The sequence below is a fragment of the Apodemus sylvaticus genome, chromosome 5, assembly GCF_947179515.1.
Source record: "Apodemus sylvaticus chromosome 5, mApoSyl1.1, whole genome shotgun sequence".
NCBI lineage: Eukaryota > Metazoa > Chordata > Mammalia > Rodentia > Muridae > Apodemus > Apodemus sylvaticus.
The window spans coordinates 112,383,031-112,453,960 of NC_067476.1; the positions used below are offsets into that span (position 1 = coordinate 112,383,031).

The following is a 70,930-nucleotide window of genomic DNA, read 5'->3' on the forward strand; positions in this document are numbered from 1 at the left end:
ACAATCGCACCCTAAAGCAGCGAGATGTAGGGATGGGGAGGAGGAAGTGGGAGAGGGTGCAGTTCAGTTCATTAAAGCATCTAAAAATTCTCTCCTGAAGTCTCAGCTATTCTTCTTTCTTCTCCATCAACCTAGAGCTATGGCCTGGGCTTGGACCATTAGACCCTGTAGGGATCGGTCATTGGGTGCCTCGGGAGAAGAAATGACCTCAGACAAGGCTGGACAGCCTCAAAGGGGGCTCTCTGCTGACTTACTGGGCATCCACCACACACAACCTGCACCTTTGTCTTTTCTGAGTTTCAATTTGGAAAACTAGAGCAAGTGACTTTCAGAGGGACGAATGTGGTGAACTTCAGTCTCTGCTGTCCCCTCTATCCCTACTCACACTAAGCACGGACTGTGTATGGGTGAGGTGTCGCGCTAGGAATACAGGGAATATTCTGACTCTGCCAGAAATAATGTTATCCTGGTGTCCAGAGACAGCCAAACACGGAACAAATACACAAGTCAAACGCAGAATATGTCAACAGTGATCAAATACTGTGAAAGAATGACAATTGAACCAAGGAAGGGAGTGGTTGGTGTGGCAGCAGGGGCCACTTCAAACCATCAAGAAAGGCCTTTCTATAGACACATCAAGGCGAGGAGCCACATGGGTATCTCAGAGAAGTGCCTTACTAGCAGAAGAGCGGCGGATGTGCCCTGCACTCCCACAGACGTGTTGTTGGAGCGGAATGAACAAGGATGAGACATAGGAGAAATGATAGGCCTGGCTCCATTCAGCCAGGTTAGAATTTCCCGGGGCACTGAAAGGATCACGCTTTTCCTCCATGCACAGTGGAGAGGCACAGGAATATCCTGCGAGCCGGAGGAGTGTGACCTCACTTAGATTTTACAATCAGAGCAAAAACAGGTGACAAAATGAGAGTGCCACAGATCCGTAGCTCATAAAGCCCTGTGCTTCTGCAAACTGGCCAGATGTCTGCTCTGGCCCTCCACCCAGCTCCTCTGAGCAGTACCACCCAGCTACCTACAACAGTGCCTTACACTTACAGTCATGCCTGCCATCTGGTCCTTTAACCCTCGGTGTAATTCTTGCTCCCCCAGGAGACAATCTTAGAGGCCTAGCTCTGCCCTCATCCCCCACCCCCACCCCTTTCTGAGAACCAAGGGGTAGTTAAGAAATAGGTCTGGGAACCCAAGCACAGGGTTAAAATATGCTCTACTTAGAGTCTGAGGAGCCCAGACTTCACCTCTGTAAACTGTGAACAATGATAATCTCAAATATCTGGATATGTAAAACTCAGCATAGCACAGTCATGGAGTTAACAGACATCAGCACTTTCAGTCAGTCTGTGCTGTTGCAATCTTAAAACCAAGAAACTGTTACCAAGAGGAAAATCTAAGATCACATGGGTTGTTTTTCAACCAACTGCCCGACCCCCAACCCGGGGTCCAATCACAGTTGAGAACAGAAACTGAGAGGAGTCCGGGTGCTCATTACCACCCTAGATGAGCCCATACAAGATGTGTCCTTGGGAGTGTGTGCAGTGGACACACAGAGACACTTAGGAGTGAACTCCTGTGAGTCTCAGGATGGAGAATTCCTACAGAAGTCTGGTGGCTTACAGCAGCAGATGCGGATCTGGGTCTGTCCCGTGGAATATTCGGAATATTAGCAGAATTCACTGGTGGCCTCTCCTCCGCTTGTCCCAGCAGTCCAGGCCAAAAAGTGCTAACAGCCCCTTCCCCGTTTGAGAACATTCAGTATCACTTTCTAGGTGCTTTCTGGCTTCCCAGCACTGGATCCTGCTCTATGCATGTTCTTTGGCCCCCTTGGGCGAGCCTCTGAGAAGCCCCTTGGAGGACCCCTCAGGTGAGCCCCTGAGAAGCCCCTTGGAGCACCATTTTGCAGGTAAGCAAACTGAGGCACACTTGTACTTGGGATCATGCAGGTAGAAAGCGATGGAGACAAACTTTGAATGTTTTCTGAGCCCTTGAGCTTCCCCCAAACCCCCCCCCCCAAAAAAAAGCAGCCCATGATTAAAGACAATGCCCTCTGGAGCACCCTGCAGGGCTCAAAGCTAATCTGGTGTCTCTTCAGTTTCCTCGTCCAGAAACAAGAAGCTGAGACCCTTGAGAAGCCATCACGGGGATTAGAGATGAGCTTGGACATCCACCTTCACCGAAAGTTTGCCCTAGTCACCCCTTGTACCCCTCCTCTTGGCCCAGGGCACCTCTGCCCACTGACTCCACTTCACGGGCTCCCCTACTGGGTTTTTTTTTTCTTCTAGTTATCATCTCTTCTGGAACATATGTCTTGCTTTGAAAATCCTCTCTTTGCCAGTTTCTCCCCCTTCATGTTACCATCTGGGTCCTAAACCCTAGCGCTGCATTCACCTGCTGCGTAAACCCAAGCTAAGCCTAGGCTGGCCATTTCTACCCTTGCCCTCTTAAAATTTCTCCTGGAGAACTCCCTAAGTGCTGTCTCTCAAGAGTTGGAGTCTATAGGCAACGGTGTGGCCAGGGAATCTGCATTTTTTAACCACACCTTCCTATGGGAGAGAGGCTGGCTCTTGTATTGTACTCTATGAAGCACCTATCACCCGCGGTGTCCCCCTCTGTAAGAGGATGGAGCAGAACCTTCCTCCCAAGGTTGCAAAAGTGGAATGATTGATCTGCAAACAAGCAGATCTTTTGTCCTGCCTTAGTTTTGTATAATTGCTTTTGTCTGTCCTTCCTGTCTGTTTCGGTTAAGTTTCTATTCATTTTCTTACTCTCTTCTCATTACCTGAAGAACACCCAACTCCAGAGTGGAAATGGAAACCCTGAACGTGGTGTGGGGTGGAGGTGGGGTGTCTGTGAGGGCTGGAGGTCCCCACGCAGCCTAAGTGGCCCTTTTTACTCCTGGAAACCCGCACCCAACAGTCCCCTACGATGGAGCATCCCCGCCCCTGCAGCCTCCACAGCCAGGAAGCCCAGGGAAGAGGAGGAATCTATTGTGCAGGAATGGCCGCTGCTATGGAAACCAGCGCTCAGGAAACTCAGCAAAGATCCATTCCGGGGAGCCGGGTTGCCTTGGGGGAGGGGAAGAGGCCAAACTGCGCCTCGGACCTTGCCCTCCCATTACCCATCCTGTGATGCTGGGCAAGTCACTTAACCTCTCTGAGCCCTCCTTTCCCTCACCGGCCTGAGAGCAGCAGCCCCCATTAGCGGTGGATAATCCCAGCCTCCGATGACTGAATGTCGCGCTGCGGCTTTCAAGACTGAAGATGGGCCAAATTGCTGTGAGCTTTCTTTCATTACCGCAAGCTCAAAATATTCCAGTGCCAGCTTGCTGAGCGACCCTGTGCCACGGAGGACCGGCAACGATTGCAATGATTGAATTCCCTCTCGCGGAGGCAGTGGGTCCACCCTTAACACACACACTACCATACACACTCAGACGCAGCATGCACACAGGTGCTGAGCTAGGCTGCCCACAAAAAAAGCTCGGTTTCTGCAGGCAGGGAGCTCTCGCTCTCAGTTTCTCTCCATCTGCAGCGCCATGGTCAGGATCATCTGAAGGCTTCGCTAGACTGCCCACTTCAGGAGGCCTAAGTCCAACCCCAGCAGCCTGACCTTGGAGGCCTTTAGCATCTTTGCTCTGTCCAGCTCATCCTGGTATCATCTCTGGATTTATGAGAGCCTTCCTGAGTGGAAAAAATTGTATCTTTTTGTTGTTGTTGTTGTTGCCACAAATCATCCAGCATCTGGCCTACTTAATTCCCTGTTGAAGTTTGGAAAGGCAGAGGCCATGAGGCATAGATATTCAAAGTGATAGGAACTGAAACTACCCACCCGAAGAAGCATCAGTGAAAATGTTGCCCTCTCTGTGCCTCAGCTTCCTAGCACACACCACCCTATCTACAGTAATATGGCACACACTTGAACTCAACACACACAGCCATAGCACATACAGATCCCACCACGCACCACGAGCTCCCATCCATCCAATGCCCGGAGTCTCCGAACCCCTTGTGTATCTATCTTACTACCTTCTCTCCTTTCCTGATACGGTTCCCTTGCCCCCCAAATCCTGCTGCACAGGTTCCTGCAGAGCTCCTGAGATGTTCTAGTTGCACAAGTCCCCATTATTTCATTCAATTCCCCCTCAATTTACAGAGATCTTGTGCCCAAGATCACACTGGCTCTGTGGCCAGCAAGCCTGGGTCGGAAACAGATTCTGTAGGAGACACTGAGTCAAGCTGCTCTAAAGAGCATCCGGGTTCCTGTGTTCCTTCCGCCAGCCAGGCTGTTTGTTTTCCTAACAAACATTATGCTCCAGGCAGACGGCTCAGTGCTGGGGACCCAGGAATGCACGAGGCCAGCTGAGACAAGGATATGCAGCCAAGAGACGCAGGCAGATGTTAAACAAGTAATTACAAGCATGATGGATGCCACAAAGGGACAGCAGAGCAAGAACCCCCAGGAGTGATACAGGAAGACACCAGGGATTTCCATTTGAATGAGGTTTTTGTAGTCCAAAGGTTGGTCCTCTGGCCCTGCACAGAACCTCCTCTGTAAAGTCCCGAGGCCTGCAGACTCAGTACCTTGGGGCAAAGGGACCCCTGAACCCATGTTCACCAAAAGACATGGTACGGTTAGCCCTGAGTTGTGAGGGTGATGTTTGGTAGCCGCTCTCCTACTCAGGCAGGCTCATCTCCCAGCCAGCCATCTGACATGCAGAATTAGTTCTAGGGCATAGATAATAAAGAAGCCAAGGGCTAGAAAAGTCAAATGACCCCTTGCTAAATATGCTTACAGGTAACAGTGGAGACAAGAAGTGCCCAGTGGGCTGCTCTTACCCATGATCCTTCACTCTACGACAGCAGTTAGCAACCCAGAACTGGTGACCCTGACATCACGGTGAATGGCTGTCCGGCCAGGCAGACCTTCAACCGTTTGTCTAACTCATCTGACTTGTTTCCCAGCTGATGGTGTCTCTGGTGTGATGGGACTTGTGAGGATTTTTACTGCTGAACCTGCTGCCTTTCTCTCTGCTCTCCATCTCCATCCTTCTTCTCAACCACTCTGGCCTCAAGGACTCCTCTAACTGGCAGGACCTGACCCTGCTCAGCAGTTTTGTACATACCGCTCCCTGGGCCCGGCAACTTTTCTTCCTCATATCCACAGCTCTGCTTAGAGACCTCCTGGCATCCTGGCAGAAGCTGGTCCTGTGCCACCACCCTGGATGCCACTCAGCCTGTGTTTTTCTCCCTTGCACTTTCACCAGCTCCTACTCCCAGCCTCTTGCTGCAGAGAGCTTTGGTTCATTCACTGCAGTTTCCCAGCCAAGGTACTTGACTCAGGCCACCAGGAGTTAGCAAGCCCACAGAAGCTCATGCCAGACCGCTGTGCTTCCATGGTCTATGCATACCCTTGACAGCTCCGAAGGGGCGCCCTCTCTCCCTAGCCATATGGTGACGGGGTTGATTTGGAGCATACCTGCTCCCCAGTCAGTCAGACAACAAGATCTAGGCAGAGTGTATTCACAACTCTACAAACAGGCTCTCTGAGAAGACAGCCATGCAGCCTTCCTCTTATGTAGTAGACCTCTAAAAGAGCACTACTGGATTCCATGGGCCTCTTTCTCCAGCCCCCTGGAGCTGGCAGGCAATAGGAAACCAGGCCTAGGTTTGGCAAAGTCTAGCAGGGGCTCAAAGCCGAGGGCCAGCTCCCTGCCAGCTCCATTCCCCCCAAAACAGCCTCCGATTGTCCCAGTGCTCCCAAGTTCCCTGAAGTCCTTCCAGAGGCCACTCTCTCATGGGGACAGTCACTCTCAAAGGGACCCCAGGCAAGCTGCTTCCTGCTGGACAGGCATGGTGGTCCCAGCCTCACAGGAGTCCCAGGATTTCCATGCCCCGCTGAGAACTCACAGCCTAGAGTTTGGCAAGGACAGAGAGCCAGAGTCGGCTATGGCTCCATTTAGCATTTGTATGCGGGTGCTGGCCCTGAACAGGAGCTAAGAATCCGTCAGCCCAAAATAAAGCTCTCACTGAAAGCAATCCTAAGAAGACAGATCAGGGGAAAGGGAACCACCAAGGGCCTCTGTCTAGTTGAGAATTCTCTATTCTCAGCCCATACCTCAACCCTCATCTGTAGGGTTCACTGGACAGGTTTCTCAAAGCTCAGATTGTGATGGCAAAGATTCATTTATCACCCATGGCAGTGCCCTAACTCAGGGGTGGAGCATCTGTATCAGAATATGGTACAAAGGGCTTTCTCAAAAGGCTCGTCCCAGGTCTAGCCCTCCAGACTTGGTGAAAGTATTAGCTACTGTTCTGACAAAAGCAATTTAAAGATGGGGGTGGGGTTGGTGTAGGTATTTTGGCTAGCAGGTAAAGTGTACAGTCTTCCATGGCAGGGGTGGGGTCGGTGTAGGTATTTTGGCTAGCAGGTAAAGTGTACAGTCTTCCAAGGCAGGGAAATTGTGGCGGCTGGAGCATGAGATGACTGGTCACATTGTAATCCAGTGATGGGAAGCAGAGAAGGTGAGGGTTAGTATTAGGTTGTGATTTCCTCCTCATTCATTTCGGAACTCTAACCCACAGGATCTGTGCTGCCTGCAGCTGGCATGGTTCTTTTCATTCCAATTACTCCAACTTGTAAACGTCCTCACAGACATTCCCAGAGGCTTGTCTCCTAGGTAACTCTAGACGCTGTCCAGTTGACAATCAGCGTTCACCGTCCTAGCTAATCTACCTTTTAAAACATGGTCCCAGCTGATTCTGAGTTTGAGACTCACTTAGAGACAACTGTGACATAGCAGCAGAACTGACTTTTGATTTGTCAGGTAAACAGGTTCTTGCGGGGAGTGGTGTGGGTATCCTTGTGGGATCTGGGGATAACAACTTAAAAATGAGCTTCCTCAGCGCATACTATGTGTTAGGTCTTCTCTGAAGTTTTCACACTCATTTCATCCTCGCTACAACTCCATGCAGGAGACAACATCCTTTCTCCATTTAGCAGATGAGAGCTGCAGCTGAGTGAAGTTTCCCATGGAAGATGGCGGGGGTAGGTTATGAGGCTAGGTGGAGGCCCCAGAGCCTGCCTGTCCTCTTACGGTCCTCTCTCCATCCTGAAGCCCACAGTTGAGTAGGAAAAGAAGGAGCATTCTTGACATTCAAGAGAACATACTCCAAGGAAGGAGCTATGCCTGGGCTATGCATACAGGCAGTACAGGGAGTCCCTAGCCAAGAGTCTGGAACCTGATGGGTTTTGCTGATGCCTCATCAGTTTAAAACACATGTTGCTCTTGCAGAGCAGGATTTGATTCACAGTATCTACATTGTAGCTCATGGCCATTTAGAACTGGTTTCAGCTGCTCCAGTGCCCTCTTTTTGCCCCATGGGCATCAAGCACATATGCAAAATATGTACATACTTACAAGCAAAATATTCATACATAAACTAAAGTAATCTACCAGAAAGGAAGTGGGTGGGAAAAGAAGGTAAGGAGAAGGAGAAGGAGCCTGATGAAATCCTTCTTTAAATGAGGCCCCCGAGAGATGGTCTTCACAGATAGGTAAGAGTTAGCTGTGCAGATGTGGTGAGAACGGTGCTCTCTGCAAAGGGAGTGACCATGCAAAGACAGACAGTTATGTCCACAGAAATGCCATGTGGTAGTCGCACAGGTTCAGGGCAGCTCTTGGTGACAAAGAGAGTGAAGGGCTGGTCTGCATCCCAAGGACAACAGAGGAACCACTGAACTGTGGCGAACACCTCCTTGTCACTAGGAAAACCACTCAGGGCACAGCCTGGCTGCGCTGGAGCAGAGACTGAAGAAAGATCCAGGTTGCAGAGGGTGGCAGGACCCCACTGCGCATTGGCCAGTGATAGCACGGCTGAAGCAGAGTAGGCTGGGGATGCCAGAAGGAAGCCGACTGATGAGTTCCGAGAAATCTTGAGGGAAAAAAGCAGGAGTCGGCAGAGGGAGCTAGTGAGCAGGCATGCTGGGTCTGTGCCTGGGGTCTGTATAAAGAGCAAACCCTGACAGAAGTGGGAGGTGTTCCCGTGGGAGTCAAGCAGGACCTTCAAGGCTACGGACAACAAAGTGACCTGCTGACTGGGTCCCAGCACCAGCTTTAGCCCCAGGACATGGTCGTATTGCTTGTCATTGTTAAACCTATCTTTTCTGTGGGTCTTTGAGAGGTGAGTGGGAGGAAGTCCTGTTACCCTCTAAAAATCACAGTTAGGGAGACACACTCACTGCCTGGAAGATTGATAGCATCACCTATCAGATACATGTTCAGGGCCCCCAAAGGTACACTATTTCAGGTGGATTTCGGCACTGTGGAATCCCAGGATTCACCCTCATCCCCACATATACAAAGGCTTCCTGAGCTCCCCATGTTAGGTTTCCATATACACCCACTGATGGGGGAAGTATTGCAGAAGTTGAGGCTCAGTGAGACACGAGGACAGAGTGTCAGGAATGGGGTATAGATATGCCCCAGACCCACACTGGATGGATCCCCACTTGAAGGTCACCTAGAGGCAGGGGCCTTCCAGGCACCTCTGCCTGGCACAGTGGGAAGTCACACTTGGGTGTAATCGTGTGGCAATTGACTATGCTAAATGGCTGCAGTCGGGTAGACTCCTATGGACACTGGGTGTTTCTCTACATCTATGTATAAGATCTGGGTCACTCTTTTCCATTGATGTGAAGCTGAGAACCTGTGACCCCTCCTTCAATGCCTGGCAGTAATCCTAGAGAACTGATAGGGGGCATATGAGGATGGTGAGAGGGTAGAGGGGGAGTCCGGGGGGTCCCCCATAACTAAAACCTACAGGAGGATCAGGAGAGCATGAAACTAGGTTGCAATATCCTAGCTATAGAGCTAGCCTGGTAACAAAAGATATGACTACCAGATAATGGGTAAAGTGCCTTGTTATTTCATTAACTGTCTGTCAAAGACTGTCTCTGAGAGTGCTCCAAAGATTTCAGAAGCCTACACCCTTGATAGGAGCTGGTGATAGTCAGAGGAGCTGGCATGGGACATAGGGGTGTCACTGATGTGGGGCCTCATCCTAGACTCCCAGACCCAGCCCCAGGACAGGAACCCAAGATGTACAACCCAGGGTTCACGTGTGCCAGCGCCAGCATGTCTCCCTGATAGAGCTTTTAAAAATTAATTAATTATTAGAAATTTTAAATTTTTAATATTTTTACAATTATATGCCCGTATATAATGTGTCATACCATATTCACCCTCATTATGCTGTCTGCTCCTGCCTACTCCCTTTCTCTTTCTAAGTGGACCCCTCCAGCTCGCCTGTCTTCTTTGGTTGTGTGCTTGCCTTGTGGTGGAAAGCGGAGTGGCTGTGTGCTCATGATTGCAATGGCTATGCTATGTTCAAAAGACAGCATTTCGCCGAACTCCCTGCCACCCCCACCCCAGTTCTTATAATCCTTCTGCTCCCTCTTCCATGATGTTACCTTGGCTTTGGAGGGGGTAAAGCAAACTGATGAATCATAGTTTGGGCACTGAGCCCTGGAGACGAGGGCTGGAGCTGACTTCATTCTTTTTGGATGTGGCGAATTGTACTTGACTCTGCCCAACTTTCGGTAAATCGGGATAACAATAATAATTGCCTATTCCTAAGGCCACATTCACATCCTTGAACAAGCTCCAGCCACTCCCTGCGACGTGCCGGGCACTTTCTAGGTCCCGAGGATCCAACAGCAAAACTCTAAATGAAGTTTACATGGCGGTTAGCATATAAATAAATAAATAAATAAATAAATAAATAAATAAATAGGAAAAGTATCAGAAGGTGAGGGGAGCTAAAACATGTGAAACTAGGCGAGAAGCTGGGTGCAGGGAGGGGTGTTTTACAGAATGATGACGGATTATGACACTGGAACAGAGCCTCAAGGGACCCACAGTAGTCACGGGAAAGCCCTAAGTTGGCTTCCACAGGCTCGGTTGAGGAGGATAAAGGCCTCTGTGGCTGAAGCAAGTTGTGTATGCAAGATTATACCATACAGTTGAGGAGTGGAGTAGAATTTTTTAGGTTGGCCAAAGCAGGAAAACAACATGACATGATTTCTTGCTGAAAGACCTCCTGGCTCCTGCAAAGGGTGGATTGGAGGGGCCAGGAGAGAGGCAGATGACATGAGGAGAAGCTCGGGTGCTGGTCGGTGAATGTCGTTCAGCGTGGAAAGGTGTTGGCACAGGGTGCATTCTGAAGGCACGGCCCACACCTGTGAATGATGCCAGAACAGAGACATAGGGGCTAGGATGGTCAGGATTAAATGAGATGTGTATGGGCAACTGTTTACTTAGTATGCACCTTCCATACAGGAAGTGCTTGATAAATATCACCCCCTCCAGAGCACGGTGATGTTTACAGGCCCCGAGGACTTTGACAAGTCCGGAGAGGGTTGGGCACTGAGGCAGCCCTGCATGTGCAGAAGCAGGATGTAGGACAGGGACTTGGACTCCCCCAAGATTAATGGGAGCAAAACAAGCACCAGGACCAACCTCCCAAGCCTGTGATGTTCCCCCTGGGATCAGGGAAGGCTGTGTTCCCAAGAGTACCTCTCTCCACACACATCCGCTGAGAAACCAACTCTGAAGTCTGTTTCCTGACCCTGTGGACCCCTGGGGGACAATAGCAGAGACTGATACTCCTCCTTCCTGAACCTTCCTAATTCTGCACAGGTCATTTGGACCTCCTCCATCTCCACTCAACAGTCCTGCAGAGTTTAGGCTTCAGAGCTGACCCCAGCATCCCCAGGTATGGGTGGGGGAGAGGGGTGGGGAGCCAGCATGGCTTGGCCATCAAGGAGCAGGGCATTACTACTGTCTCATGTCCTTCTGTGGAAGAATCCACAGCTTTATGCTAGGGTAAACTGGCATGGCAGCCTAGACCCATCTCCATGGCATCGATGGAACCACACAAACTAGCTCTGTGTGGCCAAGCCACACAGGATAGAACCACCTTTCCTGTTGGGAAATGGCCCAGACGGAATCCCCCTTTCCCCCTTATCCAGCTAGGATATGAGTCAGGGAAGGTCCCATTAGCACTCTTCCTTTCTCCTCCTGCCCAAATGGACCTGTGTGGTACAAGAGGTGAGGCAGGGACATCTGGAGTGGCCCTGCCTCACTCTGGCCTGTAAGGTCATCCAGGAGCCCCAAGCCCAGAGGCAGTCAGTCCTCCACCAGCACCTAATGATCTAGGTCTCTGCTGGCCCCAGACTTAGGATGCCGGCTTTATGCTTAATCTCAAAGCAGTCCAGGGCTCCCTTAAAGCCAAGTTCACATAAAAGGTAATCAGGTTCTTCAATGGCTTCCAGCAAAGGCCAGCTGTCTGGCTATTAAATATTAAGTGGCAAGAACCTGGGAACATGCAATTGCAAATTAGACTCTGAAGCAGATGCTGCCAATGGGTTGGCCTGGCACTCACAGTTGGGATCAATGGGGACTGCGAGTTACCGTGCCGAGCTGCTGGCAATCGCCTGCATTTCCTGGGTGCCAGACTCTGGGTGACCTTACCAGACAAGAGGCAAGAAGGGCAGTCCCAACTGGATGCCACAGGTGGGAAGGCTGATCCGACACAGTGTTCACTACATGGTTTCTGTGCCTGCAGAGATTCTCATCCACAGAGGCTCCTAGGGACAGTGACCTGGGAAAACACCTGGAAGGGCTTTCGGGACTGAGTCGGCAAAGGAGGAATGAGCTGAATTTAATGGACACAATCAATCAGTCAGTCAACAAACATCTATTCAGTGCCTCCTGTGTGCTAAATGTTGAAAACTACGGGAAATTACGAATTAAATATGTTAAACGCTTTCTCTGATGGCTCTTAGAATTAACCGGGAGCTTTTGCTCTACTAATAAATAAAGGTTTGCTGCAAGAAAAGGCAACAAGGTTTCATGTACAGGAAGAACTGGACATAGCAGGGGAGGAGAGCAGCCAGAGTCCAGTGGGCCATCAAGCGCCATTTCAAAGTCTAGAGCAGTGACAGGCCTCCGGGATGACTCCCAGGCCTCAGGGATGACTCCCAGGGTCCTCAGGGATGATTCCCAGGATCCCAGAAAGAATACAACCTGGTCTTTTAAGCTGCCATCTGAAGGCACAATAAGGAAGAAAGATCTTGGAATGTGGCTCTGTTAGTAGACTATTCACCTATTAAGCAAAAGGCCCTGAGGTCTATCTTCAGTAACAGAAAATCTGGTATAGTGATACACACCTGTAATCCCAGCTCCTGGGAGATGGATGCAGGAGAATTAAAAGTCCAAGATCATTCTTGGCTATATGATAAGTTTGAAGTTAGTCTAAGCTACAGGAGACTCTGTGTGTGTGTGTGTGTGTGTGTGTGTGTGTGTGTGTGTGTGTGTGTGTGTGTGTTGGGTATTCCAATGAATGTGTCTGCCTGCCTGCTTAGCTGGCCATCTGCCCTGAAGTCGGGTTACTCAGCCTCTATTATGGACAGATCTCTCTCCTTATTGTCTATACACCTGCAGCAGCTAAGCCACTGCACGCACATTCTGGGAACACAGACACCCTCATGTTGGCTGGAAGCATGATCTGTGAAGGTAATATGAGTCTGCAGACCATTCAGGTGAGAAGCCTAATTCAGTTTACCAGCCTCAAGAATGCCCCAAACATCTGAACTATGGCCCCGTGAGAACCAGGGCCAGAGCCTGATGAGCTTTCAAAGCCACTCCCTGGCTGTGACTGTGTTCAAAGAAAGGCTGAATCCAGGAAGATATTGAATGAGAGAGAGAGAGAGAGAGAGAGAGAGAGAGAGAGAGAGAGAGAGAGAGAGAGAGAGAGAGAGAGAGAGAGAAAGAGAGAGAGAGAGAGAGAGAAAGGGGAAAGGCACAGGACTGCTCCTAGGCACGGTGGAGAAGAGTTTGTTGTAGATAAAAGGGAGAGCAGAGGCAGAGGCAGGGACATCTGGGAGAGTCTAGAGTGGACAGGACCAGACTGAGCCGGGTCAAGTGAGGAGGGGGGAGAGGAGAGGATGGGGAGGGAGAGGGGACACAGGGGACTAGGAGGGCCATGGGAGAGTAGTAGAGAAAGACCAGGAACTAATATGGTTGGATTATATATGGAAGGGCAGCCAAGCCCCTGGGCTGGAGAGTGTAGGGTAGGGAGCAGGGCGTGCCTGCCAGGAGGGCCCAGTAACAGGTAGGGACTGAGGGAGGCCTGGTGGCCAGCATCCCCCTGCCCCCACTCCCACCCTACCCCACCCCCTCCCATCCCCTGCGCTCTGAAATGTTAACTAGGTGCCTCAACTATTTGTCTCTTTGAAACCTAGCAGACAGCACCATCCCAGAACTAGTTCCGCCCTTGATTGCAGTTCTGGAAACCTAGAATTGTGCTGGCTCAAGACTTCCACCGACCTAAGATGTCTTAGCATTCTATAATCCTGTGGTGCTAAAACTCCATGATGATTAGGGAAAGGAAAACAACATCATAGCTTTCCCTTCCTCTTGGTAAAAGCTGTACTTCAGGAAAAGACCTTGTAACCCAAAGCACCTAAAGGCTGCAGACCTGTTCTACTTCTAAATGCATAGTCTCTGTCTCTCTTACTCTCCTTCCCTCCCTCCCTCCCTCCCTTCCTTCCTCCTTCCCACCTTCTCTCCCTCTCTCTCTTCCTCCTCCCTCTCTTCCCCCCTTTCCATTCCTCTGCCTGCTTTCTCTTCTCTCTCCTGCTCTTCCCCCCTTTCTTTCCCTCCTCTCCTCAACTCCCCCCACCCCCCTTTGCTCATCTGTACACCCCCTCCCCCTCCACTGCCCCTCCCCTAAGCCTAGCAGCAGCTACACATTTGCCATCTGCATATAACCCAGTGATTAGCACCTCTAGCTGGAGGGGAGGAGGGGTGTGGACCATGTCTGGATTTAGCCAGTCAGGTAACTCTAAGGGAAGGAACACTTCAGGAGTAGCCCAGCTCCCCCAGGAGAGCCTGGTAGGGGAAGAAGGCCAAAGCACACATAACAAGATACATCAAAGGATGTCCCAGACATGCAGATTCACAGACACGGCAAGGCATGCATGCTGCATACCGATATCACAGACAGCACATGATGCATATGTGTACAGTCCTCACACACGTGCGAGCAACCACATACACATAACCCACGGGGACATGCAAAATCACAAAGACAGGTCCAACACATTTGGATGTTTGTAAATAGACAAGTGTGTCCAGACTCATTTGCAAATACATATAATAAACATAGAGAAATAGCTACACACTCAGAATTACGCTCTCTCTCCCCCACCGTGTACAGTGGCTGACACGGGGCCCTTGGGAGCGACTCCAGGGTGGTGACACAGTGGCAGGGAGGTAGGGAGCTGTTTAGTCAGACCCTGGGAACTCAGAAGCAGCAGGACAGCAGACAGGCCTCTGATTTCTCAGAGCTAAGATTGCTGCAACAGGTAGTGAGCTCCTTATCAGCAGCAGCTTGGCCTCCTGCTCAGCCTGTCCTGCTCAGGACAGGCCCTGCTGTCTTAGTGATGAGCCCAGCAGCAGATGGAGACCAAGCAGGCTCTCAGATGTGAAGGACAGTTGGGGCGGGGTGGAGGACAGGAGCGGAGAGCCTAGCAGAGACTAGAGGTAGAGGTGGGAATGGTACCAAAAAAATCAGTCTGGCTTGGCTGCCAACCCAGTGGTCTGTCCAGGCAGCCTGTCTCCCCAGACAGCCTGCTAGCTCTGCTGTGCAGTGGGTGAGCGAGCACAGAGGAGCTCAGAGCCTTGGCCCAGTGTGGGCCTTGGCCCAGTGTGGCAAAGCCTCTTGCTGATATACATGCGAGGGCAAGGCTCTGGACAGGCGCCGTGTGGTTGTCGTTCCTCAAAGGCCACTGTCGAAGTTCAGCAGAAACCGACAGAGAGGAAGCGGTGTGTGTTGCTCAGGTTTTCCCTTAGATTCAGGGAAGTCGCTTAGCAGGAACCGATACTCCAGTCCCAAAACAGAATGACACCAGAGGGAGGCGGGGGAAGGTCGGACAAAAGCACCTGTTCTTTGACTCAAGCCAGGCCCAACCTCCCTCGGGATGGGGGGATCTCAGCCCCTCTGAGAAGCGGCCAGTGCTCTTACAGGCAGAGCCTTCTGCTTTCTGCTCAACTCCATCCACTGTCACTGTCATCAGCTACTTCTTGAGGCCCTACTGTGTGCAGGCCCAGCTCAGGTACTTTGGAATAAAGGTGGAGTCTACATGTAGCCTTAATATGAATGGAGACTCACCCCAACCCATAATATGAAACATTAGTCACCAGGAAATATGACTACACCCCACCCCACCCCAAAAGAGGAGCAGGTGGGACAAAGCGAGAGCACACATTTAGATGGTGTGGCTGAGGCGGGCGTTCCTGAGGAGACTGCATGTGAGTAGAGCAGGAAGAGTTGGAACAAGCAAGGCAGATAACTGGGGGAAGAGGACTGCTGCCAAAGCCGACAGCAAGTGCAAAGGTCCTGAGGCAGGTGTGTTTCGGATGAATCATGTACACGCATGGAGTACCATGTGAGACCCTCTTGAACAAGATAAGAGTTTCCGATTTCATTTCAAAAACCCACAAGGAAGGCTTCTGGGTGGTTTATGAAGAGCACGGTGAACAGTCCAAGGAGAAAGGAGCCAGAGAGGATGTGAGAAAGGCAGGTGTCAGAGCAGGGTATGATGCGGGTAGTGTGGTTTATGAAGATAAAACCAAGAAGAGTGGCTTACATGTGGGGAGAAGAAAAAGATATGTGCAAAGGGACCCCAAGGTACCGCGTCTGAGCTATGCTTTGACCAGAACTAAAATAGAGAAGGGGTTGGAATGTCTCATGTCACACTCTGATTTTAGTGAGCTCGTTTCTTCTCTCATTCCCTCCCCACACCCAATAATCCTGGATTTCAATGTGGCTTACAGCCACCCAGGGTCACATAGCCAGGGAGGGCAGACCCAGGAACAAATGAACGTCTCTCCACCCCTAGGCTCTGTGGGCCATCAACCGAAGTAAAGCCGGGTGACCTTTGTTTCTTTCACCAGACCCTGCGTGCCCTGCCTGGTCAGCCCTGGGACCACAGAAGGACGCGCATACCATCAAGTTATCATCTTAGTGGGCAGGGAGACCCAGAGAGGGTACTGTGGATTGTCCCAAGCTCTGGGCAAAGCCCAGGACTGCAGAGAAGGGGACGTCACACTGTTCAAAGCCTGCTTCTGGGGCTTTCAAGTTTCGTGCCTTGGACAAGCATATTACATCTGCCTCAGTTTTCCCACCTGTGGAGTGGGGATAAGATTGTTTCTAGGGGTCCAGGGGGAGAGTCTCGGGGAGGAGTCAGTACACTGGACTCATTCAGGGCTGGAGCTCACTGCAGGCTTCCAAGCCAAGGCTCTGGTTAGCAGTTTTTACCAGGCACTCAGCCTTGAAACCCGGGCCTTTTGATATTCATAGATGTAATGAACATTCTGTCTGGGCTTTCAGTGGGGAAGGCTCAGCTCGGCACAGCTGGGTTGGCTCCGGGTAGAACCAGATCCCCAGAGCGAGAACAGTGTTTAGGGCCTGACAATGCACCCCACCCCTGATGAGTTTAGGGTGGGGGAGAGCGGGCAAACTGAGCTAGGGAGCTAGCTTAGCTGCCTGTCTGCTTGCCTGCTGAGTGGTTCAGTCTCTGATTTTCCTGGGAAAGCACTAATTACCTCATGGCTCCCTGGGGGTGTGGTAAATGATCTGTGATAGCCCCACCCTCACCCCACCCCCCATCCTGGGACCACTGTTGCCTTCACATAGGCTGGTGCTGTCCTTACCTCTGCCTGCCCCTAAGAAGACAGGACCAGAACAAAATGACCAACTACAAGGAAGCTGGGGCCTGGCTTATAAACCATTTATGGCTTGGCTCAAAGTGTGACCCCCAGACCTACAGCATCAGCTTCCTGGGACCCCTGTGAGGAATGCAGATTCTCAGATGACCTGATACCTCCTGAAGTTGGGGTGGAATTTTGGAACTTAGGTCTAACAATCTTTCTAGGGGATCTGAGGTTCACCCACACTGGAAAATCACAGATGTGAGGGCTGTGGCCAAAGAAGAGAGATGATTATCAAGCACTGTGGCTGCAGCACAGGCTGGTAGGGAGATACCTGCCTTGCAACGTGAGGCCTTGTGGCGCCTCACCTGTGAGCTGGGGCAGAGCACTTTACAAATATAACACATACTAATTTACAACCTCCTGCTTCTTGTTGAAAGTCCTGAGGCTGCAGTGCTAGGGAAAACAACTGTAATAGCCAATAAGAACTCATTTAACCCTTACAAGAAAGTTTGGGTAGGGCCCTAGCACTGCCCTAATCTACAAAGCGAGATGGAGGAGGTAACTTACTCCTTGGCTAATCTCAGTGTGCTAAGCTTTGAGCCATTGGATCTGTCCCCAGAGGCAACACGAGCCTCTGGGCTGAGTCAACCTGTAGAGAGCAACGAAATGTGATAAAGGTCACAATACAGACACACCACCATACATGCTAAAAAGGTAACTTTAAATAGGGGTGAGGATAGGGAATATTGGGGGAAGATGCTGGGTAACAGGGAGCTCTGGCAAGACCATTCAGAGAGGCCTAGTAGAAGGGGTGGTTTCAACTTTTGCCTTTCTCTGCTGTTAAATGATGTAGTAATTAGCACTCCGACCAGGTATAGCATGATCATGTCACAAGAATAAGACTGCAGGGACTGGAGGGATGGTTCCTCAAGCAAGAACACATGGCAGTTCATAACTGCCTCTAACTCCAGTTTGAGAGGATATGACGCTTTCACACAGACATAGACGCAGGCGAATATACACAGGAAATAAAAATAGAGCAATTGTTTATATAAAAAAAAAAAAGAACAAAACTGCAAAGCATAGCAGATGCTGAACAAACAGAAGTATTTTATTGTTTTTGTTAGGAATGGAAGTCAGGGCTGGAGAGGTGGCTCAGTGGTTAAGAGCACTGACTGCTCTTCCAGAGGTCCTGAGTTCAATTCCCAGCAACCACATGGTGGCTCACAACCATCTGTAATGGGATCTGATGTCCTCTTCTGGTGTGTCTAAAGACAGCGACAGTGTACTTATTTCATGAAATAAATAAATCTTTAAAAAAAAAAGAATTGAATTCAAAGTTCAAATTATGACTACTTGGGGACTGAACAACCACGTGTCCTAGGTAAGTCATGACCTCTCTGAGCCTCTGTTTCTACAGCTACAAAATGGGACTAACAGCAGCCACTCCAGAAAGGGACTGCTGGGAGAGTCAGAGTGGCCTACGTCAGAGCGAGTCAGTCACATCCCTGCTTCCAGCCTGCTCAGAGGCTTCCCTCCAGGACAGCTGGCCTGTGGTCCAAACTGCCCCAGGGTCTGTGGTACTTTTATTTTTAATTGTTCTGGCTTCAGAGCTGAGGCCTCTAACTCTGAATGGTTCCTCTTGTCCTGTAAAAATAGGTCCTTGGCAGCTTGAGCCTCCTGGTAGGTTCCACACAAATGCAGCCGAGGCCAGGCAGGCTGGCCTACTGATGCCAGCCCAGGGCTATGGGAATCAGCAGCAAGCGTGGGCAAGGCTATATCAGTAGTAGTGTGTCTCTGCGGGCCCCAGCGTGCCTGGCAGAATGGCCCTGGTCAAGTCAATGTCTGTCTGGCCTTGTTCCTAGCATTGAGAAACATGGAGGGATATTTGGGGCCTCAAGGAGAGAACATAGATCTTAGGGCCTGGCACACACCAAAAATGCATTTGTCACCCTTACAGAGGTCAAAATCTCTGGAGGAGGAGGAGGAAAAGGAGAAAGAAAGAAAGAAAGAAAGAAAGAAAGAAAGAAAGAAAGAAAGAAAGAAAGAAAGAAAAGAAAAGAAAAGAAAAGAAAAGAAAAGAAAAGAAAAGAAAAGAAAAGAAAAGAAAAGAAAAGAAAAGAAAAGAAGAAGTTGTTGTTGCTTAAGTCAAATCTCTTGTGTCTTAGCTTTGAAGTCCACAATTTTTCCCCTCCTCCTGTTCATTTAAGTTTTCTCTCTGGAATGACCCCCCAGCATTGCAAAACACACACACATACATACACAAACACACACATACACACACACACACACACAGGAAGGGATGAATTTAGATCCTTATTGTATATCCTCATATAAAAGGATTGGCTGCTGAGTGAGGAATCGACAGGAGAAAGGGAAGAAATAGGTACTAGGTAAGAGCGTATGCATATCTCCCATCTTGCCTTTTGGAACTGCACTGCCCCTCTCTATGGGTACCTGTCTCTATTTATCCCTCCCTGGAGCCCCGATACCCACCTGACATGTGAAGCATTACGGGTTAATCTATCAGCTCCTTTGAGCACAGGGTCATGCACCTGGTTTGTTCTTCCCAGCTGCCCCATCTCTACTGCCCAGTGCATCGCCAAGCACACAGTAGACATTCAGTGCATGCTGGTAAGTGCACGGACCGTGAACGAATAACATCTGGATTAAAGCACCCAGACTGGCTGTTGTGATGGCTGGTTCATATCAATTATCTGTCATAATCCGTGTGCGACCCCAGGCAGGCTCTACCTTGCCCGTTTAGTTTTACACATTTGCCCACGAATCTCAGTGGACTCACAACAACTGATGGGTGGGGACAAGTGACTTTTATGTGGACAAATGTCAACTCCCCCACACTTAGATGTGAGCATGAAGGGGGTAGTTTGGAAGCTCTGCTGAGCGCCTTTGCCAATGATGCTATATATAAATAGCAGGTAGTACAATTATTAGCCTTCCTAATCTCCCAGGTCCTAATCCCAGGCAGGTCGGTGTCTGTGGGTGCGTGCCCCAGAACTGTGAGCAGCACAGGCAGGAGGCTGCATCATCTCTGACTCCAGCAGTAGGCCATACCTTCTCCAGTTCTAGGTGAATTTTGGAGGAGCGTTTTCACAAGGCTTCAGTGGACACCATGGTCCTATCCGACATAATTTAAAGATCTGGAGACTCTCCCTGCAGCTCAGCTCAGATGCTAGAACCAAGTTCTCTTTCTTGCCTTGTCCCCTGACTCCATATTCTCCTCCCTCCAGCCACCTCTAATTCCAAGTATAGTGGCCCCTGGAGTGTGTAAATCAAATATGGTAGGCCCTACTTGAATCTTACCTGCAGTAGTTCCTATTTGCAGAACCAATTCTTTTGGGCTTCTGGACCACCTCGAGACATGCTGGCCACATACTGTTGCCCTTATCTAACCAAGCTAACACACATGTGCACTTGCAAACATACACTCCCTACAAGACCTTCTCTGTTCATTCTTTCTGCTTGTCTTCCCTGCATCTTCTCCCAGACTGCAAGTGAGTTCTTATAATCCCCTAGGTCCAAAGAAATACAACTAATCTTCCTGCTAGGGCTGCCCTGTGGTCCCTCAAGGGCTGCTGCCAAGCACTTTTCAAACACGGTCCCTGCCCTTGGTACATGGTAGGCTCTTCTTTAAATGCAGTGCAAATATCAGCTCACGTAACTCTCCCAATGGCAGTTCTGGGTCGCTGCTCGTGTTGGCCTGGTCTGCTTTGAGGAAAGCAGAGACACAGAAACAAGGTCTTTCTCCAAGTCTGCAGCTTCTCCGACCAGGAGGGAAGATCTAAGGCTTGGAAGCTGGGTCCTGTCTTCAGAAGCTGTACCCTGACTGCCTCTCTGGTAAGAAAAACGAAACAAACAAACAAAAGAAAAGAAAAAAAACCTAAAAAACTCCCAGGCTTTTGGCCATGGGTGCAGAGGACTGCGTGTGTGTGTGTGTGTGTGTGTGTGTGTGTGTGTGTGTGTGTGTGTGTGTGTCATTGCATAAGGGGCTTTCTATACCATTAGGCAATCATCCTCCTTCTCCTCTGAGCCTAAACATCCTCTTTATTAAGAGGATGGGCCAGCAGGGCCGGCCTTGCTTCATTATGTCCCTCAACCATCATCGTGGGAAGCAAAATTGTCTATCTCTGAACTTCCAGCTCTGAAACTCTCCAGTCAATAGAGGGTCTTGATTCCTCTTCCGTGCCTTGGTGCCCAGCCTTCTGCCAACTGACCAAGCACCTGACCTAGCTCAAGCAAACCCAGAGCTAGGGTACATTTTGCATCCAGAGGCTCTGTTCTTAGAGATTGGCTCTCCTTTCTCTCCTCTTCCTCGCTAGGGTCGATATTTTGCAGCCCAGGTCTTCCTAGCACAGTGCTGCCTGGGCCCTCTCCACCCCCAATCTACTCTCCCTGATAGAAGGCCTCTGGTCAGTCTCCTCCCTAGGGCCCAGCCCTACCCCTCTCCTTCCCTGCCACAGCATTCTTGCTGCTCCTCTCCCCCAGCGCGTCTTTACCAAGAGGCACTGAAGTCCTTCCTACACACACGCTATTTTTGTACCATCACTCTCTCCTTCCTCTCCCCCTTCCCCCTGCATTTACTTCCTGCTTTTGCTTTACCTCGGGGCCAGCTAGGAAAGATTTGATCCCCCTAGATTTGACCCAGCCCACCCGGAGGCCGACCTTCGGCTTTGGGACACACGAAAAGGGCCTCCTGGGGAGGGGCAGAAAGCAAACCTCCCCGCCCCCCTCCACTCTCCACCCTAGCCAGCTCGCCTGCCGCGGGCAGCCTCTTGCCTACTGGAGGCTAGGACTGGCCGGGTGAGAGGCCGAGACGAGGGGGCGATCGGCTGCCACTTCCCCAGTCCACCTTAACAGGACCAAGTAGCCAGCCCGCCGCGCCGACCTCAGAAAAACAAGTTTGCGCAAAGTGGTGCGCGGCCAGCCTCTGGGCAGAGGGAGCGGTGCTTCCACCGCCTGGCAGCCCTGCGCGCGGCGGCGCAGGTCCGAGCGGCTGGCGGGGACCCGCACGGGCAGACGGGCTCGCGCAGAGCCGAGGCGGGCGGCGCAGCTCGCGGGGCTCACTGGGGCGCGGGCGGGAAGGTGCGGGCGCGAGGCGGGGGCGCTCGGCCGGGCCGCCCTCGCGCTGGCCTCGCGACGGCTCCGCGCAGCCCGCACTCGCTCTGCGAGCTGTCCCCGCTCGCGCTCGCTCTCCGTGCTCCGTCCCCGCTCCCTCTCCCTCTTCCTCTCCCCCTCTTTCCCTCTCCCTCGCTATCCGCTCCCCCGCCCCCGTGCCTCTGGCTCTGCGCCGGGCTCCCTCGGGTCCGCTCCCCTTTCCCGCCGGCCTGGCCCGGCGTCACGCTCCCGGAGTCTCCCCGCTCGGCGGCGTCTCATTGTGGGAGGGGGTCAGATCACCCCGCCGGGCGGTGGCGCTGGGGGGCAGCGGAGGGGGAGGGGCCTTAGTCGTTCGCCCGCGCCGCCCGCCCGCCCGCCGAGCGCGCTCACCGCCGCTCTCCCTCCTTGCTCTGCAGCCGCGGCCCATGGAGCCCGCCGGCCCGGCCCCTGGCCGCCTAGGGCCGCTGCTGCTCTGCCTGCTGCTCTCCGCGTCCTGTTTCTGTGCAGGTAAGCACCCTCAGCTCCCACTGCCACCCTCCCCAAGCTGCGGGCTCAGGCCCCGTACACTGCCGCTCAGCTAATGTCGACAGATCCCTGTAACGGGGGTTACAGATGCAGAATTAAGGCCCAGAGAGGGTCAGCCACTTGCCCAAGGTCACATAGCCTAGGCTAGAAGCCGGGATAGAACTCTTCTTATCCGGATCCGCCTTGTGGACTGTGACTGGGTAGCCCTGCGCAGGGCTGCGGGGTATAGGAATGAGTTGGTTTACCGTACCCCTTACCCAATCTGAATGGGGAAGCTGGCTGGCAATTGCTTTAGGCAGTAAGGCGCCTAGCTTTCCCATATCCTTCCTTCCTAGACTTGATTGGAGAGAGGGTTAGGGCAGAGGTCCTCGCGCGCTGCTGGGCTGTTGGGATGGGGGAAGAGTGAGCTTTCGCCCTAGTGCCAGAGCAAGCAGGGTTAGTGTATAGAGGAGGAGACAGGAAGAGTAATCCACAGACCCTTGGGAGACACAGTGGATTTACCTGTGGTGGGCACAGCCCTCTCTGGATGGTCTCCCTCCCGCTACCCCCCCTGCCTTCCTTAGGCAGGCTTCCAGTAGCTCCCTGCAGTTCCAGCATGTACCTGTGGCTCTGAGCTTGTCTTCTTTGTTGGCCTACATCAAACACCTGGCTGTCTCCAGCAGGAGGGCTCTGAAGGCCGGTTGGCCAAGGAGTGAGGTCACCATTCAGGAGAGCTGCATCTTAAAGGGGTTTTGCAAAAGCCTGGGTCTCTTCTGGGAGGATATGAAGGCTTAAGCCACAGATGGGGAGGGAGAGAAGGGAGCCTTATTTAGTGTCCTCTTGGATTGGTGCTATGGACATAGGGGTCTCTGTACAACCTTCCTTTTGCAGGGAGGTAAATTCTGTCTCAGCACCTGGTCCTCACCAACGTTTGCCTAGGGCTTGGTGCCTGATCGCAGTGTAGAAGGAGGGAGAGAGAGTCAACCTCAGGGAAAGAGAGGGGGGGAAAGTGGGGTGTCCAGGAGTTCTCTCTGGGCTGCAGTGCCGCCCCCCCAAACTCAGGAACTCATCAAGTGCTCCCCAGAAAGTGCTCCCCCCCATGTGCTCCCACCCCAATCACAGTTTTCAGTTACCCTTATAGGTCCTCTCAGGGCCAAATGATGAATTTCACTTCGCTCTTGTAAATAGCTCCGAGGTCTGGTCTGCTTCCTCCCCCTGCCTTACCAAAGTTCCAGCCCTACCCTGTCTATGCTCCAGGGCTTGGGAATCTACAGGCATTTCTCCTAAGTTCAGAAAGCTGTCCCCCCCGCCCCCCCCCCCCCCCGATTAATACCTAAATGTTTGCTCTAGATCTTTTTCTGTCTAGGACCTTGTGGCTCAGTCTCTGGCAAATGAATAGTTAACAAGTGTTCAAACTAGCAGTCTGCCCTTTGTGGGCACTGGGGGTCTGGGGTGGGGTGGAGGTGGGGGTATCAGGGAATGACAGCCCCTTCCTTAAGAGCATATCTATCCCCCCTTCCCCACCCTCACCTATAAATGCAGTCTATAAAATGGTAAAGATTGGATCTTCCGTTCCAATCCATTCAGCATCAATAACCTGAAAAAGTGGGAGCAGTGGAGGGGCGTAGATTAACTTCATAGTAAGAAGTAAGTCTTGGGAGGTGAGAATGAGATTCTCTGTGAGGAAGGGGTGGAGTATGGCCTTTGAGTACCAGTCTCCCAGTACCCTGCACATAATCCCCTGGGGTTCAGCATAGGTACAATAGGTACATCAGTTCCTAGTGAACTCAGCCTCCCTTGTCCAGGGCATGGGATTTACAGCAAAGCAGAAGAGCTGGGACAGAAGGACAGACAGGTAGAAGACAGTTGTCCAGGTTTCTAGGAAAATAGATTTGTTTGAGCAAGAAACCCAAATATCAGCTTAGAAAAGACATCTTGGATTGAATGACTGCTGTCTCTGGCAGAACTGTCGTCCTGGGAGTTGTCATGTGATCGTTGGGCTTCACAAGATCACGGCTTGGGTGAAGGGAGCTGGTCATGTGAATTATTGCCTCCGGGAGGCAGGAGAGGAAGTTTCTAAAGATTGCACTCGACAAATGATGCCAAAGGAAAAATTCTAAAAAGATTCTGGTGAAGTCACCACCGTGGGTTCTTGCAGCCTGTGTAGGGGCTGACCCTGCTATTCTGAATGAATGAGATGGTAGCAGACCTCACAGTCAACTACAGGATGCTTTCCTGGCCCTGGCTGGGCCTGAGTCCTGGGATCGACTTCTTTGCTCTAGGCTGTGTCTGAGGGAAGTTGAGGTTCTAGCTTAGAAGAGCAGGAAGCCCCTCCAGTGAGCCCTATGACCCTTGGGTACATAGCATACTGGTAGCGCCTCTGCGTTCTTCTAAGCACTAGAGCTGATCTCACTTCCTCTTTCATAGGAAAAAGGGGGTAGGCTGGGGGTTATCTGCTACGTCTAAGGTCCAGAGGCTTTTGGAAGGCTCATTGAAAGCTCAGTATTCTCTGGGTGCTCTGTAGCTGTTAATTATCCCTGTCCCCATCCCATGGGGACACGAGCTGAATTTTTTTTTTTTTTTTTTGCTTGCACTCATTCAGTCCGCAAGAAGTCCTGACTGTGTGTTGAGAAAGGGAGGTGAACCCAGGTGTATTGAGTAGCTAGCTGCATTCCAGGCCCAGTGCTTTGTCTGCACAGTCCCATTTACCAGCAGTGAGAGCTGTTTGGCTCTTACTAGCAATGTTCAGATGAGGAAAACTGAGTCCAAAACTTATCCCAGGAGTAAGCTGCAAAGGAGCCAGAATTCTGGATCCTGCTTCTGGTGAGAGGAATGAATGACTTAGGAGTATGCAGCCCACATTGTTGGTGTGAGAAGAGCCACCTGAGGCTTAGCTGAAGAGTTACAGGAAGGTTCCTGTAGGCAAAAGCTTTTGGTCAGGTTTCCCCGAAGCCCACTGAGCATGGGATTTGTAGCCTCTTGGCTTCATGGGGAGTGATGTGGTTTGAACAAGAGGCCCCATCTGGGCTGGTGAGCTCTGGATTCCCTAGCCCTGGAACGTTCCTCCCTGCATCTTGCCCTTTGCAACAGATGGAGAACAGTGGGCGAAAGGAAGGCAGTCTAAAAGTGCCGAGAGGATCCCACACGCACCACCTCGTTACTTGCAGAGCCTGCGTGTGACAGCGTGTGACAGGTTATTTCTTATTTGTCATCATGGGCTGATGGAAGAGGACCCTCCTTAACTGTGTTCAGACTCCTGGCTGTGGACACAGCTCTGACGAGGTCACCATGTCACACCCCAGCTCAAAACTAGTGATACCTTAGACCAAGTTTCCTTTTTAAAAAAAGAAGAAGAAGAAGAAGAAAGAACAGCAGGGCCTGGGTGGCCCCTGTCAGACCTCAGTTACATGTTTTCCAACAGCCATACATGTTCCTATGCTGTGAGGTAACAGGGCTTCTTCACTGTAGGCTGAAGCCTGGTTGGCCACTCATAAACACCCAGAAGTCCAGGGGACTCCTCTGTGGGAGACCCCCAAGCTGCCACAGTGTGTTATGAACAAGAGGCATTTGATTTATACAATATCTGTTAATATGCAAGCTAACCAGTTTGGCTCTTGGGCAAATCCATGCCCCCAGCTAGCCTCTTATCTCTCTACTTTTGCTCCTGCTGTTCCGCCAAGATGACCTTTCCCTGTACTTCCGTGCCTCCCTCTGTCTGAATCCCCCTCCTTCCAGGTTCCCTTTACATGCCTCCTGCTCAGGGGAGCAAATTCCACGGACCCTCTCCCACGATCTTATCTGTTCCTCTCTGAGGCTACCTATTACTTCTCCTTTGTTTTGTGACTGTGTGCGTTGCGTATTTAACTCTCAGATCTGCTTCTGCAGCCTCGCTGACTTATTAGCTTCACCGTGTACACACAACAGTGCCAGGACCCCCTGGGAGGCAGGCCTGGCTCCGCCACCTTCCTGAACAATTTGCTGAACTTCCCTGGGTCTCCTTTTTCTCATCTATAAACCAGAGATGTCATTAACAGCTTACAGCTTTCTCTCTTCCTCTCTCTGTCTCTCTCTCTCTCAAGGAGTAAGTCAATTAATGCAAATCGAGATGATGTTTGGAGCATGCCTGGTATCTGTAAGCTATCACACAGTCACTGCCTTATGCTTTGTGACTGGTTCATCCTGGTACCTGTTAGCTATCATGCCGTCATTGTTTTATATTGTTGGACTTGCTCATATCTGGAACTGGAATGGACTTTTGCAAAGCAACCAACCTAGCATGGCTCCTGCACATAGTGGGCACTCGGAAAACAAGGACCATTAGTAACTACATGTCAGTGTGACTCAGAGAGCTTTTCCCCTGAAGCTTTCTCCTGGGGCATGGACAGGTTGAGAGGAAACCAGCTCTGCGATCTAATTGCCTTGTTAGTGCCAATGAGCTGTGGACCCAACCTGACTCTAGGTGTCTCCCTCTGGATTCGCATGTCTGGAATTGTGGCTTCGTAGCCCTGGAAAGCTTGGGAGACAGCTGCTCACTATGCAGTGGATAGAGGTCTTAGCACAGGTCTCCAGATACAAAGTCAGGTCGGGCCAGGCCACGGAGGGAGATGCCAGGCCTCCTACGATACGTGTGGACACTTTTAAAATGGGGCTGGACATTTTCTACTGTGAAAGCCAGAGCTCCGATAGGATCCTGAGCTCTGTGAGAAAGTGCTAAAAATAATCATCACAATCGTGGCCTCTGAGCTACTGTGTGTGATCCTAGTGGGTCTCAGAGCTACCCTGGAGTATGTACCATTGATGATTGATCATCTAACCCCCTTTGACCAGTGGGGGGATGATGGCTCAGCAAGGTGTCTGCATCAGATGGCCACCCAGATCAATCAACCTGAGCCTCAAAGCCTGTGCTTTAGATGTCTCCTTGCTTTGCTTGACAAGTACGGAGGTGGATGATCAGGGCTTTTGGCACCCTGCTCTCTTGGGACATCTCTTATCTAGTTTTTATCGATCAGTGTATCCTCCGGGAGATGAGGACAGCAGATGTTTCCAAGATGTGCTTCCATCCACATGCTGGAGAGGGTCTGTGATGCTGGCTGACGCTGTTTAACTGTTCACGCGGGCTTCCTGGAGCCCTGGCAGGATGGGTCTTCCCTGCTGAGTGGCTTGCCAAACTTCTGGTCCAGGAAGATGTGGAACGGCAGAGGTGGAGGATGTACAGCCTCGTCTTCCATGCCAGCAGGTTTCCTGGCACATCCATTTGGATCTCCAAAACTGCAGATCAGATCAGCCATTGGGGGCATGCAGTGCTGGGGTCGGGGGAGATTGGATGCTGGAGTGAACAGCTGAGGGACATGGCTAGAATAAGTGATGGTCGTACCAGGACTGTAGAGCCATTGACCCAGTCTCTAAGCCAACCGTCATTGCCTTCTAGAAGTGGGAACATAAGGTCACAGAGAATGCTCTATGTACCTGTGCATGGCACAGAAGACATGGTGTCTTCCCATATTCTTCCACTTTTGGAAACTACAGACATGTGCAGAACGAGAAGGACTGGTAAATGACCCAAGCCTTCATACTGAGGGGCTTTCTGCACTTCTTGCTTCTCAGCCTAACTGGGTGGTAGGAGCTGGCACAAGGAGTCTTACACGGTGGATGTTGGACACAGCCTTTCCTCGGGGATGCTTAGATTGTATGTCTTCCTTTGAACTGGTATCTGACCCTCACAGAGAGCCAAAACTCATACTTTTTACCCATTTTATAGGTGAGGAGACTGAGGCTCCTGAAAACCACCCCAGGCTTTTTCCAAGCCACTCAACCAGAGAGAATTAAGACTAGAACAGAAGCCAGGGTCTGTCTACTCTTGACTGCTGTGCTGTCAATATTAGGGTCATCTTAATTATAAATATTTGTACAGTATTTTTGAACATTGATAGATGCCGGTAGATGGAACAGCTGCTGTGTGCTTCGGGTACCTGGAGCTAGAACTGTGAACAAGGTAGACATATCCCCTACTCTTATAGATCTGACATTCTAATGAGGAAGCAAAAACTCAAGTCAACAAATGGCGAGCTGTCTCCAGGCTGTTTCCTCCCATGCTCACTGCTCCATTCTGTCCATCCTGACTTTCTCAACTAGGATACAGGCTGTGTGAGGGTAGTCACAGTGACCTGGGCCTCCTGGGGCGTTGGCCCAGGTCCCCCGTCCACAGTGGGTGGGTTAATCTACGTTAGTGGAATAGAGGAATAGCTTGAACAGGAAAACCTCCTTCTAAAGATGATGTTGCACAGGCAAAGACTGTTTCCCCAATGGCCACCAAGTCCTTCCTCCAGGACTCAGGCCATGATTGCTACAGATCTCTCCCAACATGCCGAAATCCCAGGAAGCTCATGTCAGCACAGCTGAGTAGCCCCAGAACTTGTGATTATATCCCACTGCACACACCTTCCCACTTCAGACTCCACGGTGGCAGTTACCTCGCAGGCGCTGCCATGCTGGTATGGTACGGGAAGAACTGTGCATTCCAGGCCAGATGAGGTTAGAAGGACCCCATTCCTGTCTGACTTCCAATTAGAAGTTCTGCTAGTTGATCTGGAGAGCAGTAGTGAGGATGGACAGAAAGGATGAGGGAGACCCTGCAGCCACCTTATGGCCTGACCCATGTTTTTGTTCTCCTTGTTCCCACGGTGCTCCGAAGTTGGGTTATGGCTTGATTCTGCTGGGTCCATGCAGAGGCTCCATATTTGAGGCCTGCCCTCATCTGTTCTGCTTTGGTGGTCTTTAGGTGCCTTTAAGGCCTTGTTATATGATAGCTTCATCATGTGTTTTTTGGGCTCCAAAGGGCAGTGGGGTTCCCCCTCCCCCTGTCTTTCTACTGAGCTTCAGTTTCCCCTCTGAAGGTAAACTGAAGGCGTCAGCTTCAACAGGTCTCTCCAGGGGTGGCTCCCTGGCCAGCTTCTTTGACACAGGAGCCCATGCTTCAGGCACCCTCACCCCTGCCTGACAGAGGGCCAGTGTCTACTGTCCTGCTCTGTACTCTGGTTTCCCTGTCTGCACTCTGGAAGCTGTTCTCACTCTTCTCTCCTGCAGAGGCTGCAAAGGGTTAAGGGAACGACTAGCCGAGCTGGAAAAGCTCTATGAAAGGAATCAGTGAATCACATCAGCTTAGCTGGGGAGAAATCCCATCCGGAGACTCTTGTGCTGGCTCAGTGCATGGTAACCACGGTAGATGCTGTTTAATAGGTGTGTGTTGCTTTTAGAGAGGCCTTTAGTCTGGCCAGGGGAATGCATACATATCTTTGGCTGCCCAAGAATGTAGAAGTTGAAGAGTGCATCTTGAGAGAAGGACCCAGCCCAGGGTCGTGCGTGCCGGCTCCCAGGCCTGAGGGCTCCATGTGGCTCCTCAGATGGAGGAAAGGCTGGTAGCAGCAGCAGCTGTCATCTTGTCCACAGCCCTAGAAAGGCATGCCACGCAGCATGGTGCTTGTTTCCAGGGCAAGTCAGGACTGGAAGTTGGGAGGAGGCCAATGGGTTCCTGACCTCCACCCTCACTTCCGGGTGGGAAGAAGGCTCTTAGGTTGCTGAGACATCACTCCAGTGAATGTGTCAGTAGTCACTTCAACCTCTCTCAGCTGCTTCTGGTCCCCAGAGGTCCATGACAGTTCAAAGGGCATTCACAGTGCACATGTGTTTGCAGTGTCTGTCTCCTCTACCCCTGCCCCTCATCCCTGCCACTGGGCAAACCACTGGGCAAACCACTGGGCAAACCTCTGGACAAGCTTTGTCACCTTCAAGTTTTGTCTGACCCAGCTGCTGCTCATCCACAGACCCAGTGTTTGCAGTCTGCACGGTGGATTTTTATGTATGATAAGGCAGAGAGACTCTGTAGCCCTCCCACCTCAGCCCCAGCTGAAGGACACAGTCATCTCTTCTCTCCTTCACCTTTAAACACCTGGATCCATGGGAGTCACTGTCTTCACGGAGCACTTGTTATCCTGGTGCAGTGCTAAGCTCCTTAAGTGTGCTAGCCGCTTCCATCTGTGGCGTAAACCTAGAATCAATACCACCCTCATTTTACAGAGGTGAAGCCAGAGGTCCACAGTGGTTAGGATGCTAACTGGATGCTCATGGGTAGGAGGATGAGACTCCAAACCAAAACATAACTTTTAGCAAATGCCAGGTGCTGCTGCTCTATCCCTGAGGAATGAAACAGAGTCCCCGCTCTCAAAGTCCTTACAAGTCTAGGGTAGGGAATTGGACACTAAGAACGTTAAGGAAATGAGCAGTGTGTTAAGTGCTAGGTGATACTTAGAAAAACCAACAGGACAAAGCATGGAGACTATTGTTTCATGCAGGTGGCAGGGAATACCAGATAGGCCTGAATGAGGGACAAGCCATGTATGTAGACTTCTAAGGAATGAGAAATGGACCAACGGCGTGGCACATGCAGAGGCTCTGTGCTGATCAGAGCATCTGGTCTGACTGCAAAAAAGCAAAGACATGGGGTCCTGGGCGGGGGGCCACTGTAAGGGTCCTGGGTCTGTGGAGTGGGGGGCCTCTGCAGAGAGCAAAGGGGAGATGCCCCTGATTCAGGCCTAAATGCCTGAGCACGACTTGTGGAGAGATGAGGTGGAGACAGGGAGGCCATGGGTGTGTGTGACTGGGTGAGAGGAAGGCGGAGCCCATCCGTGGCTTGAGACTTGAGCCAGCAGGATTAGCTAATGGGTGGGGTGCCTGGAAGAAGGGATGAGAAGCCATGTGGTTCTCCACGCTGCTCTCCACCACTGAGCATGTGTTTTCGAGTAGGAACAGGACAGGATCCCTGCATACAGATGAGGAAAGCTTCTGGGGACAAGACATACAAGCCTCTAGCCCAAGCCAGAGCTCGCCTCTCTCTGGGTATCTTAGGAGTTTGCTGCCTCCCAAAGAGGCCACCAGGGATGTGGCACAGGGCCCAGTCCTCAGAGATGCCTGCGGTGGAGATAAATTGGAAGTCCTTCCTGTTGACCAGGCCCCCTGTCTCTGACTCTGACGCTTAGGGTGGGAGGGAGCTACTGTACCATCTGACCATGTCCACTCAGTGGCCTGTCCAGTGGTGTCAGCAGAAAGTCCAGTGGTGGTCTGCCCCCGCCCCAGTTGTGTACCAGAAGCCATCCTCCAGAATTCTGGGTTGGCCCAGCTCCAGGCCAGCCCCGTCCCAGTTTGCTGGTGTCCCAAAGACTCTGCTCTGGTCCCAGATGCTAAGTCCCTTGCCTCATCTCCGCATCTTTACTCGTGTGGCTTCTCCTAGAAGGCCTGCTTTTACCTCACCTCCATCGACCTGCCTCAGAGGCTGCCACCTTTAGGAGGTCTTCCTAGATTCAGCCCCTTTCCAAGACCTCGCCCACCTAAGCATCCTTTCATGACATTTATTACTGATGTATCATCATTGCTTGTATCTAGGATACCCCCAGAGTAAGCTATTGAAGGATAGGCCCATCTTCCTCATTTTCTGGTGGCATCTAGGACAGACCCTGCTAGTAGAGGAAGCTTTGTACATGGGAATAGATGACTCATTGGGAGAAAAACCACTGACCAGCCACAGTGGCCAGAGCCCTCAGTTTCCAACTTTGGAGTTTATGCAGTTGTATTCTGGAGCAGCCCCTGCTAGAATCCAACGCCAGCAACTTCCTGCCCCGGCTGGCCACAGAGCACAAGGACTCTCAGAGGGTTAGTACCTCCTGCCCAGGGCAGGAACCTAGACTGAGCACGGTGCAGACTTTGCCCACTGGCAAATGAGTTGCTAATGCTCATGACAGTACCCCTCCTGTTTCCCTCCTCCAATTCCACTCTGTGAAGAAACTCATTCCACAGCTTCATCCCAGGTAGGCGTGATCCCAACTTGCTACACTGGTAAACGTGAGTCCACCGGTACACAGCGTATTCATAAACAGTGATCCCTAGGTGCCTCCCTGCTTATGTGCAGTACACATGGATCCTTACCTGCACATGTGCCCACCTGCACACACACATGCACTTGCGCACACATGCCTGTGCACACATGATGCACATATGCTCTTTGTAGACGGCCTCCCATTGTTCACACTTTCACCTTCAGATATCCCTCTGCAGGCTACTCACAGTTCAGGCCTCTCTTCCTGTGGTTCACATCACCATGCGTTCTTTGCTCACTGCCTACTTCCATTTGAACACACTGTGGTGTCTACTAATATGTCTCTACACACATACATCAAATTTTACATATGGCATCCTGCTGTGTTCCTACCCAGAACCATATGTACCTACCCAGTGAATGTGTGGACATTTGTGCTCTGCACACTTATGTAGATACATGTGTACCTGCCCTCAGTGTGTATACATATACATATATATATATATATATATATATATATATATATATATATATATATATTCTTATGTATATTTACCATGCTTGTGCTCATGTCTTGTTTCTTTGTGTGTGTGTGTGCACATGCGTGTGTGCTACTGGGCACTAAATTTGGGGCCTCAAGCATCTGTGAAGCACGCTACCACACCCCAACCCTTTGTATCTCATTGTACAAGTACTGGCACCACAAGCTTTTCTGCCCAGCTACCGAGTCACGCCAGAAGGTCTGGACAATAGCACGAATGAGCCATTTGTTGATTAAGTTTGCATTGCAGACTATCTGAGAGCAGCATAGAAGGAGGGAAATTGTTTTAGCTAGCGGTTTCAGAGGCAAGGTCCATGGTCGCTCAGCCCTGTGCTCTTGGCAGAGCGTCATGGCAGTGGGTACAGATGACTGAGGAAGTGCCATTGATACACAGAAAACACTGGCTCTGTCCACCACCCCACTTTCCTTTGGAGTCCCTAGCCCAGGGGGTAGTGGCACCCGCGTCCAGGGTTGGGCTTACTCCTTGGTGATTCCTGTCTGGAAATGTCCTCATGCGCACACCCGGAGGTCTGCCTTCCAACTCTTACAGTCGACTCTAAACCTAGTCAAGTTGACAGTAACAGTGAACTGCTGCAAAGTGCTAGAGGGCAGGTGGTGAAGCACAGGTAACAATAGTGCTGCTGTGGTGGGGGTCAGGGAGGGGTTGGCTGCTGCTGTGGTGGGGGTCAGGGAGGGGTGGCCTGCTGCTGTGGTGGGGGTCAGGGAGGGGGTGGCCTGCTGCTGTGGTGGGGGTCAGGGAGGGGTGGCCTGCTGCTGTGGTGGGGGTCAGGGAGGGGGTGGCCTGCTGCTGTGGTGGGGGTCAGGGAGGGGGTGGCCTGCTGCTGTGGTGGGGGTCAGGGAGGGGGTGGCCTGCTGCTGTGGTGGGGGTCAGGGAGGGGGTAGCCTGCTGCTGTGGTGGGGGTCAGGGAGGGGGTGGCCTGCTGCTGTGGTGGGGGTCAGGGAGGGGGTGGCCTGCTGCTGTGGTGAGGGTCAGGGAGGGGGTGGCCTGCTGCTGTGGTGGGGGTTAGGGCTGTTGGGGTTCTTGGGATGCGGAGGTCTAAACTGTTGCTATGGTTTCTTCCAGGGATGCGGCTTTGGGAGAGCTAACATCCCGAGTCACTAGGTTCCGCCTTCCTCCTCAGCTTCATTTCTGAATTGAGTTGGTTTTCTCATTAGAAAGAGCACAGTCTCTTTTTTTTCCCCACTTCTTATAAGATTATTTTCATTTTTCTTCATCTTCAAGGCCTCATCTGAATATTGCTGTTTTAAAAGTGAAATATGTTTTCTGAGCCCACTAGTCAGGTCTCAGTCCCACCTTACTGCGTAGGTTGGGAGCATTTAACACACTGGTTAAGCCTTTGACACTTTGGCCAGTAGAAGAAAAAAAGATTCCAGGTGACAGGACAGGGGTCACTGGGAGTGGGTGGGGCAGAAGATCAGAATAGCCAATCAGAGTAGCCGGCTGAAGCTGTTTTATCCTGCTGAATGCAGTCACGTGACTCCTTCACAGTCTGACTTCATAACTAGTGTGCCAGAGACACAGCCACGTAGCCCTCGGTCCATGGGGAGCCCATGATTCATCACTGCCTTGCACAGCAACAAACACACAGGGTAGTTACCCCTCCCTAGATACACACCCATGTTCTCCTCATTATTTGCATCTTTCCCCAAAGCCTTACATGTTAGCTACAGAAAAGACTGCTCTGTTCAACATAGTACTTACTAGAAAGTGATAAGCAAGAGGCTTTCCAGCCCACCCTGCCTCACTCCAGCTGCACATGGAGCCCTGACCCACAGAGATGTTGATCTTAGCAATCCAGGCCTCTTCCTCTAGACATGTGGCTGCTCAGTCCACCAGTGGAGGTGTATTGAGCATCTGCTCACATCTGTTCTGTCAGAAGCACAGTTAGTAGTCACAATGATAATGGCCTGAACTGTCTAAGGGAAGTTTATTCAAAGAGCAGACATGTGCGGAACATGCATGTTACATGTATGGTTTTCTTTAAACACAAGGAGACACTGTATGTATATTTTGGGATTGTGGCACCAGAGCTGGGCCTCACACATTCAGGTGCTTTTTCACAGAGTTAGGCCCTCACACAGCTGTATGTGATCCTTAATGTTCACCCAACCTAGAGAGCCTGAACCTTATCCAAGGTAGAAACTACAAAAGAAAAGGCAGCTTTATCAGTTTTTAGATCCATAGCCTAAGACAATGATATACATTGGGGTAGCATCTTGGGTTCGTCCGTAAAACAGTTACTCTTTACAGAGCCAGTCACACTGAAAATACCGGCTTCTTAGACTCTTATTCCACACAGGAGCTACAGATAAGCACTACAAACCGGAAGTGAACCCCACAGAAATGACCACGCACAAGGAACCTTAAGTTTGTAATAACCTCACCGCCCACCCACCCCCACCCCCATATACATCTTGAACCTCGAGGTTTGGGAGCAAACCAAATGTCACGTGTTAACCCTGATGGTCAGCATAATTTTGTTATGATTCTGCACAGTCTTTCAGGGCTTTGGATTCCTCTGGTGGCCTTAACAGTAGGATCAGATGGTCTCTTTCCTTGGATGTGACCAGATAAGGTTCCTGTTGCTCCAGTAATGCCTGAGTGAATGCACAGTGTTTGCCTGTTCCTTAGTTATCAGAAGTGTGATTTTATGTTGTTTTTATTCTCTTATTTTAACTAAAATAAGAGTGTTGCCTGCAGTTATCTTTGATAGTATGGTGTGAGGCTTTTTTTTTAAGGTTTGATGTTAAATTGTGTATATATGAGGTAAGGGTGTGTGTGTGGGAGTGAAGGCTCCACGAGGAGGCATCAGATCCCCCTAGAGTTATAGGTGATTGTGAGCCTCCATGTGGATGCTGGGAACTAAACCAGGCCTCTGAAAGACCGGTACCTACTCAACCTCTGGCTCATCTCTAGCCCCAATATTATTATTTAGTTTTCAGACTTTTTGTTTCTTTTAAATGCTTTGCAATAGGTGTTCTGTTTGTTTGTTTTTACATAGCCACCATGCTATTTTAAATAAAGCCATGAAAAAATGTTCATTTAATCACAGTGATTATCTACATAATTCACCTGTGGGATAAGCAGTCATTCACCTGCTCATCCCGGTCATTTGCCTTTGGGTGGTTTCCCCACATTTTTAAGGTCTTTATGGAGGAGGCCTCCCTGTATCTGTGATTAGGTCCTTGAGGACGTGACTGGCACTCGATGATGGTCCATCCTGCGAGCCCTTCCCCATACGATGTGCAGTGCCGCCTACAGGGATGCTGTCTGGTGTAGGCCCCAGAATGGCTGCTCTCTGCCTGGAGGCCAAAAGGAGCAGGGAATGGGAACATCATCGGCAGTGCTAGTGTGACGGGCCTGGGCTTGGCCCGCAGGCGTGATTTTAACAAGTTTGACTCACAGAACTGAACCTGCAGAGCAAAAGAAAAGCAAGCAAGCAAAATAAAAGAAAAAGAAAAACAAACAAAAAGAAAAACGAAAAATAAAAAAAAAAACCTGTTGAAAACTACACATGGAGATTAAAATAATGTTTGGCACTTACATCACACTTTTAAAATTCTTCAAACGTTTTAGAAACACTAGCTAATTAATTAAGCTGCCTAAATCTGCTTGCAGTTGGTTGAGATCTCCAGAGGAGCTAAAAAAAAAAAAAAAATGAAGGGGTGGGGGGGGTAAGGGGAAGAGCCAGCCCTCCCCAGCCCCAGATTTTATTGTCACCTGCCTGGGGTGTGATTACAGGCCTCTGGCTGCACCACAAGAATAGCCCTGCTCCAACTTGTCAGCGCCCAATTCCCAAGCTCCCTGTGAGCGAGCGCAGCTCCCTCATCAGCTGCTGACTCACAGTTGTGCACTGTTGAGGATGGAGATCATAATAACTGAGCACCAGCTCCTGGGTAGCCACGGACGTTAGCACAACTGAATGGATGAAGGAAGAGGCTCGGGGTGTTGCCAGGGTCATGGTGCAAATCAAACCCGTTCTTTCTCACTTCATCAATGTGCTCCTTCAGCATAGATGTGGTCTGGGGACAGGGTCCTCCTAGCTGGGCCGGAAGTCACAGGGATCTACTTGCCTCTCGAGCATATTTCTATTGGGGACACAGTATATGCCCGGCAGAAGGCAAGGAACAGTTCCTAGTGGATCTACCCTCCTAATGGTGGGGAAAGAGCAGTTGACAGCAAATCGAATATATAAAAGGATATAGCAATGTGATGCTAAGTTTTAGAACTAGATTTTAATCAGCAAGTATACAGCAGGTGCTTATGTATAGCTTTGGAGCAATCTTCATGACAAAGCGGAGGGTGCACACCGATCCCCTGCTTGTGTCTGATTGAATGGGAATCCACTTATGACTACTGAGCTAGCAAAGGGGCCTGTTCTCGCCCAGGCTTGCGCACATGGTTCCAGTTCAACCGGTCGTGCATGGTTAGCTGTACACCCACTAGAATATTCATGGCTCCCTGCTATTGGCAGTGGCTGGTGATGTCACTGATGCTCTTGGGAGGCTTCCTGTCTGTCAAGCCTGTTCCCTCCTTGTGTCTGTCTCTTGCCAGGCCACCAGCCCTATCCTTTCTAGGCTGACTGATGGTGGCTGAGCCCCTGTTTCCACAGATCTCATATCTTTCCCTGTAGTGTGAGAATCAGGTTGTAACCAGCCTGGTACTCACAGGCTCTGCTCACATCTGCCATGAAGGCAGACCTGAAGGCGAGCCCTGGCTGGGGAAGGAGGCGAGGCAGGACCGTGAGCAACTGATGACAGGCCCATCCCAGGGCTCTGGGAGCCCTCAGTGACAGCAGAGCTAATCCAAGGGCCTCTCCTGCCTTAGGCCCTCTCTGTGCTTTAGTTTTCTTATTACAGTCTTGAGTAACAGGCTCATGTGAGGGAAAACACATGCCGGACATTGTGCTGAATGCCATACCATTATGTGTGATCCATCAGTGAAAATCATTGATAAACCTGAGCTCGCAGGATCCTTTAAGGTGAATCATGGCTGCCATCTTTCTTTCCAGGAGCCACGGGGATAGAACTGAAGGTGACTCAGCCTAAGAACTCGGTGTCTGTTGCTGCTGGGGATGTGGCCATTCTGAACTGCACTGTGACCTCCTTGCTCCCCGTGGGACCCATTAGGTGGTTCAAAGGAGTAGGGCAAAGCCGGCACTTGATCTTCAGTTTCACAGGAGAACACTTTCCTCGAGTTACAAATGTTTCAGATACTACTAAGAGAAACAATATGGACTTTTCCATCCGTATCAGTAATGTCACCCCAGAAGATGCCGGTACCTACTACTGTGTGAAGTTCCAGAGAGGATCATTAGAGCCCGACACAGAAATACAATCTGGAGGAGGAACAGAGGTCTCTGTACTCGGTAAGTAAGCCTGTGCCTTCTTCATCCCCTGATGTGTAGCATCAGGTCAGAGAATAACATCTAGGATCCAGTGAGTGTGGCCCACAGCAGGTACAATGGGAGATCAGGTTCATCTGATCTCAACCTTCAGCAGATCAGAGAAGCAGAGGTCAGTTGTTAGCTCAAGGTTCCAGTGCTAGCAAGTAAGAGGGCATCTGCATCCCTCACCTGCCTGCCTCTCAGCCCTTTCTTCCTTGCACATGGTGCAAGTACCAGTGAGTACCAGAAAACAGATCCCGGCAGGCTCCTTGCTGCCCGGACATTAAGCATCCCCACAGGTGAGCCCAGGACACAGGAGATGCTGAGGAAACGCTGAACCTCTAGGAAAGCCAGCCTCTCCACACATCACTTTCACAAAGATTCAGGACGCCCCTTCCATTCAGAACCCGAGTCCTGTCAGTGACTGGGAAAGTTCTCCCAAATGTTAGTCGGGACACAAAGCACCTGCCCATTATGTAAATGGCTCCACTTTACCCTAGCATCTAGAAATTCCACAATTTATTATAGTCTTGAATCTGTTGGTAGATAATTCAGTTCTTCCAAACTTTGAACTTTGTGAACTTTGAAAATAGTGCGGCACTGCATGCTCACCCCACTTGTCCAGGACAGAGACTCGCACTGTGAAAGGCCTACATCACATAGGTCTGTTTGTTTTATTTTATATGGATGATAACAGTTTCCCTCCCGGCAGCAACCGAGTCTCCTTGTCACCCCTGCCCAGAAGCACGGCAGGTCCTTCCTGTCATATCATATGCTGATATGACAGACACTGAAGTTCCCAGGTAGTGTGTCACTTGCCTAGACAACTATAATTAGCAAGAGCCTTCCTGCCACATCTTCATCACATGTAGCAGCCACGGTGGCCTCCTCTGTCCATGCCACTCTCACGGAGTATGTGGTCAGGACTGAAGCCATGACATCTTATTAAACACTTAGAACAGCACCTGGCTTGTAGGAAGTATCCCACCAGCGGGGGTTGTGTCCATGTGACCTTGGATGGGTCACTTTAAGCGTTAGTAGGTTTGGGGTGAGTTGGTGGCTTTCCATCTGTCTGTGTAACTCATTTAAGAGACTGAAAAGCATCACATACCTTGTATCTGCCGTAGAAATTCTACTGTAATTGTCCTGACATGGATCTGAAGTTTCTGAGTGAGTGTCCGTGTGTACATGCGTGCGTGCATGTGACATCTGCCTGTGCATGAGCAGAGGACAGAGGAGAATGTCTGAATCTTTAGTTCTCTGTTATTTTTTACTTTCTGTCTGGGACAGAGTCTCTTACTGATCCTGGAGCTAGGCTGGTGGACAGCAAACCCTGGTGATTCTTTTTTCTCCACACCACCCCACAGCACTGGGCTTATAGGCACATACCATCATGTCCAGGTTTTTATGAGGATTCTAAGGATTTGACCTCAGGTCCTCACATTAGCTCAGCAAGTGCTCTTACCTGCAGATCTGTCTCTACAGCTTGTGTCTGATGTTTCTAACCACAACCAGGCTGAGGTACATGTCCTGAACCACAGAAGAAAAGCTATGACTTTTATTCTCCCCCTGGCAGAGGTAGTCCCCATGAAGCTGGTACTCAAAAAACCTTTGTGTTTTGGAATAGCATGTGCTCCCTGGGTCCCAAGGACGAGCAGAAACATCTCCAGGAGCTGCTGGCCTCAGAACACTGGAGGTGCATCCCACACAGCTCTGACAGCTCTGCTTGGACTTCTGCTAGGAGTGGGGTGGGGCATTCCTGACCTCTACACATCTGTGTCTGAACAGAGACAAATTCTTTCTTTAGCACAGTCCCTCCCTGCCTTGATGACCCCAGATATCACAGATCCTTCCTCAGTGCTCCAGGCTTCCTAAATAGCTTATCTGGATGAAACACCTGTGACCTCATTGGAGTTTTGAACCGACTAGCCTAACTCAGGTCCTGGGGGGGATTACTAGAAAAGAGGAAAGAGCCACAGTGTGGTGGCCTTTTTGTGCCTTTTGGCTCCAAAGAAGAAATGTGTAGTCTCAGAGCTAACTATAGTAGCCACTGCTGTTATTTATTAGACGCCTCCTGTATTCCAGAGGTCATGTTTATGTCATTTTCCCAGGGTGATTTTTTTAATCAACTTTGTATAAAGGAAACACAGATTCTTGAGATTATTTTTTTATGTATATGAGTACACTGTAGGTGTCTTCAGACACACCAAAAGAGGGCATGGGATCCCATTACAGATGGTTGTGAGCCATCATGTGGTTGCTGGGAATTGAACTCAGGACCTCTGGAAGGGCAGTCAGTGTTCTTAACACCTGAGCCATCTCTTCAGACTCTGAAAGATAAATTTTTTTAGGTTCTAAATTAATCATCTCAGTAGAAGAGCTGAAGCCCACCCAGTATGCCTTTGGCTAGTCGCACTCTCCTCTGAGCTTGTCCTACAGGAGTTCACCCTAACTACCCCTCAGGGCTGGCAAGCACAGAGGGAACAGCCAGTGTTAGGCTCCAAGAACTCACTAGATGGTCACTTCAACTTTATCCTGGTTTCTGTAGGATACCCAAATCCAAAGATGCTCAAGGCCCTCTTCCAGGATGGGGGAGATTTGCGTGGAACCTACACACATCCTGCCATCTATTTTAAATCATTTCTGGGTTTCTTATAATACTTAATATGATGCAAATGCTATGTAAATAGTTGCTCTATGTGTTGTTTAGGGAATAGTGACAAGAAAAAGTCTGTTACTATTCAGTACAGATGCAGCTTTTTCAACAATATTTTACATTTGCAGTTGGGTTAGATTTAAACACAGGGAGTCCCTAGGGCCAGATGGATGACTCTCCACTGCTGCTGGTGCCCTATGACTTGACTTCTTCAAGTGACACCTCCTTTCTGTGCCCTCAACCTATTAGGTGGATATTAGGGAGCAGGTATGTGTTGACTGACAGATGGAAACATGTAGTGTCTGCTGTCTGGACATGATGCTGGGTGCTTATGAGCAGTTTGGATAATCCCCAAGGGACACTGCTCCCTCCTCCTCATGTATGTATCCTTTCAGGACCAAAAGAAGTATGTCTGCTTGCTTGGTGGGGCTGCTTGCTGTCTGTCTCTTTACTAAGTAGAAATCAAGAACCACCTTTGGCTTTCTTAACATAGAAGTGATCTTTGTTTCCAACTCTGCACAAACGCTCTCCAGATTGAAAGCAAAAACTCCCTCTAGCCTCTCCCTTTCAAATATGGGACCCAGCATGGGTGAGGCCTACTAGGTTGGAGAGAGAAATAGAATCCCTACGTTCTTACAGGGAGAACGGAAAAATTAAAGTAGGGCTGGAGAGAGGCTCACTAATTGAGGAGCTTGTACAGCATTTACCAAGGATCTTAGTTCAGCTCCTAGAGCCCACGCTGCTGGGTGGCTCACAACCACCTGTGACTTAAACTCCAGGGGATCCAATGCCCTCTCTGGTCTCTTAAGGAACTCACTCACATACACAGACACATTAAACAAATTAATTTTTAATAAAAAATCTGGGTCAAGGTCAGATCTGTATGTCTTCATGTTTGAGAAGCATCTGTGTGTCTGTCTGTCATCCGAAGCAGGAAGTCTCCAGGGCCCCATCTCATCCTCACCACATCGAGAAAGCAGAAACCTTGCCTCCCATTCCATACCTGTGGTTCTGGGAGGGGCACCCATCTCAGAGCAGCCATTGGGATCCGACTGGCTGTCCTATGGTGTTCTTTGTTTCCTGTGTTTACTTCTGCAACACTCTCTCTAGGTTGGCGGAATTTCCAGGAATGCAGTTAAAAGTAGTTAAAGCAAAGAATGAGATAGGTCAGCAATCTTGGACATCCCTGAAGCAGAGAAGATTTAAACCTCGGACCTGGAGTTCCTGGCCTTGTCTTACTGCCTGACTCCTCCATTTTATGGAACCTTTGCATCCTCCCCAGATAGAAGGCTAAGGGCATGGTCATTCCAGCGTCACCAGGAGGGAGATCAATGAACAGTGTCACCAGAGTAGACAGTTTAGTAGTAGAATATGTACTTGGTGTACATAAAGCCCTGGGGTCCAACCCCCGGGGTTCCAGTAATGATGTTGCTATCTAGGTGGGCGGCTTACACCACCAGTCCGTTTGCTTGGCCATCACAATCATATCTCTTGTCTATAAATGCTCCTTTAGCCAAACCTTCTGCACCGGAGGTATTCATCCCAGCAGCCAGGAGCGCACTTGGGGAGACAGTGAACTTCACCTGCAAGTCTCGTGGCTTTTCTCCCCGGAACATCACCCTGAAGTGGTTCAAAGATGGGAAAGAACTCCCCCGCTTAGAGACCACTGTGAATCCTGATGGAAAGAATGCCTCCTATAACATCGTCAGCACAGTCGCGGTGAAACTAAGCTCTGAGGACATTCGTTCTCAGGTCATCTGCGAGGTAGCCCACGTCACCTTGGATGGAGGCTCTCTTCGTGGGACTGCTAACTTGTCTGGCATCATCCGAGGTAGATGCCCTTGGCCTCTGGCCCAAGCACACAGCAGCCATTACCCTACAACTAGCACCATGCTGGTAGTTGCATTTCAACAGCAACTGTAACTGCTGGGCATCCAGTGTGAGCCACGCCCCCTCGCCTGGCGGTTTTCATTTATTTTGCTGTAGGTACTGCATGCATTGACATCAGTCATTATCACCGTAACAGTAGCTACCTGTCTCCAGACAAGGCACTGTTTGCATTCTGGGTGCTGTGCTTAGTGATTCCATTCATAGAAGACCCACACTGTCTGAGTCCGCAATGCATGCCTAGCAGTCTTGTTGGTTTGCTGTGATGGTGGGAGAGGCTCAGCTCTGCAGTCTCTCCCTGGGATCACAGTACAGCCTAAGGTTAGAGCTTTTGCCTGTACTGTTTCAGTTTCACCCACCTTGGAGGTCACCCAGCAGCCCCCGACGGCCGTGAACCAGGTGAACCTCACCTGCCAGGCACAACGCTTCTACCCCAAGAGTCTGCAGCTGACCTGGCTGGAGAATGGGAACATATTACGGAATGACACGCCCGAGCATTTCACAGAGAACGAGGATGGGACCTATAATTACGCAAGCTTGTTCACCGTAAACTCATCTGCTCATAGAGAGGACGCGGTGTTCACGTGCCAGGTGAAGCATGACCAACAGCCAGCGAAGACCAAAAGCCATACCGTGCGGGGGTTTGCCCACTCGAGCGATCAAGGAAGCATGGAAACCATCCCTGGTGAGGCCTCCACTCCCACTGACTGGCTTTTTTTTTAAAGCTTTACCATGATTTTATCTGTTTTTCAATTTAAAGTTATTATATAATGCTTATTATAGAACAGTCTAGAAGTCTATAAATATAAGCACAATTTTAAAATGGGCCCTTCTTCTCCAACATTTATACTCCTCCATTCAGCCCTGGGAAGAGTTTGGTTCCTGTCTAGGTGGGTCTGTTGACACAGTGTACCAGAGAGGAGGAAAGGGAGAGGGAGTCTGTCTTTGCTTGCATCCTGCTTCCTGCTTTCTCCACCTAACAACTGTTACGGCCCCTGCTTACCTCTCACTCTGTCTGGCCTCCGCTCCTTGCTGTGTCATTGTGTGTACCTCCTCTAACGTCTCATAGAGGCTGGTGCTCCGACTCAAGGACAGCCAGTACTGCAGAGTATCCTCATCCACACCTTCTCCCAGTGGCCATCTCCCTGGGACAGTCCTCTCGTGACTTTCTAGACCAAGGTGTGTGCGTAGGATGGCTGCCTTGCCGCACTGTTCTGTGACAGTCAGCATGTCAGCAGTGTCACCTCAGCCCCTCCAGTGTGCTGTCAATCAAGAACTCTTCTTTTGAAAGTGGCCACATGACAACAGCTCTTTAGCACTGTCCCAATATTTGCGGGCACTGCAGCTGATGCTTTGTACGTAGCAGAGCCTCTGAAGGGGAGAGGACGGGGCCATCTTTCCACTCATCCTTCAGAGGTGCTTTGGGAGCCCCTCGGGCCTGTGTTGTGCTCCTTTGATTTCCCCCATGACTGATTCTCTGAGGATCCATAGTCCGTGCAGGTAGGAAGTGTTGATGTCCGTGAGGCTCTACCACTGACTTGCTGTGTGATCTTGGACAAGCCGATGCCACTCTCTGAGCCTCTGCTTATTTGTGGACATGTTAAAATGGATAGGTTTTGTCACTCCCTAGTTGGCAAGGACCATGGCTGTCTTCCTCAACACCAGCTTTAGAGCACACAAAACACAGTAGGGAATCAATAAATAAATACTTTGCTAGAGGATGAAAGGTTGGACAGGTGGGTCCTCAGGTCATTTTCTGTTCTCCTGAGTGATGTAGTGATTAGGATTGGCCTCAATAATAGAGGAAACCAGCAGGAGGGCATGGCTCCTCTGCTGTGGATGAGGACAAGTTGGAGCACTTACTTGAGTTCACATTTCCGTGTCAACCTTCCTAGTGCTGTGACCCTTTAATATGTTGTCGTGACCCCTCCCCAACCATAAAATGATTCCCGTTGCTACCTCATAACTGTAATTTTGCTACTGTTGTGAATGGCAGTGTAAATATCGGTGTTTTCCCATGTTCTTAAGTGACCTCTGTGAAAGGATCATTCGATCCCTCAAGGACTCACAAGCCACAGGTTGAGAACTGCTAGTTTAGGAGTCTGCCTGTCTTCTACCACATAGATACTGTAGGTCAGGTCCTGGGCACTCGTGTGAAGCCCTGGGTACTGTGCAGGACTTGTGCCAGCAGCAAGCCCTCCACTGTCACCATCTTCCCCAGTCCCTCCCCTGACAGCTGCTTTGCAGTCTGTCTGTCCTGCTGCTGTGGCCGATGAGCAGGGATGAGTTTCCATTCCTCAGGATAGGTAGTGTGGTTTCTGCCTGTGCCCTGTGCCTACTTTCTCTGTGGCTGACAGCAGTGTGCGTTTGGCACTGCTCATGAGTGACCTGAGTGGGTACTTAGACAAGCTTAGACAGGTGAGACGGCCCAGCCAGGGGTCCACAGCTAATGATGACTCAGGGTAGAGGGGCGGCAGGCTTTCATTGTTTCTGTTTTGGAGTGGCGTGCATGAAACCCTTCTCCCTTGTGGTCCTCAGATAATAATGCTAACAGCAACTGGAACATCTTCATCGGTGTGGGTGTGGCGTGTGCTTTGCTAGTAGTCCTGCTGATGGCTGCCCTCTACCTCCTCCGGATCAAACAGAAGAAAGGTGAGTGGGATCTCTGCTTTCTCTCAAGGCCGTCCTCACAGGATGGCCCCTGGGTTCTTAACTATACGAGACTTCCAGGGACAAGAAGCCCGGAAGGTAGTGGTTCTCAACTTTCCTAGTGCTGGGGGGTTGATGGGACAGTTTCACCTCGATGCGTCTAAGAGGCTCTTTCCTCAGCTGTGCTCCCTCTTGGCTCTAAAATGACCATCACCACCCCAGGTTTCATGTCCTCCTGGGACTGCTACTGAGGGAGTAGGAAACAAGGAGCTGTTTGGATGGCACGAGGCGTCTCAGAGGCTCTTCCTGCCAGCCTCCGAGAGGAGACGCCTGAGCTGCTTGCAGCCTTCTGGGTCCCTTGTATGTGTCCAGGCTCCATGTTAACAAGTCCCTCAATTAGAACTCCCAACTGGAATCCTAGTGGGAGAGCGGCAGAGTTTCCATGTAGGATATTAGGAAAGTCCTGACACAAATGTTTAACAAGGGCAGCTCCTACAGCCAGAGTCATACATACGCCAGGAAAGCCCCTCACAGCAGCAAGGTGCATGGCTCCATCGGGGAAGGAAGATGTGAGTTCCTGGCCAGGCGGTGTTTCCCTTGGGTGCCCATGTGCATGTGTGGTTATGGCTCTGCAAAGCTTCTGACCTTGGAGTCAGGCAAACAGGCTCCAGACTGTTTTGTCCTTACCACCATGGACTCTACCAGCGTCCCTCCCGCTATCTGAGATTGGTGTAACTATGCCACAGCAACATTAGAGGAAACCGGTGGGGAGCAAGCTGTTCATCTGACTTGTTCGAAGTCACATAGCTAATCAGGGGCAGCGATTTGAAGAGTAGTTAGTGTGGGAACCCCACCCCACCCCTGCGTTGGGGAAAACTGGTTGGACCTGCGCCTATAGAGAGAGAGGCTGCCTGCGCATGGCCCCTGGTGTTGAAGAAGCCTGGCTGGGAAGAGGCTGCCTGGGCAGGGAGTCCTGGGTCCTTTCCTGGTGGCTGGAAACACTGAGGCCTGCTCCATGCTCCTACACGGCGGGTTTTGATAAGAAGAAACAGTTCATACTTTCAAAGCTTTATTATAGAAAAGTAGGAAGAGAAAAGGAGATAGAGGAGTAAAGAGAGAGAGAAAAGATAGAGGGATGAGAGCTGGACATGACCACGTGGAAAGAGGGGGAAAGAAAGGGGAGAGAGGGAAAACAGGGAGACCAAAGCAAGCGCAAGAGAGAGCAAGGAGGGCCAAGAAGCCTCCTTTTCTAGTGGGCTGGGTTACCTGGCTGTAGCTAGGTGACTGTAGGGGTGGAGTCCAGCCAGAACACTGGGGGTCCTGGCCCTACGTGACTGATGGCCACAGGATTATGGAGTTGAGGAGTCGGGAGTCTGGAAGCATGGCTCACTGGTTCTGTCCCTTGTAGAATGTTCTACTGGGTCTCTGCAGTAAGCCTTGCTCAACCAGGCCACAGACTGCCTCACACAGTCCCACAGTTATGAGGTTCAAGTGAACTGCTGTGAAATGGTAGGTCAGCCACATTCTGGGACCTTCCAGTACACATCTCCACTATGCCGGAGGAGACTGCTTTATGCTGGGTTTCTGTGTTTGTTGTTGTTGTTTTACCAAAAGCAATAGATAGATGTAACATTTTTTTTAAAAAGATTTTATTTATCTTATGTATGTGAGTACACTGTAGCTGTCTTCAAACACACCAGAAGAGGGCATTGGATCTCATTATGGATGGTTGTGAGCCATCAAGTGGTTGCTGGGATTTGAACTCATGACCTTTGGAAGAGCAGTGTCTCCAGCCCTAGATGTAACATTTTATATCTCAACTCAGTACACATTATATATAAATAACGCATATTCATATACATATATATGTAAATGAATATTCATTATAATAATATATTCAATATAATATATATATATGAAACTCTGATCTTTTAATTATATTTGTTTTCTTTGTGGTTAAAAATGCCAGTGTGGCCCTCACAAACCACAGTGTGAAAACAAGCACCACCCCAAGCTGCCATCCTGTAGCTGAGCGCCTGGTTGAGGAGGGACCATGTGGACCACTGGTCTCCCATCCCTTTAGCACCTCCTCTGTCTCAGCCCCACACTTTCTGTCCCATCTGGACCAGTTGGAAAGACTCACCTTTGGAACATCAGCCAAACCAAGTCCTGCCTGAGGACCCAAGTCCTAAGTTCGTTTTTGTTTACTTGTTTTGCCTGACTGTTCCCAGAGTATCTTCAGAGGGGTACACAGGAGGGACGCCTGCTCCTGTCAGGAAAGCGTGTCCCTGGCCCAGCACAGTGCAGACAGAGCACTTCAGTAGACTTTGGTGACATCCCAGCTGTCCTTTCAGAGGCCCAGCAGTGGGCCTTATTGTTGTGTGGCCCAGCATCAGTGCCTAAGGGATCAGAGGAGGGATGGTGGCCTGGAGGTCCGCGGTCATAGGAGACCACCCAGGCCCTGAGTGGTGAGCGTATGCAGAGGCCGGCTCCAAAATACAGGCTCACGCAACAGTGACAACCAAAATGTGCTCAGCCCGGGACCCACTGTACTCCTGATCCTTTGCATGTAATGATGCAACCAGTTCTCACCACGAGCCTTGGGAGGCTCACTGACCCATTTTACAGATGAGGCGACTGAGGCATGGCAGCATTATAAAGCTTGTTCAGAACCTCATGACTGGTAGGCCAGAATTCAAAGCCAGAGAGCATGTTAGGATCTCCCCTACACACCACACGGCTTCTCCCTCCTCTACCCTGAGAAGCCACCGCTTCTCCCCCATCATGGCTATCCTCAGAATGAAGAACCCCATGTCACCTGTCAGCTAATGTGAGTCTGGGAAGGCATCCGTAGTCTGGTTTAAAATGAGGACCCTTCTGGTGTTGTGGCATGCTGACTGCAGCCTCCTCTACACTGGCTCCCCGCTCACCTGAGGATCCAGCTCCCGGAAGCCCCAGCCGGCCCCTCCCCCACCGGCTGCCGGCCCCTCCCCCACCGGCAGCCACACCCCTGAAGGATGGCTTCTCACCATCCTTGGGTGGCCTGTTCAAAGTGCAGTGCTGAGTCTATTTCAGTGCTTATGTTTTAATTATAGCTTTATAACAGCCTGGGAACCAAACTGCTACAGATATAATATAATCCCCCAGAGATAATCTGTGGGATGATGCCCTTCCTGCAGCCTCCCAGCATCCCTAAAAGCACCGAAGCAGACAGGCAGTTTCTTGGAAAGTGAGGATTAGCAAATAATGGATACTGTGTGAGTTACGGAGCTCAGAGACGGGAAGTGACCCAGCCAGGGTCACACAGCAGATTAGTCAGGGAACAGGCCTGGGGCGTCCCAACTCAAATTCCTCTTTGAATACACTCTCCAACCATGTGGGGCCTAACTGGGGACTGCCAAAATGATGTGCTTGAGTGGAGAGGACGCCTATGGGAGAATAGGAGGGCACCTGGGCCCTCTGAGGCCGAAGGCTACTCGGGACAGTAGGGGGACACATGAGCCCAGTTTAGCCCTCTGGCTTGGCCATTCATGGCCGGATTCTCCCCACACCCCTGAAGGCAAACCTTGGCTTAAGGAAAGTTACACAGCAAACCTGTTTCTGGCTAAATAACATCTTTTTCCTTTTCTCTTTCAGCCAAGGGGTCAACTTCTTCCACACGGTAAGTGCATCCCTGAGCTATATCATACTCACCAATTTTATTATTGTAATCTGTGTGTAAGTACACTTGTGTGTGTGAGAGTGCGGATGTGTGAAGGCCAGGACTACCGTGGTCCTTGCCTGCGCTTTGTTTGAGACTGAGTCTCTCGTTCCACTGCGTTTGCCAGGTTTGCTGGCCGAGAAGCAGGGAACTCTCCTGTCTTCATCTCCCCTTAGGATTACAGACACATAAGCAGCCACCCCGGCTTTATATGGAGTCTAGAGATCTGAACTTGGTCTTTATGTATAACAGGCACTTTACCCACTGAGCCATCCTCCCAGGCACCCGCTTTTACTTAGTTGTCTAACAGATCCCCAAAATACTGGAAATCACCAGTCCTCACTTATATCTGACCGCATTCCTCTTTCTCTTATACCCTGCTTATCAGGTCTGTTTTTAATGATTGCCTTAAAGGAATAGATTTCAGGGCACATTGGCATTGGTAGCCAGAGGCCTTTACCTAATTCCAAGGGTAGCCTCCCTCCTCTCGCCATCTGTGCTCATGAAGTCCTGCACACTCTGTTGGACTCAGCTCTCAGGGCCCAAGCCAGCTTCCCCTCCTTCCTTCTGCCAAGCACGTCAGTAGGGTGTAGCCTGGGAGATCTGCGAGTGTGGTGATAAAGTCCATCAGAGGTCACAGCCCGCTCAGGAGCTCAGGTGGTGACATCACAGGGCACCTTAGTGCAGTTGTTTATGTTCAGGGGAGTCTGGTGCAGAACTCTGCTCCAGGAGCTAGGGTCCAACCTGGGCTCAGACTTGGGGAGGGATTCAGGAAGTGAGTGTGGGAGCACAGCCATCCAGAGCATGGTGGCTGCGACACAGCCGGGATAGGTGGCCATGTGTGAGGGCTTAGGCAGAGGAAGCCGCAGTTGCTGAAGAGACGTGTGAGCAGGGAGCTGACGCTTGGGGCTCTGACGCAGGCCTTGCATGCTTGCACAAGGCAACAGGTAGAGCCACGCCTGGGGTTGGGAGGCCCAACTGACTGGGCACAGGAGGGCAAGAAATGAGGAAGGCCATGCAGCCAGCCACGTGAGCTTTTGGAGAAAGGCTTTTCTGGCTTGTAAGATGGGCCCTGGTGCTCCCCAGAAGAGTTGGACAGCACCCTGGAATCTGCTATGTGAAGGCGCCGCCATGAAGTATAAAACTGTAAATGGCTTCATGTCGGTTCCGGTGAGGTTGCGTCCTCATGAGCTGTGCAAATCTTTTCGTCCTTCCTCCATCATTGTCTCTCCCCCTCCCTTCCCTCCCTCTCTCCTTCTCTCCTTCCTTCTGGAGTTCAGAATTGAACTGAGGATCTGGAGCAGAAGGCAGTGGTATAGAGCTTGCGACTGTAGAAGAACTCACAGGTTCCACGGAGAGATGTGATCTAGCTTTTGTTTTACAAGTGTCGCATTCTCCATGTGTAGAAGCCAGGCAATGACGGGTGAGGTGGCGGCAGAGGGCCGGTGAGGAAAGGCCTGGGCCACTCTGAGCAGATGGGAAGGCTTGGGCTGGGGGAATGTGGGCTAGGAAGTGGTCAAACTTTAGTTGTAAAGACAGAGTCAAGAAGCTTGGTCACGAACTGGTTGTAGCATTGAGGACTCTCACAGGCCCCCTGCGAGCCTCTGCTGCTCTGGTGGACATCCTGGTATGTGTGAAGTAGCTCTGGGCCTGTCTGTGTTTTCTTGACCATCATTTCTTGAACAGTGGCACTGGGTCCCTCCCACGCACAGCCAGCAGCTCTGAGGGACATCCCTGGGATGGCGAAGTTTTCCATAAAGGCTTGTTGAATGAATGACTGAGTAGTTTCCATCCCTCACCAGTGCAGCGCCCGTGAGGAGCTGGGAGCCCCTGGAACTCTTCCCCGTGGGAGGGGTCGCTGTCCGTTTTTCCCGTTGTTCTCACTTGCCTTACTTTGTTAGTGCAGTTCTGGCAGACAGTGGCAGTGTGAGATGACAGCCGCAGTTGCAGCTTCTGTTTAGTGAGCACTTACTATGTCCCACGCCCATCTGTGCCTTCACTCATGGCATCCCACTGGTGAGCACGAGTCTCTCTTCCTACCCTTGTTGGAGGACAGGGCTTCCCAGACTTGTGAGTTGCTGAAGCCTCAGGAGCTGTTCACACACAAACCCAACCTGAGCCTGTGAGTCAGACTCCATGACTTCATTGGGAGCCCCTGCCCCAGGAGATTATCACAGCTCCACGTCCTGCGGCTGAGGCAGCCAGGATCTGAGGAGTCAATGTGGTGCCGAGCTGGCCCGGGTCTGTGCAGGACCTGTGGTACCGACACCGACATTTCCCCATTGATGCTCCGCTGCTTCCCGCCACCTGTCCCTTTCTGCCCTTTCATATCATTCCAGTGTTAGTCTACCCAGGGAGCTAAATCACTCGCTTCTTTCATGTCTCTAGACCAAAGTGATGGTGGGGAGCAAGCTTTAATGGTGGTTTCCTGGGCAGCGGTGGCTCTAGCCCAGCATGGGATCAAATACTTTCTGAAAGACATTGGTGCTGGTGTAGGAGACAGCCTAGCACCTCAGGGAGGGTGACGGGGGATCCTACGCCTTTGAACTCAAAGGACCCTGCAGGCTGTGGCTGGCCACAGGCCCAGCCTTTTGACAGACAGGCAGAACACTGTTATCCCCGCCCACACCGGAGTCTTGTCTGCTCTGTTATTGGGCACTGGGGTTCATTTGGACGGCCATTGTTTAATTGTGACACAACGTTCACTGGATTTATTCTCAGAATAGCAGGACTACCCCAATTGTTTGTTTTGGATTGAGCTCAGCGTGGAGCCAGACTTGAGTGACACTGGGGGAATCCAGTGAAAAAACACTCAACCATTCATTCAGCAAGTATTTACGGAGGGAGTTATCAGACATAGGCTAGCCCAGGACTAGGTGCTAGGGTTTCATCGTCCCTGGGAGACAGCTTGACATGCAAGCTAAAAGCTTAATAATCAGTGTGCAGCAAGAGCTAGAAAAAAAGACAAAATGACCAGAGACCAGGGGCGATCAAGGAGTGCTCCCTACATAGGCAGCAGTGGATGAGAGCCTCAGTGTGGGGTGATCAGGGAGTGCTCCCTACATAGGCAGCAGTGGATGAGAGCCTCAGTGTGGGGTGATCAGGGAGTGCTCCTTATGTAGGCAGCAGTGGATGAGAGCCTCAGTGTGGGATGATCATGGAGTGCTCCCTATGTAGGCAGCGGTGGATGAGAGCCTCAGTGTGGGCCACTTGGGCAGAGTACACTAGACGAGGAGTAGCTAATGCCAAGGGCTTGAGGGAGGAGCATTGGTGAGGCTGCTGAAGCACAAGAAAGGAAGCCTAGAGGGGGCAGGAACCGGCTGTGCAGAGCCTCACCAGGCAGGGCGGGGAAGTGGACTGAACTGTATATATGGTGAGGTTTCTTTACAGAAAAATAATTACTTCTGCTGCTACTCCTCCTCCTCCTCTTCCTCCTCCTCTTCTTCCTCTTCCTCTTCTTTTTCTTCTCTTCCTCCTTCTCCTGTTGTTTTGTTTTGAGATGGGAGTCTCAAAGCCCAGGCAGGCCTTGAACTTGAAACTTGGGATTATGGGGATGAACCAACACACCTGGTTTTCACTTATTCATTATAAATGTAAGAAATAAATGGAGGCAGAGAAACCAAGACCTTTCACAGCCCGAGGACCGGGACCGGCATGATACGATGACCACGAGGCAGAATCTGGTGTGGCTTTTGGAGATGGTCAGGTTAGCCTTGAGGAGCTTGTATAAGAAAGAGGAGAATCCAGGATGTGTCCCACACTTGTCTGAATCCAGCATGAGTAATGGCAGTGCCAATTTTAAATCAGAACGGACAAATGCTTACAGTGTGGAACACTGCTCTGAAAGACAGGAATGATCTCCTGAGAGCAGACTTTGGGAGTTCTGTGAAGGTTCAGATAAGGCTGTTTAAAATAGGATTTCAGCCAAGCACAGTGGCATATGCTTTTAATCCCAGCACTTGGGAGGCAGGGGCGAGTGGATCTCTGTAAGTTCAAGGCCAGCCCAGGCTACAAAGTGAGACCCTGTCTCCAAAGAAAAGTGTTAAAATAGGATTTCAAAGATCTGAAGGGGGAGTTCTCTGTGCAAGGGCCTTGGGGCTGTCTGACGGGAGCTTGCTGGGTGCCTGTGTCTATGTACTAAGGCAGTGTGGCACGGAGGAACAGAAAACAGAGACGAAGATATGCAAGGAGATGTGAGGTCGCCATAGAGAAGCAGCCACACCAACCCAGCACTGCTGGAGAAGCCTTCAAGGGCGGAAACACATAGCGAAATCTTAAAGGACACAGATAAGTTAACAGAGAGAAAAAGTAGTGTGGAGTTTGTCCAGAATAGTTTTGTGTTGACTAGACATAAGCTAAAGTCATCTGAGAGGAAGGAAACTCAGTTAAGAACATGCTTCAGTAAGATTGGGTTTTCCGCAAGCTTGAGGGGCATTTTCCTAATTAGTGATTGATGGGTGGGGCCCAGCCCATTGTGGGTGGTCCCATGCCTGCGCAGGTGGTTCTGGGTTCTATAAGAAAGCAGGCTGAGCAAGCCACGAGGAGCAAGCCAACAAGCAGCACCCCTCCATGGCCTCTGCATCAGCTCCTGCCTCCAGGTTCCTTTGAGTTACCATCCTGACTTCCTTCAATGGTAACGGTGATGAGAAGGCATGATTTCAGTAAAGCCTTTCCTCTCCAGGTTGATTCAGTCAGGGTGTTTCATCTCAGCAATGGTAACCACAAGGAGGACAGAGTTAGCTAAGGCTGTCACTGAGGCAGAAAATGCAAAGCAGCAGTAGCCCTCATGCATGGGACAAGGGACGGAGTAGGAGTGGCTAAGGGGGCAGACACAGCAGAACATTGTGTGTGTCTGTGTGAGTGTTGATTAGATATGAACAAAACAAGCAGCAGGTGTGTGTGTATGTGTGTTTGTGTGCGTGTGTATATATGTGTGTGTGAGTGTGTGTGTGTGAATGTGTGGTGAAACAAACAACAGGTGTATGTGTGTGTGTTTGTGTGTGTGTATATATGTGTGTGTGAGTGTGTGTTTGCGTGTGAATGTGTGGTGAAACAAACAACAGGTGTGTGTATGTGTGTGTGTGTGTGTGTGTGTGTGTGGTGATTGGACATGAACCAAACAAGCAACAGAGACGGCAGAAGGTGAGAGCTGGTGACTGGGGAGAGAGGGAGCTGGTGACTGGGGAGAGAGCGGCATGCTCCCCTATCTTTGCATCTTGGATCCGGGAGGACTGTTTGGCCACATGGGGCACCTTATGATCCAGGCAGTCACGACAGCTCTATCAAACACCCTGCTGCCAAGCCCATTGCTCAGTCTGCCATTGTTCATGCGTGAGTGCCCCAAGTCTCTGGCTTGAGAATTTATATAACTCCTGCAGGACCCGTCCCTGCTCATCGCCCTCACTGTGACCCTCCAGGGAACCACGCCTGGGCTCTGAGGGCGGGACCAGAAGTGTATCTGTGGTTGTTGTTGTCTATTGAGCAAGGCATTTGATCCTTCTCCTTTAACAATGTGCAGGTATATCTATAATGTAGAATGCTTGGGAAATGTGGAAAACTAAAACTAGGCGCCGTGCTCTGCAGACCACGGTTGCTGGCATTTTCTCTCCGGTTTGTTCCCACACACTTTCATTGAGAGTCCCTCACTTAGTGATTCAGACACACCACTCTATTAGCATGAGCAAGGCGCTGAACCCTGTCCCCAGCACCACAAACATAAAATGGAAACTTCTCATCTACTTTTTGAACACAGAAGGGTTTTAGTTTTTGCTAATTTCCAAAAAAAAAACTACTGCCCTTTGGCAAAGCCCCAGGACATAGACTTACTTCTATATCTTCTCCTGGGTATGGGCCTCTGTATATTCAACCCCCTCCCCAAAAGGTACAGTTAGGTTCAAAGGATGGGCCATTATCCTTGCTCGTGATTTGTCCACCACTTCCGGAAAGGATTGCCTTGGCTTGTCCCCCACGGCAGTGTGTGGAAGTCCTCTTCATCATCCCGCCCTCCCTACCGTGCGCCTTTCCAGCACTATCATTTCTAAAGATCCTTCCAACAGAGGCTTTTCAAAAAGCTAGTGTGCTTTGTTTAGAATTCCCTCAGTGAGACTGGCTCCTGTGTCCAGACATTTGATAAGCACTTAGAGTCCCTCCTCCGCTCATGTAGGAAGTAGGTCCTGAGTGTTATTCTGCTTGATTTGCATAAGCTCTTCAGATAGATATTTTTATCCGAGTCTCTTTCCATTCCAGGTTGCACGAGCCCGAGAAGAACGCCAGGGAAATAACCCAGGTACAGCGTTTGGTGAGCTGCCCTTCCCGGGAAACTTGGGGTGTGATTTCCTTGCTTCAACCAGAGTTGCAGATCCAGTTCTAAATTAAGACTCTGGGGTAGGGAGGAGGATCTGTGCATTACTGAATCACCCATGAGTCCTCCTCAGCTTTCTCCAGCTCTAGCCAGAGAGTCTGGGGCTCCTGGGTTCATTGTGAGCCATTGCATAACTTCAGGGGGTACCAGTGGCAGAGTGTCCCAGTAAACGATGCCCTGGAGTCAGATTCCAGCCTCCTTTGTTGTTGCACATTCCTGCTTCTGGGCTCTTGCTCTGGCCTGTTCTTCCACCAGGAAGCCATCAGCAGCTCACCTTCCTCTTCCCTGCCTGTCATGGCCTTTCTCACCTTTGTGGAGGAGGAAAAACCCCTGTGTCACAGAGGACCTGGACGGATGTCAAGGTTTCATTCCTTGAGCTGGTAGCTTCTCCCTGCTCATTGCTGAGGAGATTTTATAGGCATTAGTATTCATTTATTTCCCGGATCCCTGAGCCCCGTTGTCTCGGTCCAGCAGTGTCACCTCTGGGGACACAGGGTTCCTCAGAGCCTTGTAACAAAACAAACCCTGTCCTGAACCTGGAAGGAAAGCCTCAGCTTTCCTGCCATTTCCAAAGCAGTTGACACCACTTTAGCCATAATCTGCTGACAGAGCCAGGCTTGGAGAGGTGTGGTATTTGTAGGCCAGACACCTTGGTTTGCTGTGCCAGCCCATACCAGCCTGAGGCATGAGCTGAGCGGTAATTAGCAAATAGGAGACAGTTTCTAGTCATGGTGGCCAGAGTCCTTCCCCCCTATCATTTGTTTTTGTGCTTCCTTCTGGAATCTTCTGGGTAAAAGGATTGGTGACGGAAGCCTGTAGAAATTCACATTCCAAGGCTTACTGAGTATGCGGACAAATGCCAGGTCCTGGAGTAAGGTGGCCAGTTTTTTCCTGGGGAGCTAGCAGACTTTTGCTTTAGGTCTCCAGTACCAGCGTCTGTAGCTTGCCAGGGAGAGAGGCCAGTTCAGTCCCCATGGTTTCCCAGACAGCAGTGAGCGCCTGCGGGGCTCAGGGGAGAGGTGCCGAGTATGGGAAGTCCACCATGTTAGGCTCCAACAGGCTTCATTTCTTTTTCTAGCTGAGTGACTTAGACCAAAATCACTGAATTTATATCTGCTCCCTAGGTCACATTTTTTACCTGGAAAATAGGGCCAGTCATTCTTCCTGAGCAGAGTTGTCATCAGGCCTTCGCGAAATGATTTCTGACCATGCGATTCTATCCATCTCTCTGTCCAGCCATCTGTGCACTCATCCTCCCATCTATCTGTCCTTCCATCCGACCATCCTGTCACCATGAACTGGGCCTCTGTGCTAGCCTTGTTGTCTGCAGAATAACAAATGCCCAATTTCGGAAAACAAAAATGTTATGAAATAGACATGTAAATGAAGAAGTGTCCCCTATCTCGTGAGAGACCACATGTACTAAGGTTGCAAAACAGACATAGGCTTTGGTGGTAAATGCTCTGCTGGGGAGATGTGAGCTGAAGAGTTCAGAGGAGATCTGGGCCAAGCCAGAGGTATTGAGGACCCAGAAGTATCTTAGGGTGGTACAATACTAGAGCAAAATTGCACTTCTTGCACTGGGTCTCTTACATGGGAGGGGTGAGAGTGGGTGATCCAAGCCAAGGGAAGATATGAGAAGGGGGAGGGGATAGCTGCAGGTGGGTCCACCCAGAAATGAGGAAGTGACATGAAGCTGGAGGAAGCAGGCTGGGACTGGAAAGAGACATGTGATAACCACCACAGTGTTTCAGAAGACCCTTCGGGCTCTGTGCGGAGGAAGGTGGATTAGAAGGGGAAAGGCTGGAAATGGGACACCATTGGCCAGGAAGGGCCTAAGTGAAGGCTGAGCCCACTGGGAAAGAAGTGAGCAGATTTTGTAGCTAGTTGATGGGTCAACAGGCTGGGGCTCTAGAATGACTTTCTCTCTGTGTCTTTTAGATCCAGGACACAAATGACATCAACGATATCACATACGCAGACCTGAATCTGCCCAAAGAGAAGAAGCCCGCCCCCCGGGCCCCTGAGCCCAACAACCACACAGAATATGCAAGCATTGAGACAGGAAAACTGTCTAGGCCAGAGGATACCCTCACCTATGCTGACCTGGACATGGTCCACCTCAGCCGGGCACAGCCAGCCCCCAAGCCCGAGCCGTCCTTCTCAGAGTATGCCAGTGTCCAGGTCCAGAGGAAGTGAGTGGGGCTGTGGTCGGCTCTAGGCCCCATCCCCACAAGTTTTCTTGTCCTACATGGAGTGGCCATGTTGAGGACAACCAGCCAGCCAATCCTGTCCCCAGAAGGCCAGGTGGCACAGGTCCTAGGACCAGGGGTACAGGCGGCCTTTGTCTTCCCTCCGTGGCTCTCCAACACCTCTCGGGCACCCATGTCCCCTTCTTGGCGGAGGCTGGGTGTTGTAGAACCAGAGGGGAATCTGGAGAAAGCTTCCTGGAATCCAAGAAGTGCTGTGCCTCAGCCCCTCACTCGTGGCTCTGGATCCTGGTCTCGGCAACCCCAGGTTGCTTCCTTGATGCTCCAGAGCCTGGTCTTCTGTGTGGAGAAGAGCTCACCATCTCCACCCAACTTGAGCTTTTGGGCCAGATTCCCTTTAGATCAAACCGCCCCATCCATGGAAGAACTACATCAGGAGTCAGCAAGTTTTCAGCCAACAGTGCTGGCCTTCCCCACCTCCCAGGCTGACTAGCCCTGGGGAGAAGGAACCCTCTCCTCCTAGACCAGCAGAGACTCCCTGGGCATGCTCAGTGTGACCCCACCTCCCTTCCAGTCCCAGCTTGCTCTCTCCAGCTAGCACTAACTCAGCAGCACTGCTCTGTGGACGCCTGTAAATTATTGAGAAATGTGAACTGTGCAGTCTTGAAGCTAAGGTGTTAGAAAAATTTGATTTGTGCTGTTTAGTTGTTGTTGGGTTTCTTTTCTTTTTTTCTTTTTTCTGTTTTGAATTTTTTTTCCCTTAAAACAACAGCTGCAGCATCTTGGCTCTTTGTCATGTGTTGAATGGTTGGGTCTTGTGAAGTCTGAGGTCTAACAGTTTATTGTCCTGGAAGGATTTTTCTTACAGCAGAAACAGATTTTTTCCAATTCCCAGAACCCTGAGGACTAAGAAGGATTCCTCAGCTGCCACTTTCAGCACTCAGCGTCACTGGGACGAATCAGGCCCTGTTCTTACAGAGCCACGCGGCTGGCCCTTTGCCTCCATGGCTACTGTGGTAAGTGCAGCCTCGTCTGACCCAATGCTGACCTAATGTTGGCCATTCCACATTGAGGGGAGAAGGTCAGTGACACGCCCCCCCCCCTTCACTCACAAGCACTTCAGAAGCATGCAGAGAGAAGGGACGCTTGGCCAGCACCTGGTATTCCAGCACTCTGAGGTAATTAGTGCAGGAGGAGTCCGTTATTACCATCAAACCTCAGCAAGATCACACTGGAACAGAACCTGGTCAGACCTGTGACAACACAGCTGTGAGCCAGGGCAAACCACCCACTGTCACTGGCTCGGGGACTCTGGGCAGAGGCTCTGACCCCCACCCTTCAAACTGGATGTCGGGGCCTGGCTGGGCCTGATGGCAAGTGAATGCGGCAACCCTGGCTATCTGGTCTTAACATGTAGCTCAGTAAGTTGAGGCGCTAATGTCCCCAATCCCTGGGGATTCCTGGTTCCAGCTATTCAAGGAAGAAGCTGAGGCAACCTGCCTGTTTCTGTAGGTGTGACAGGGATGTTAGAAGCACAGCAAGGACCCACATCTGTAGGGCTGGTGACCCGATACTTCCCATAATGGCATCCAGGAGTTAGCTGACCCAATAGGCTGAGTTGGCCTCACTGGCCCAGCAAACCAGAACTTGTCTTTGGCCCAGCTATGTTCTTGGGCTGTCTTCTAATTCCAAAGGGTTGGTTGGTGAAGCTCCACCCCCTTCTCCTCTGCCTAGAGACATCACGTGTGTATACACATACGGGTGTATAGATGAGTTAAAAGAATGTCCTCACTGACATCCTAATTTTGTCTTAAGTTTTTCTAAAGGGAGAAAGGAACGAGGCAGGGAAGGTGTGTAGCTATGGCTTTATCCAGGCAGCCTGGGGACTCCCAAGCCTATCTATGGAACCCTGGTACAGAGAAGAGGCAAAAGCACCCCGTGGGGAGTGGGATTTGTTTATCTGTAGACCAGATGAGAAGGAAACAGGCCCCGTTTTGTACATAGTTGCAACTTAAAATTTTTGGCTTGCAAAATATTTTTGTAATAAAGATTTCTGGGTAACAATGATGCCTTGGGGTGTTCCATTTTGTCTTTAAAGCTCTGTCTTTGGAGTCTGCCAGTTGCCTGTCCTTTGGGGCTGGGGGTGAGGATGGACTGTGCCAAAGCTTCAAATGTTCTGTATAACTTGGTCCTCGCTAGGTTTTACAGATGTGAAGGTTCTGTTCCCTTGGCTCAGAGGGAATCAGGGTTACATCGGTTGTGCTGAAAATTCAGACACAGACTTTCTCCACTACTTCAGTGTTGTAGGGATTTGGACAGTTCACCCACCCACTCCCTACCTCCGGGACCTTGGCTGTACAATAGGGTTTAATTGTGCCCCCTCCCATGGTTCCCTGGGGATTAAAGAACACAGTGTGCTGCATGGCAGGTCTGCATTAAGTGTTGAGCTGCCCTTCTCCACCTGCCCAATGGGGCTGATGACCCCCTGTCTTAGGCTTTCCATGGCTACAGTAAAGCACTGTGACCAAAAGGGGGTTGGAGAAAGGGTTTATTTTGCTGACACTAATACATCACAGTTCATCATGGAGGATAAGAACTAATGCTAAGCCCATGGAGGAGTTCCCTTGTGGCTTGGTGTTCCTTTAACCAGACCCGGAACTCCCCACCCCAGGAATTTGTGCTCCCCATACTCCCCCGAATTCAGCCCCTAGACTGAGGTAGGTTTTAGCGCGCCTTGTGCGCTAGCTCTTTGTCACCGCGGCCAAACACCTGAAAGAATAATAACTTAAGGCTCTAGGTTTTAGAGATTTCTATCTGTGGTTAGCCAGCTCCATTCCTATGGGCCTGTGGCAAGACAGAACATGGCATTCGGGGAAGAGCATGTCATCGGAGGTTCCTTACCAGGAAGAAGAGTCAAAGGGCAAGGCACACCCTTCAAATCCATGCCTCCAGTTACATGCTCCCTCCACCCAGGCCCCACCTCACTGTCCCCACCACCTCCCACTAATGCCGTCAAGTTAAGAAGCTCAGTGGGCAGGCCTGTTGAGTAGGCCATAGTCCTCGTGGTCTGTCACCCTCCAGTGATTCCATCGACCAGCTGGAGGCCAAGCCTTCAACATGAGTTGTCTGGGGAGACGTGCCATCTAAGCGATACAATGTGCTTGAGTCTTGTGATCTCTTGCATTCTTCAGTCCATGGAGTCTTGGCAAGATGGGTGCTATGATGGCCATTTTACAAAAATGGAAATGAAGCCCAGAGAGGCAAAATGACAAACTCCAGATCTCTGAGTTAATAACTATTTCTCAAGCTCCTGCTTGGAAGCAGGCCTTTTGCAAAATTCTGAGAATGCAGTGTTGACGAAAGATGGGGCCACACCCATATGAGCTCATGGAGTGGGAGGAAGTGAGAGCCGCTCCAGTCCTAACAGCTCTGCAGAGCCTGCCCCTGGCTGCCTACAGAATGAGAGCACCAGTCAGGGAACAAGGGTCCCCTGCAGGCGGGCGGCCCTGCTGCCAAGAGGAAATGGGGGCCCTAGGGCTTCTAAGAAAGGGATGGGGGGGGGGGAAGAGTTTGAGATAAAAATTGTTAACATTCCCCAAGGTGATAAACCAGACCTAGAGAGACAAAATTTACAAAATGGACATATATCATAGCTTTATGAAATCTGGGCCCTAATCAAATAGCATAAACAAGCTAAGGTGTCTTTCTTGTCAGGACCAAGTAATCCTTTAGTGATGCTTTTAAACTGTTCCACTGCCGGGCAGTGGTGGCACACACCTGTAATCCCAGCACTTGGGAGGCAGAGGTAGGTGGATTTCTGAGTTCCAGGCCAGCCTGGTTTACAGAGTGAGTTCCAGGATAGCCAGGGCTACACAGAGAAATCCTGTCTTGAAAAAAAAAAAATCAACAAAAAAAAATTAAACTGCTCCACTGTGGCAATAAAAAGAAACACTCCCTCCTTCTGCCTTACTTCTAAGTTTGGGATACTTTCTTCTTATCAGATGGAAATACACAGGCTTTGCTAAGCCTGCATGAGGTAAAGCAGCTTCCCAGATAGGAAACCCCCAAGCAGAGGTCTAACTATTGAGTAAGGATGAGTCAGGTGGTACGGGGCACCAGATCCAGGCAGAGGCCAGCCTTCCCTGCGGGGCCTGACCACTATCGGAGCTGCACTCCCTTCCACATTAGTCTCCATCACCCCTGCAACCCATCAGTCTCCTGACAGATTCAAAAATGGGTCCCAGGGTCTTTGTACTTCGAAGCTCTGCCCAGAGCACTCACTTTCTACTTGCCCTCCAATCTGGAGACTGGGCCTAGTTCGTTTGTTGTACAGCTACAGCTGTCTCACAGTTCTTTGGAACCTATATCACAGTTTGTAGTTACACATGGACCTTTTGTTGGTTAATTAAAATCTCTCTTCTATGGTGTCCTGGATGCTGCCTAATAGTAAGTGGAGTGTTGGAATATGTTCGTTAACATAATTCCCATGACCAGCCCCTACAGAGCATCCAGCATGTGTTTGTTTGACAGGTGGGAGGATGGATAAGAGAATGGGAGGATGGAGGATGAGCAGATGGATGAGTTAATGATGGGTACATAGATTGTTATATGAAAGAATGGTTGGATAAGTGGATGCATGTATGTATGTAGTATGTAGTATGCATGCATGTATGTATGTATGTACATATGTATTTAAGAGAGGAAAAACCAAGAAGGAATAGAAAGGACATAGTTTGAAGCCTGCTTGGTATCTTAGGTACATTAAGATCCCTAACTGCCGGGTTAGGAATTAGATTCAAGCACTGGTCCCCCTGACTTTCCTATTGAGTTTCTCTGTCATTTGTCATGGTCCTGGATACATCTTCCCAACTGGCAAGGAGCCAGTGATACTTGTCTAAGTCCGGGGTGCCTCTTCTCGGGAATCTGGGGCTATACATAGAAAACAGGATGAAAGAATACAACCATATTCAAATAAACTCAGGAAACATTTTAAATGGCATAAAAATAAATATTTGAGTTGATAACGTTAAACATGATACTAAATAAAAAACATTGCTGGGACTGAGTAGACAACCTAACAGTTAAGGACACTTGGTCTTGCATGGGACACAGGTTCAATTTCCAGCCATCAGTAGCTTCAGTTCTAGGGGATTTAATTCCCTCTTCCTACCTCCATGGGAACTAAGCATGAATTTAGTGCACATACACACACACACACACACACACACACAAGACATTCATACACACAAAATAAATAATAGGTTTAAAAAAGAAATTAATAAAATAAGATTTTCAGCCGGGCAGTGGTGGTGCACGCCTGTAATCCCAGCACTCTGGGAGGCAGAGGCAGGCAGATTTCTGAGTTCGAAGCCAGCCTGGTCTGCAGAGTGAGTTCCAGGACAGCGAGGGCTATGCAGAGAAACCCTGTCTCAAAAAAAAAAAACCAAATCCAAAAAAAACAAACAAATAAATAAATAAATAAATAAATAAAATAAGATTTTCACTTTGCTAACACCATAGACAAAAATCCAAATGGTCAAAAACTTTAGATGTAAGAGCTGACACTATAAAGTTCATGTAAGGAAATATAGGAGGGAGGCTTAATGACTGAGTATAACAATGACATTTTTGGATACAATACCAAATCTCCAGACAACAGAAAGAATAAAGCCATAATTTGGACTTCATCAAAATCAATAACTTGCTAGGCATCGTGGCATAAGCCTTATCCCAACAGTGGAGGGCAGAGGCAAGCATCTCTGAGTCTGAGGCCATCATGGTCTGCGTGGTGAGCTATAGGACAACCAGGATTAGATGGGAAGATCTATGTCAAAAAAAGTTATTAAACACTTTTGTTCATCAAAGGACTCTATTGACAGAATAAAAAGTCAAACTATTTATTACAGGAAAATAGTTATAAGTCCTGTATCTGCTAAGAGATTAGTAAATAAAATATATAATTAAAAAAAAAAACTCCTAAAACTCAGTAATAAAGCTGTACACATCTACCTCCATGGCCTAGCCCAAGAAACCTCAATGACTCTTTTCGCTATGTCTTCTCCAACCTGCCAGATTTTGGCCTCACGCCTAGTGGACTAGCCTAGTCCATGCCTGCCTGCAATGAAGCCAACATAGATTTATACCAGGACCTCCCTACCCATAATAACCCACAGATCTCCTACAAACACCCTACCCATTCAGACATACCACTTCCTTCTCCAGGATCTAGCTGCGGAGTCTCCCTGGCCTCCCCATTCATGCCTTTACCACAACCACCCAAATCTTGTTTGAGGACCACCCTACCCACACTACAAATGATCTCTATGCTTTGGCCAAGACCTGCCCTACCCAATCCCCGACCCTTAGGACCATCCCATACAATATCTAATCTTTCTACCTAGCCAAATATACCCCCACAGTCCAGGCTTATACCAGGGAGCACATACTATACACCAACCCAGTCCCCTCCATGTACCTGGCTTCATTCCACCCAAGCTATTCCCAACTTCTAGACCCAATGTCTCTGCCCACCCTACATCCTCGCTTCAGCCCCAGCCTGTTCTGTACATATCAGATGAAGAATTAAGGATAAAAAGACCACATGCCCAGATCTTGTTGCAAAAATACCAATAATACAAAAGAGCAAGTCAATATCTTCTCTTCAAAACCTACTAGTGCTGTAGAAATGTCTGCCAATGAGGAATTAAATCCCAGGAGACAGAATTTAAAAGAACAATCATCAACTTCACCAAAAAGTTTAAAGAACACACACACACACACACACACAAAACAAAACAACACTGGCCAGTGAAATTAGGTAGAAAGGAATGACTGTGGCCTAGTCTCTCATTGTGCAGATTGGTCAGCTGTAGGTCTCTGTGTTAGTTTCCATCTGCCAGAAGAGGAAGCTTCCCTTATGATCACCAAACACAGCACTGCGGTGTTTGAAGCTTCCCTTATGAACACCAAACACTGTGGGTATGGCCCGATATCCTTAGAAGCAAGGTTTTCTTGCTAGGCTTTAGAATAACAAAACAATGGTATTTGTTTCCTGTAGGCCTGTGGCCTATCCATTCTCAAGTTCTTGGGTTCCCAAGTAGTGTAAGCCACAGGTTCCATAACATGGAGTGGGATCTGAGTCTACTCAGAGAGTGATTGGTTACTCCTACAATATTTGTGCCCACTATTGCACTGACATTGATTTGGAGGAAGAGAAAACCATGATTAGAATATATTGTATGAAAAAAAAGGGTTGTTTTGGTTTGGTATACAGGATTTCTCCGTATAGCCCTGGCTGTCCTGGAACTCACCCTGTAGACCAGGCTGGCCTCGAACTCAGAAATCCGCCTGCCTCTGCCTCCCAGAGTGCTGGGATTACAGGCGTGTGCCACCACTGCCTGGCTGAAAAAAGTTTTTGATACAATAAAAAACTTAAAAATAAAATAGAAAGATAAATAAAAAAAGAAATTGAAAAGGAAGAACTTAGTGAATATAAATAATGAGTGATGGAAAAATTAAAACTCCACAAATGTAAGACAGATGGAAATGATGACAACTGAGGATTTGACAGTGACCTTGAAGAAGACCTGAGCCGAAAGGAAGGCGCAATGAAGAAACCCAATGACTTAATTGGAAAACTTGAAGTCTTAGAAATACTCAAATATAGACTATCAGGACTCAAAGATGAGTAAATGATCTAGGAAGAAAGTGAGGAATATAAAAAAAATTGAAAGCTATAAGAGGAAAAACACAAGTAACATATAAGGAAAGCTTATCAGAACAAAGACTAATTTCTCAATGGAAACTTTGAAAGCCAGAAGAGCCAAGAACAATGAATTCCAAGTTCTAAAAACTGATGGGCAACATGGATTAATATGTCCAGAAAAATTATCTTCAAAAGTTGAAGGAGAGAGGCAAGCTTTCTATAATGCGACAAAAATTACAGTCAACAAGCCAGACCTACAGAAATACAGGAAATATTGATTCGGTTGGAAAAGATGAATGAACATAGCAGAGAGACCATGGGAAGGAGTACGAAGCCATGATTATTAAAGCTCAAAATATCGCTGAGAATTCAAACAACCTCAAAAGCCAATGACACAAAGACCATAATTACACACATTTCAATAATAACACCAAACATCATTGGCTTCAATTCTTCAATCAGAAAACACAGGCTGACTGAATAATTCAAGAAACAAAATGCATCTGTTATCTAAGGCAAACATGTCTTCATTTTAACGTTAGACACTGCCTTAGAGTCAAAAGATGGACTGCACTCCAATGAAAGGGGGCCAGGAATCAAGCAGGCATTGCTGTCCTAACATGTGTCAAAATAAACTTCAAATAGATAAGAAGGGATAAAGAAGGACACTGTATTCTAATCAAGGGAACAGTTAATGATGAATGCCTAAACGTACATGCATCAATTCTAGGGCACACAGTTTCATTAGAAAATCTGGTACAGGATTTAAAGATGCAGATTAACACCAATCCATTGACAGAGGTGACATCAATACCCCATTTTCTCTAATACACGAGTCACCTGAACAAAAAGTAATTAGAGAAACATAGGAATTATGCAACAGCAAATGGATTTAGCAGATGTTTATAGAATATTCCACCCAAACACCAAAGAGTACACATTCTACTCCCCAATACAAGGAAGCTTTTCTAAAATAGACCACATCCTGAACACAAAGCAAATATTTACAAACTCAAAAAGATACATACCACTCCTTGTATATGATCTGACCACAATGCAACAAAACTGACAGCAAAAGAAAGAAAGAAAGAAAGAAAGAAAGAAAGAAAGAAAGAAAGAAAGAAAGAAAGAAAGAAAGAAAGAAAAAAACCCTAGTAATACACCAACTCATGGAGATTAAATAACTCATGACTGAATGATGAACTTAGTCAAAGAAGAAATCAAGAAAGAAGAAATTTCCTGGAACTAAATGAAAGTAAAAACACAACACAACAAAACCTCTGAAACACAATGAGAGCAGCTCTATGAGGGAATTTTATACATTAAAACAACACCAACAGCCAAACAAACAAACACAGAAAACAAGGAGGGGTGGTTCACACCTTTAATCCCAGCACTGAAGAAGCAGAGGCAGACAGATCTCTGTGAGTTCAAGGCCAGCCTGGTCTACAGAGCAAGTTCCAGGACAGCCAGAGCTACACAGAGAAACCCTGTCTCAAAAACCAAAACCAAACAGACACATAAACAAGACTACCAACACCAGGAAGAGTGCGAGTAAACGGCTTAATGATGCAACTCAGAAAAGTTAGAAAAACAAACCCAAGCCCAGTGATGGTAAGAAATAATAAACCAGAGCAGAAAACAGTGAAATAGAAACAAGAAAACAACACAAAGAATCAACAAATGTAGGAATTTTCTTTTCCCTTTTTTTTTTTTTTGAGAAAATGAACACGATTGACAGACCATTGGCCCAATTACCCAAATGAAAAAAAGAGAGGAACCAAATTAACAGAATCAGAAATGATCAGGCATCATTACATCAGACACCAAAGAAATTCAAAATGTTATAAGGGAATATTTTAAAAACCAGTACTCCATTAAACTGGATAATTTAACAGAAATGGATAATTTTTAGATTCAGTCAAACCACCAAAATTAAACCAAGAAGTCAACACCCTGAACAGACCCATAACTAGTAAGGAGATTGAAACAATGATTTAAAAAAAATTTCTTTAAAAAGCATTCTACCAGACACCCAAGGAGATATCCATCCAATCATTCTAAACTAGTTTTTAGAAAGAAGAAAGACAAGGAACATCCCACACTCCTTCTACTATTCTAATGCCCAAGCCAGGTAAAGACACATACAGTTCCTGAACAGAACACCAATAGCTTATACTCTAAGATCAAGAATTGACAAACGGGACCTCATAAAATTGTAAAGCTTCTGTAAGGCAAAGGACACTTTCAATAGGACAAAACAGCAGCCAACAAATTGGGAAAAGATTTTTACCAACCCTACATCCGATAGAAGGCTAATATCCAATATATACAAAGAACTCAAGAAGTTAGACTCCAGAGACCCAAATAACCCTACTTAAAAAATGGGATACAGAGCTAAAAAAAGAATTCTCAACTGAGGAATACCGAATTGCTGAGAAGCACCTAAAGAAATGTTAAACATCCTTAGTCACCAGGGAAATGCAAATCAAAACAACCTTGAGATTCCACCTCACACCAGTCTTAATGGCTAAGATCAAAAACTCAGATGACAGCAGATGCTGGCAAGGATGTGGAGAAAGAGGAACACTCCTCCATTGCTGGTGGGATTGAAAGCTGGTAAAACTACTTTGGAAATCAGTTTGGCGGTACATCAGAAAATTTGACATAGTATTACCAGAGGACCCTGATATACCACTCCTGGGCATATACTCAGAAGATGCTTCAACATGTAATAAGGACACATGCTCCACTATGTTCACAGCAGCCTTATTTATAATAGCCAGAAGCTAGAAAGAACCCAGATGTCTCTCAACAGAGGAATGGATACAGAAAATGTGGTACATTTACACAATGGAGTACTACTCAGCCAAACAATGAATTCATCCGGGAAAGGGGAAATCATTTGGAATGTAAACAAAGAATATAGAAAATAAAAATATTTTTAAAAAAAGAAACAATTCATGAAATTCCTAGGCAAATGGATGCAACTAGAAAATATCATCCTGAGTGAGCTAACCCAATCACAAAAGAACACACATGGTATGCACTCACTGATAAGTGGGTATTAGCCCAGAAGCTTGGACTACCCAAGATACAATTCACAGATCAAATGAAACTCACGAAAAAGGAAGACCAAAGTATGGATACTTTGGTCCTTCTTAGACGGGGGAACAAAATACCCATGGGAGGAGATACAGAGACAAAGTGTGGAGCAGATATTGAAGGAAAGACCATCTAGAGATTGCCCCACCTGGGGTTCCATCCCATATACAGTCACCAAACTCAGACACTATTGTGGATGTCAACAAGCGCTTGCTAACAGGAGCCTGATATAGCTGTCTCCTGAGAGGCTCTGCCAGTACCTGACATACAGAGGTAGGTGGGCTCAGCTAACTATTGGACTGAGCACAAGGTCTCCAATGGAGGAGCTAAAGAAAGGACCCACAGAGCTGAAGGAGCTTGCAGCCTCATAGGAAGAACAACAATATGAACCAACCAGTACCCCCCAAGCTCCCAGGAACTAAACTACCAACCAAAGAGTACACATGGAGGGACCCATGGCTCCAGCTGCATATGTAGCAGAGGATGGCCTTGTTAGACATCAAAGGAAAGAGAGGCCCTTGGTCCTGAGAAGGCTCGATGCCCCCAGTATAGGAAAATGCCAGGACAGGGAAGTGGGAGTGGGTGGGTTGGTGAGCAGGGGGAGGGGGTATGGGATAGGATCTTTTCAGAGGGAAATCCAGTAAAGGGGATAACATTTGAAATGTAAAAAAGCCCAACATTCCTGATGAATATATTCAAAATTCATTAATAAAATACTTGCAAATAGAACACAAACATGTATCAAAAAGATTATCCTCCACAGCCTAGTTGAATTTATCCATGAAATTCAGGGTGTGTGTGTGTGTGTGTGTGTGTGTGTGTGTGTGTGTGTGTGTGTGAATAAATGTTGTAAGCCATATAAGTGAATTTAAAGACAGGAAACATGATCATTTCAATAAATGCAGAGAAATCCCTTGAAAAAACTATCCTAAAATTCATATGGAGCTACCACACACCACAGATAGCCAAAACAACCCCGAGGATACAGAACAGCGCTGAAGGGATTTCCACTCCAGGCCTTAAGGTATAGTGAAGAGACATAGGGAGAAAGCAATATGGCACTGCTACAAAGACAGACATGTCGACCAATGGGACAAAAACAAGAAGACCCAAATGGAAGTACATGTGCTTCAGTCACTTAATATTTGACAAAGATGCCAAAAACATGAGCTGGTGGAAATCGATATGATCAATAAATGGTGCTGGGAAAGCCGGATGTGCATAACCAGAAAAATGAAGTCACAACCCCACCTGTCAACTTGCATAAAAACCAACGCCAAATGGCGAAGGTCTCAACCTGAAATCTAAAGCATGGAAACTCCTAGGAGAAAACACAGACAGCACCATATATAATATAGGTGTGGGAACAGACTTCCTGAATAGAAACTAAAACTAAAATGCTTCTTCATAGCTTAAAAAAAAAATCAACTGGGTGAAGAGGAAGCCCACAGAACGGGAAAGAATCATCACCAGCTATACATCTGGTAGAGAATTAATATCCAGAGTATATAAAGAACTCAAACAGCAGCAACAAAGAGTCAAGGGGGGGGGGGGGACTGGGATCCGAACAAGAGTTCTCAAAATGGCTAAGGAATATCTTAAAAAAAAAAAACAAAAACAAAAACAAACAAAAAAAAAAAACAAAGCCCATCATTCCTAGCAATTAGGGCAATGCAAATCAAAAAGACTGAGATTCCATCTTACTCCAGTCAGAATGGAGAAGACCAGCACAACCACTAGCAACAATTACTGGAGGCCTGTGGGAGGAAGGGACCTCCACTCACTGCTGGTGAGATTGTGAACTGGCACAACCACTGTGGAAATCAACAGGCAGAATTCTCACAGAGTTCAAAACAAATCGGCCGTACAGCACAGCGCTGGCACTGCTTGGCGTATGCGCACAGTACTTCACATCCTATTGCACACACACTTGTCCGGCCATGTCTGCTGTTGCTCTTTTCACAATAGCAAAGAAATGGGAACAAACTTAATGTCTTCCATCCTATGTACTGATAGTGAAATGTGGTACATACATACCATGGAATACTAGGCAGCTGTTTAAAAAACTCTAAAATTATGACATTTGCAGATAAATGGATGGAGCTAGAAAGGGTCATATTGAATGAGGTAATCCAGAGAGACAAACATCACTTGTTCTCTCTTGAAGGTTTCCATCTCCAAATCCTCAAATGTGAGTATATATCTTAGAGTAACTGCAGAAAACAAGAAAGTAAGAGGGCAGGGTCATTCCTGGAGAAGGAGATGGGTAAGCAATATGGAGGGGACTAGCGGGGTACAAGTGATCTGCTCAGGTTAGTGGGAAAGGGGTCTCTTTAGGGAGAGGGGAAGGGGTAAATGCCACAGAAAGCAGGGGAAGTCTTAAGAGGAATGTCAGAACGTGGTGATCTCGTGGTGGAAATGGAGAAGAAGTGGGC

General features: G+C 49.2%; 1 protein-coding gene and 1 long non-coding RNA gene across 7 annotated transcripts; both read left to right on the plus strand.

Annotated features, from left to right (window-relative positions):
• The first annotated feature begins 1,478 nt into the window (after positions 1–1,478).
• On the plus strand, positions 1,479–6,373 carry LOC127685908 (uncharacterized). 2 transcript variants are annotated; one of them, XR_007977948.1, is made up of 3 exons: positions 1,479–1,915; positions 2,105–3,708; positions 4,328–6,373. It is a non-coding gene; the product is annotated as an uncharacterized LOC127685908 (long non-coding RNA). The 2 variants fall into 2 exon arrangements; XR_007977947.1 differs by lacking the exon at positions 4,328–6,373 and having other exon boundaries at positions 1,479–1,649; positions 1,782–1,915; positions 2,105–2,290.
• A 15,082-nt stretch (positions 6,374–21,455) lies between these two features.
• Sirpa (signal regulatory protein alpha) lies at positions 21,456–59,752 on the plus strand. 5 transcript variants are annotated; one of them, XM_052183600.1, is made up of 9 exons: positions 21,456–21,793; positions 22,321–22,411; positions 37,848–38,204; positions 42,392–42,709; positions 43,115–43,450; positions 45,304–45,417; positions 49,051–49,075; positions 55,361–55,412; positions 57,417–59,752. In XM_052183600.1, exons 2-9 carry the CDS (start codon positions 22,330–22,332, stop codon positions 57,672–57,674), a joined length of 1,542 nt encoding a protein of 513 aa, XP_052039560.1. In that variant the 5' UTR covers positions 21,456–21,793; positions 22,321–22,329; the 3' UTR covers positions 57,675–59,752. The 5 variants fall into 5 exon arrangements, with proteins under 5 accessions (XP_052039560.1, XP_052039561.1, XP_052039563.1 ...); XM_052183601.1 differs by having other exon boundaries at positions 21,456–21,722; XM_052183603.1 differs by having other exon boundaries at positions 21,456–21,610.
• The last annotated feature ends 11,178 nt before the right edge of the window (positions 59,753–70,930 follow it).

Excerpts from the sequence above, each read along its gene's own strand:
- Sirpa (XM_052183600.1), top strand. The coding sequence starts at position 22,330 with ATGGAGCCCGCCGGCCCGGCCCCTGGCCGCCTAGGGCCGCTGCTGCTC. Across the intron at positions 42,710-43,114 it reads CTTGTCTGGCATCATCCGAG|TTTCACCCACCTTGGAGGTC; the intron begins GTAGATGCCCTT and ends GTACTGTTTCAG. Across the intron at positions 49,076-55,360 it reads GGGTCAACTTCTTCCACACG|GTTGCACGAGCCCGAGAAGA; the intron begins GTAAGTGCATCC and ends TTTCCATTCCAG.